Source organism: Triticum urartu, chromosome 7A (assembly GCF_056163025.1).
Source record: "Triticum urartu cultivar PI428250 chromosome 7A, HENAU_Tu73, whole genome shotgun sequence".
NCBI lineage: Eukaryota > Viridiplantae > Streptophyta > Magnoliopsida > Poales > Poaceae > Triticum > Triticum urartu.
The window spans coordinates 214,389,296-214,461,384 of NC_141879.1; the positions used below are offsets into that span (position 1 = coordinate 214,389,296).

General features: G+C 43.6%; 2 protein-coding genes and 1 long non-coding RNA gene across 5 annotated transcripts; 1 reads left to right on the plus strand and 2 right to left on the minus strand.

The window, feature by feature from the left end:
• Nucleotides 1-28,186: 28,186 nt before the first annotated feature.
• Nucleotides 28,187-29,670, minus strand: LOC125518779 (uncharacterized). Its single transcript, XR_007288102.2, has 2 exons — nt 29,140-29,670; nt 28,187-29,055 (listed from the first exon to the last, which is right to left on the minus strand). It is a non-coding gene; the product is annotated as an uncharacterized LOC125518779 (long non-coding RNA).
• A 300-nt stretch (nt 29,671-29,970) lies between these two features.
• On the plus strand, nt 29,971-33,164 carry LOC125518778 (ankyrin repeat family protein). 2 transcript variants are annotated; one of them, XM_048683647.2, is made up of 5 exons: nt 30,047-30,902; nt 31,474-32,230; nt 32,321-32,357; nt 32,458-32,591; nt 32,674-33,164. In XM_048683647.2, the coding sequence occupies exons 1-5, from the start codon at nt 30,404-30,406 to the stop codon at nt 33,011-33,013; spliced, it is 1,767 nt and encodes a 588-aa protein (XP_048539604.1). In that variant the 5' UTR covers nt 30,047-30,403; the 3' UTR covers nt 33,014-33,164. The 2 variants fall into 2 exon arrangements, with proteins under 2 accessions (XP_087390876.1, XP_048539604.1); XM_087534750.1 differs by lacking the exons at nt 32,321-32,357; nt 32,458-32,591; nt 32,674-33,164 and having other exon boundaries at nt 29,971-30,902; nt 31,474-32,234.
• A 710-nt stretch (nt 33,165-33,874) lies between these two features.
• On the minus strand, nt 33,875-39,206 carry LOC125524800 (fimbrin-4-like). Of its 2 annotated transcripts, none has more exons than XM_087535794.1 (14): nt 38,828-39,206; nt 38,546-38,716; nt 38,184-38,431; nt 37,874-38,045; nt 37,118-37,156; nt 36,941-37,009; nt 36,734-36,850; nt 36,148-36,359; nt 35,839-35,997; nt 35,573-35,772; nt 35,249-35,415; nt 34,947-35,043; nt 34,647-34,738; nt 33,875-34,545 (listed from the first exon to the last, which is right to left on the minus strand). In XM_087535794.1, the coding sequence occupies exons 1-14, from the start codon at nt 38,912-38,914 to the stop codon at nt 34,267-34,269; spliced, it is 2,109 nt and encodes a 702-aa protein (XP_087391920.1). In that variant the 5' UTR covers nt 38,915-39,206; the 3' UTR covers nt 33,875-34,266. The 2 variants fall into 2 exon arrangements, with proteins under 2 accessions (XP_087391920.1, XP_087391919.1); XM_087535793.1 differs by having other exon boundaries at nt 37,097-37,156.
• Between the last annotated feature and the right edge of the window lie 32,883 nt (nt 39,207-72,089).

The window sequence follows — 72,089 nt, forward strand, 5'->3', positions numbered from 1 at the left end:
CGAAGCTCCAATAGCTTGGTGGCAGTGACTATGGAGAACCATTGTGACGCCCCCGATTTGACCGTACACTAATCATGCACGCAAATGTGTACGACCAAGATCAGGAACTCACGGGAAGATATCACAACACAACTCTAGACACAAATTAAAATAATACAGGCTTTATATTACAAGCCAGGGGCCTCGAAGGCTCGAATACAAATGCTCGAAGGCACAAGAGTCAGCGGAAGCAACAATATCTGAGTACAGACATAAGTTAAACAAGTCTGCCTTAAGAAGGATAGCACAAAAGTAGGAATGATCGAAAAGGCGAGGCCTCCTGCCTGGGACCTCCTAACTACTCCTCGAAGTCGAACTCCACGTAGAATCATCCTCGGGATCCTTTGGCTCCTGGACTCCATCATCTGGTCGCAACAACCGGGTACAGAAAGGGGGAAAAGGGGGAGCAAAGCAACCGTGAGTACTCATCCAAAGTACTCGCAAGCAATGAGCTACACTACATATGTATGCATTGATCAAATGGAAAAGGGGTATCATATGTGCACTGAACTGCAGAAAGCCGGAGTAAGAGGGGGATAGCTAGTCCTATCAAAGACTACGCTTCTGGTAACCTCCATCTTGCAGCAGGAGAAGAGAGTAGATGGTAAGTTCACCAAGTAGCATCGTGTAGCATAATCCTAACCGATGATCCTCCCTTCGTCGCCCTGTGAGAGAGCGATCACCGGTTGTATCTGGCACTTGGAAGGGTGTGTTTTATTAAGTATCTGGCTCTAGTTATCATAAGGTCAAGGTACAACTCAGGGTCGTCCTTTTACCGAGGGACACGGCTATTCGAATAGATCAACTTCCCTGCGGGGGTGCACCACATAAACCAACATGCTCGATCCCATTTGGCCGGACACACTTTCCTGGGTCATGCCCGGCCTCGGAAGATCAATACGTCGCAGCCCTACCTAGGCACAACAGAGAGGTCAGCACGCCGGTCTAAATCCTATGGCACAGGGGTCTTGGCCCATCGCCCTTTGCACACCTGCATGTTGCGAACGCGGCCGGAAGCAGACCTAGCCTAGCAGGCGTTCCAGTCCAATCCGGCGCGTGCCGCTCAGTCGCTGACGTCACGAAGGCTTCGGCTGATACCACGACATCATAACTGTCCCCGCGTAGATGGTTAGTGCGTATAGGCCAGTAGCCAGACTCAGATCAAATACCAAGATCTCGTTAAACGTGTTATCTTGAAATAACCGCGAACGCCGACCAGGGCCAGGCCCACCTCTCTCCTAGGTGGTCTCAACCTGCCCTGTCGCTTCGCCACAAAGATCCACTCAAAGGGCCGTCGGGAAAGTATGTCCTTCCAGCCCCCAATTCGTGAATTAACCGCGGGTACTCCTCGAGCCAACCCGACTTCAGTCATCACATGTATCATGTATAAAGTATATAGTATATACCCGTGATCACCTCCCGAGTGATCACGGCCCGATAGTATAGCAAGGCAGACGGACAAGAATGTATGGCCACTCATGATAAACTAGCATCCTATACTAAGCATTAGGATTGCAGGTAAAGGTAATAACAGTAGTAGCAAGGACAGGCTATGCATCAGGATAGGATTAACGGAAAGCAGTAACATGCTACACTACTCTAATGAAAGCAGTATAGAGAAGAGTAGGCGATATCTGGTGATCAAAGGGGGGGGGCTTGCCTGGTTGCTCAGACAAGGAGGGGTCGTCGTTGACATAGTCGGATGGGGCACCAGCAGCGGCATCGGTCTCGTAGTCTACCGGAGAGAAGAGGGGGAAGAAACAATGAATACAATGCAAACAGATGCATAACGATGCATCACAAAGCAAACAGCGGTGTTGGGTGTGCCCTAACGCGGTACGAGGTGGTACCGGTGAATGGGGAAAACATCCGGGAAAGTATTCCCGGTGTTTTGCGTTTTCGGACAGATGAATCGGAGGGGGAAAGTTGCATGTTTGCTATGCTAGGGATGCATGGCGGACGAACGGGCTGCGTATCCGGATTCGTCTCGTCGTTCTGAGCAACTTTCATGTACAAAGTTTTTCCGTCCGAGCTATGATTTATTTTATATTAATTTTAAAAGGATTTTATCATTTTCTAGAATTAACAGAATTAATTTAATCCTAAAATGCATTTATGACGTCAGCATGATGGCAGCATGACGTCAGCGGTCAAACGTGGACTTTGACTAGTCAACAAACCTCTGGGTCCCACATGTCATTTACACACGTTAACTAAACCGGCTTAATTAGACTAACTAAGTGATTAGGCTAATTTATTTTAATTAGATTAGTTAAACATGACTAATTAACTTAATTAATTCATTAGTTAATTAATTAATAACTAATTAATTAATTTTATTAATTCATTTTTATTTTTTATTTAAAATCGTTTGTCATTGGCCCTGGGGCCAACCGGGGCGGGTGCGGTATAACGAGCAGCGGGCGCGGCCGTAACGGGCGACGGGCGCCCGTAGCCTGCGCGGGGCGGGGTGGGGCCACCGCGGGGGTTGCCGCAGCGGGGCACGAGGGCCACGGTGGGCGGCGGCGGGGCAAGGGGATCAGGGGCGGTGTGGTGGCCGTGGCCCGTGGAGAGGCAGCCGCGGGCGCGGGAAACGGCGTGCAACGGCAGGCAACGAGCGCTATGGGGGGAAGCAGGCGCAGCGGCGAGCCTGTGCGCGGGAGGCCCGACTGGCGCGTGCGGCAGCAGGAAGCGCGGGCGCGTGCGGCGGACAGGGGGGTGCGGGGCAGGCGACACAGCGGGGGTGGCGAGCGAAGGCAGCAGGACGGTGCGAGGCGGCGGCGGCCGCGAGCGAGCGCCGAAGCGCGTGCGGCGAGGAGCGCGGGTCGCGGCCACGACGACGCGGTGCGCGGGTGGGGAGGGAGCCGTGGCCGCATGACAGTAGGGCAGCGCGGCCGTGGGCGCGTGCGGAGGCGCTGCGGGCGAGGCGAGGATGCGGTGAGCGCGGCCAGCGCACGTACGAGGCGGTGGTCCGAGGCGTGCGCCGGCGCGGTGAGCACATTCGGGGCCCGGTCGGCGAGTGTGCACGGCGACAGAGGGGAAGAGGAGGAGGGAAGGCGGAGGCCGATGGCCTCACCGGCGTTGCAGGGGCACAGGGCGGCGAGGCTTGGTGACGCGAGTCGGGGATGAAGACGAGGAAGGCGGCGACGAGGTGGAGGCGATCCAGCGAGGTCCTCCGACGGCGGAGTCGTTCCGGGCAGCGAGAGCGCAGTCGGGGATGGCGCCTGCGTCGGGATCGGGCGCGACCCCGATCTAGATCGGGACGAGGGGGAAAGAGACGTGGGGGGAGGAGTGGGGACCGTGCGGGAGCGGTGGGGGTGGACCGGGCTAGGGTTTTCATCGGTGGGGGTTATGGAGGGGGTTAGGTGGGCCGGCCCGGCTAGATGGCCAGCTGGGATGAGGCCTAGCGTGGGGGGGGGGGTCTTTCTTCCTTTTCTTTTTTTTTTGTTGTTTTGTTTTTGTTTAGACCTTTTCTTTTTATTTATTTTCTTTTCTGTTTTATTTCTAGTTTCTTTTAATCTTTAGTTTTTACAAAAATCATCACTAGTACCTAAAGTATTATTTATAAACAAGCTGCTGTCACATCAATTCTTAACCCATAATAAAATATTTTTAATATTTTATAAAATCCAATAGGTATTTGTTTAATTGTTCTCACTACTGTTTTAATTAGTTTAGAGCCCTTAGACGTTTTATCAAGGTTTGGTTTCTCCATCGTATTTACACATGATTTATCGGACCCACCTTGAACATTTTGGTTTCATTGTTTGAAAACTTTTATTTTTTGCCTTTAATTGAATTTGAATTTGAATCGGTTTCGAACTAACACGAGATTAGCGATAGTAATCGAAGTGATGTGGCATCATTAGCAGAGAATTACTGTAGCTTAATTATCCGGGCGTCACAATTCTCCTCCACTACAAGAAATCTTGTCCCGAGATTTAAGAGGTAGAGTAAGGGGGAAAGGTCTGGTTACGAAATTATAACAAATCTTCCCGGTCTTGGTTGCTCTTCTTGAAGTGGTCGATCCATAGTGCTGATGTCTTCATTCCTATGCATCAATGCATCATGATGAGGTTGTCGTCCTTTCTTCAGGAACTCCACCGTACTTACGATAATGCTAAGGGGTAACTTCAGAAGAACGGGCCTCTACAAGGTTGCTCAGCCGGTAGATAACACCAGGGAAGGTGGCGGAAAGTAACTCTCGAATTGAAACTTAAGAAAACATCGAGAGCAAGTAAGACGGTGCAATAAGAAGTTTTGAGCGGATAGGCAATCGTTTATTGCCCGAAACAAAGTGTGAAAGGGGTTCAGAGCAACAGGAATAAGTATTGTGTCCGATACCAGAATTGATCACTAGGAAGGTGGCTCGCGAATTACATATAGAATGAAGCGCAAGGGATAACTATGAAACGGGGATGTACAGGAGAGTCAGGTTTCGATCCTGTGGAACTATGGGTTATGGGCCCACCACATGGGATAAAATTAGGAAGGGCACTCACATCTTGCGTGGTCATGAAAGCCAGACCTATCAGGGAATAGCCTGTCAGTTATGTCAGCAACAACATCGATACCAAGGGCGAGGGACGAAGAGAACCATTTTCCTGCTCGTTGAACAAGGCGGACCAGTAGGCAAGATTCCTGTCAATCGGTGGTTACCGGAATGTCATCAACAAAAGTAACAGGGTCTTTCTAACATAGTGGTACAATGAGGTGTTTACATAAGCAGGGAAGCCAATGGAAAGGAAAAGTGATTATCAGGTTTAAACAGAACAATGGAAAGGAAAATGTGTTTAAACACATATTTCAAGGGTATATTCTTCCCAAGGACAAGCAGAACATGATATCCATGACAGGATATAATGTAGAAAACCCTTTTGGTAAGGGGAGAGAAATCTCATGACATCACCCATGCAACAGTGTTTGGATAATTGAGCAAGAAACATTTAGCATTGGGCTTCAAATGTTCTTGTTGAAAATCAGAATACCATAGACATGCTTCGAGATAGCATTGACATGGTCAACGGGTGAAGATCAGACTTTGGAGACATAAAGGATCCATCAAGAATAACTTGTAGAATAGGTCTTACAATTTCCTCATGGAAGAAGGGATAACCTTGCTGAAAAGGAATCTATAACAACAAGTACTCCGGCCAGGTGTGATGGGCATGACATCACCTTAATGATATATAAGGTCCAATGTAATAACTATTGGAAATATATTCCAACCATCATATCTGACCGAGATTCAGATCTGGTTGGTGCCAGGATGCCTGAGAAGAAAAGGTGCAACACAATTGACGAGACGGCATTGTAAGATTCTCGGGAAATGTACTATGGAAGCGAGTTCCGAAACAAGAGTTCATCATTAAAACCAAGTAGAGGATGAAGAGGTGGCTGATGAACTCAGCGACAATTCATTGAGATTTTCAAAAGATGGATTTCCACACTTATGTGAACAAGGAGATAACATTTTTCGGATCAAATGATATAAGGGTGTATGCTTGAGGAAAACATACACAATTAAGCATTGGTTGAAAATGCACCCAAAATATGGTCTTAGGTAGCATGATCAATGTTATAAAGGTGATTCAACAACCAATATTCTAAGAATGAAATATCGATCATTAACTTGAAAGCAATAGGGTTGCTAGAAACACGAACAAGTTTGTGTTGAACAGAAGGCAATAAAGTGGTCGATGATAACACAAATCATCAAGGGCAAGGATGGTATTTCTCAACACGAATTCGATCGATATCCTGGAAGACCTCAGAATGTTGATGATGATCACGACACATTTGTCGAGAGGTTTCAAGAAGATGTAACCGATCTTGATGACATCAAGTCAACAGAATGATGAAGCGAAAAGTTATTGAAACCATAGGTAGGACACAAACTCGAAATCAAGCTTGCTGCTCAAGGAAAAATGATATGACAAGGAAGATCGATTGTAAGATTAGCTCACCGTCGAAAATTGTGCTCCGGGAAGAAGGACCAGGTAGCACAGTTAAGAGCGGCATGATAAGGATATAGCTGATCAAGCTAGGAATGGCTTGAAGGATTATTTAAACTCATAAGCAACGAAAATTATTTAGGGTTATTGAATCGGAGTGCGGACTCGAGTCACTATTCGGTGTTCTCGGTTGATGACAACCCAGAACCTAGGAACAATTGGATCCGGTGAGTAATAATAGTTGATGAAGAACCCATAAGAAGTTATGATGTCCCCTGATATCTCGAGATACCATGGGGTAATACTCGACGACAGACCAAAGTGGAGGTTCGACTAGGGTATTGCTCTGCAGAAGACAAATGCTTAAACTTGCACGAGTAATGGTATTTAAAGGAGAACATGGTCGGAACCACATCCACAGATACAATGTGAACTTATAATAAGGGAATAATCATTTTAAAAGAAGCTTCCATGATAAGGTATACATCGTGTCCATGGGCATGAACACAGGGTTCAAGGTCGACTCCCACTTCTCCAATGCATAACCTTTCATTCACTTCTCTTTTTTGAAGAAGTTGTAGTGTTGAATTACCTGGCAAAATACCAGACGAGTATGACTCGTGAAAACTCTCGAGTTCACACATAATATGGAAGGCATAGGTTCAACCCATCGAGGCATCTTAGGAGCATATACCACAATTTCAGGAATAAATAACATAAGCTCGATAGTAGAGCATGCTGGAGAAAGCAGATGATACAATTTTACCAAAGGCATTATGTATCCGAGGAAAGGCTCACAAGCTTATAGAATATGAAGGACGCTGTCGGATAAGATCCAACAAAGGATCTGGTGGTCCACAAGGGGTCTGATGTGAGCATCGGTACTCAACCAGAGGAAGAAGGAATGCAAGGATATCAGTTTACGGAAACAACTGACTAACTCAAAGCTCCAACGCAAAGGAATTATGAATTCCAAGACAAGGGATCAGAAGCAATGCTCTGATTAGGGATGGATAAGATGAATAGCCTTAGGGGTACAATCGATGGCAATTTGATTGGTCGAGATCCAGCTCATGTCCGGAATGATGTCTGAATTGGAAGGATAAATTCCAGGGAACAACTGATGATTGTGTGCATTCACACACATGTTGAATCAAGAGGATCAGAATGACAATCACAAAGGTTTTTTTAAGTAAATAGCTAGACAAATGGAATTAACCGGAATGCAAGTATGCAAGAATTCCAAGAACAACAGGCTGTTGAGGATTTTCGAAAGACTAAATAGTATTTCGAAGTCCTTTGCGGAACACAAGAATAACTGGGGAGAAACAAATCCTCGGTATGTGTGAGGATTAAGTTGTAGGTGTATTTAGGTGACAAGGAACTGCAAGGAAGCATGCACAAGGATTCTCGGAACAACGACGAGTATTTCGGGGTATCTTATACTAACAAGAGCAACTGGGACTAGTGTAAGAATGGCAAGTGCATCTAGTTATCTATAGGGGGTGACGGTGGAAGGAAATTGCAAATGCAATGAGCAAAAGTTCTCGGGATAACATCGGAGAGTATCTTCGGAATCCTTCGGTGCACCATGCAATCATCTGGAGTGAGGGGCTCTTCGGGGGGAAGTAATTACGAGAACCTAGAGTCAGAGTTCGTAAAATCATTTAACCCGAATAGAAGAGAGATTAGAGTCCCAGAGCATAGACGAGAAATAAAAGATCCTAATACCACCCAAATGGCGACGTGGGACCGTAAGGCACACAACCATGTTAGTAAAAAGTTTTGTAATGTCTAGACTCGACTTTGGCCAAGGAGTTGGAAAGGGGTATTCCTACAGGCAGTCGGCTCTGATACGAACTTGTGACGCCCCCGATTTGACCATACACTAATCATGCACGCAAATGTGTACGACCAAGATCAGGAACTCACGGGAAGATATCACAACACAACTCTAGACACAAATTAAAATAATACAAGCTTTATATTACAAGCCAGGGGCCTCGAAGGCTCGAATACAAATGCTCGAAGGCACAAGAGTCAGTGGAAGCAACAATATCTGAGTACAGACATAAGTTAAACAAGTCTGCCTTAAGAAGGCTAGCACAGAAGTAGGAACGATCGAAAAGGCGAGGCCTCCTACCTGGGACCTCCTAACTACTCCTCGAAGTCGAACTCCATGTAGAATCATCCTTGGGATCCTCTGGCTCCTGGACTCCATCATCTGGTCGCAACAACCGGGTACAGAAAGGGGGAAAAGGGGGAGCAAAGCAACCGCGCGTACTCATCCAAAGTACTCGCAAGCAAGGAGCTACACTACATATGTATGCATTGGTATCAAATGGAAAAGGGGTATCATATGTGGACTGAACTGCAGAAAGCCGGAGTAAGAGGGGGATAGCTAGTCCTATCGAAGACTACGCTTCTGGTAACCTCCATCTTGCAGCAGGAGGAGAGAGTAGATGGTAAGTTCACCAAGTAGCATCGTGTAGCATAATCCTAACCGATGATCCTCCCTTCGTCGCCCTGTGAGAGAGCGATCACCGGTTGTATCTGGCACTTGGAAGGGTGTGTTTTATTAAGTATCCGGTTCTAGTTATCATAAGGTCAAGGTACAACTCCGGGTCATCCTTTTACTGAGGGACACGGCTATTCGAATAGATCAACTTCCCTGCAGGGGTGCATCACATAACCCAACACGCTCGATCCCATTTGGCCGGACACACTTTCCTGGGTCATGCCCGGCCTCGGAAGATCAACACATCGCAGCCCTACCTAGGCACAACAGAGAGGTCAGCACGCCGGTCTAAATCCTATGGCGCAGGGGTCTGGGCCCATCGCCCTTTGCACACCTGCACGTTGCGAATGCGGCCGGAAGCAGACCTAGCCTAGCAGGCGTTCCAGTCCAATCCGGCGCGCGCCGCTTAGTCGCTGACGTCACGAAGGCTTCGGCTGATACCACGACGTCGAGTGCCCATAATTGTCCCTGCGTAGATGGTTAGTGCATATAGGCCAGTAGCCAGACTCAGATCAAATACCAAGATCTCGTTAAACGTGTTATCTTGAAATAACCGCGAACGCCGACCAGGGCCAGGCCCACCTCTCTCCTAGGTGGTCTCAACCTGCCCTGTCGCTTCGCCACAAAGATCCACTCAGAGGGCTCTTGGGAAAGTATGTCCTTCCAGCCCCCAATTCTGAATCAACCGCGGGTACTCCTCGAGCCAACCCGACTTTAGTCATCACATGTATCATGTATAAAGTATATAGTATATACCCATGATCACCTCCCGAGTGATCATGGCCCGATAGTATAGCAAGGCAGACGGACAAGAATGTATGGCCACTGATGATAAACTAGCATCCTATACTAAGCATTAGGATTGCAGGTAAAGGTAATAACAGTAGTAGCAAGGACGGGCTATGCATTAGGATAGGATTAACGGAAAGCAGTAACATGCTACACTACTCTAATGAAAGCAGTATAGAGAAGAGTAGGCGATATCTGGTGATCAAAGGGGGGGGGGCTTGCCTGGTTGCTCAGACAAGGAGGGGTCGTCGTTGACGTAGTCGGATGGGGCACGAGCAGCGGCGTCGGTCTCGTAGTCTACCGAAGAGAAGAGTGGGAAGAAACAATGAATACAATGTAAACAAATGCATAACGATGCATGACAAAGCAAACAACGGTGTTGGGTGTGCCCTAACGCGGTACGAGGTGGTACCGGTGAAGGGGGAAAACATCCGGGAAAGTATTCCCGGTGTTTTGCGTTTTCGGACAGATGAACCGGAGGGGGGAAGTTGCGTGTTTGCTATGCTAGGGATGCGTGGCGGACGAACGGGCGGCGTATTCGGATTTGTCTCGTCGTTCTGAGCAACTTTCATGTACAAAGTTTTTCCATCCGAGCTACGGTTTATTTTATATTAATTTTAAAAGGATTTTATAATTTTCTAGAATTAACAAAATTAATTTAATCCTAAAGTGCATTTATGACATCAGCATGATGTCAGCATGACGTCAGCGGTCAAACGTGGACTTTGACTAGTCAACAGACCTTTGGGTCCCACATGTCATTTACACAGGTTAACTAAACCGGGTTAATTAGACTAACTAAGTGATTAGGCTAATTTATTTTAATTAGATTAGTTAAACATGATTACTTAAATTAATTAATTCATTAGTTTATTAATTAATAATTAATTAATTTTATTAATTCATTTTTATTTTTTTATTTAAAATCGTTCTGGGGTGGGCCCCGTTTGTCATTGGCCCTGGGGGCCAACCGGGGCGGGTGCGGTTTAACGGGCAGCGGGCGCGGCCGTAACGGGCGACGGACGCCTGTAGCCTGCCCGGGGCGGGGCGCGGCCACCGCGAGGGTTGCCGCAGCGGGGCACGAGGGCCACGATGGGCGGAGGCGGGGCGAGGGGAGCAGGGGCGGTGTGGTGGCCGTGGCCCGTGGAGAGGCGGCCGTGGGCGCGGGAAATGGCGTGCAGCGGCAGGCAACGAGCGCTATGGGGGGAAGCAGGCGCGGCGGCGAGCCTGTGCACGGGAGGCTCGACTGGTGAGTGCGGCAGCAGGAGGCGCGGGCGCGTGCGGCGGACGGGGGGGTGCGGGGCAGGCGACGCAGCGGGGGCGGCGAGCAAAGGCAGCAGGACGGTGCGAGGCGGCGGCGGCCGCGAGCGAGCGCCGAAGCGCATGTGGCGAGTAGCGCGGGTGCGCGGGTCGCGGCCACGACGACGCGGTGCGCGGGTGGGGAGGGAGCCGCGGCCGCACGATAGTAGGGTAGCACGGCCGTGGGCGCATGCGGAGGCGCGGCGGGCGAGGCGAGGATGCGGTGAGCGCAGCCAGCGCGCGTACGGGGCGGTGGTCCGAGGCGTGCGCCGGCGCGGTGAGCACGTTCGGGGCCCGGTCGGCGAGTGTGCACGGCGACAGAGGGGAAGAGGAGGAGGGAAGGCGGAGGCCGATGGCCTCACCGGCGTTGCAGGGGCACAGGGCGGAGAGGCTTGGTGACGCGAGTCGGGGAGGAAGACGAGGAAGGCGGCGATGAGGTGGAGGCAATCCAACGAGGTCCTCCGACGGCGGAGTCGTTCCGGGCGGCGAGGGCGCAGTCGGGCATGGCGCCTGCATCGGGATCGGGCGCGACCCCGATCTAGATCGAGACGAGGGGGAGAAAGACGTGGGGGGAGGAGTGGGGATCGTGCGGGAGCAGTGGGGGTGGACCGGGCTAGGGTTTCCATCGGTGGGGGTTATGGAGGTGGTTAGGTGGGCCGGCCCGGCTAGATGGCCAGTTGGGCTGAGGCCCAGCGTGGGGGGGGGGTGGGGAGGGGTCTTTCTTCCTTTTCTTTTCTTTTTGTTGTTTTATTTTTGTTTAGACCTTTTCTTTTTATTTATTTTCTTTTCTGTTTTATTTCTAGTTTTTTTTAATCTTTAGTTTTTACAAAAATCACCACTAGTACCTAAAGTAGTATTTATAAACAAGCTGCTGTCACATCAATTCTTAACCCATAATAAAATATTTTTAATATTTTATAAAATCCAATAGGTATTTGTTTAATTGTTCTCACTACTGTTTTAATTAGTTTAGAGCCCTTAGACGTTTTATCAAGGTTTGGTTTCTCCATTGTATTTACACATGGTTTATCGGACCCACCTTGAACATTTTGGTTTCATTGTTTGAAATCTTTTATTTTTTGCCTTTAATTGAATTTGAATTTGAATCGGTTTCGAACTAACACGAGATTAGCGATAGTAATCGAAGTGACGTGGCATCATTAGCAGAGAATTATTGTAGCTTAATTATCCGGGCGTCACAACCATCACTATCTCATCTGGAAGATTAATTCCCACTCGATTCAAGCGATTGCAGTACTCAAACAATCTGAGCACATGCTCAACGATTGAATTTTTCTCCCTTAGTTTGCAGGCTTAAGAAACTTGTCAGAGGTCTCATACCTCTTGACGTGGTCACTAGTCTAAAATTCCAATTTCAGTCTTTGGAACATCTCATATGTTCTGCGACGTTTCAAAAACGTCTTTGGTGCCACAATTCTAAACCATTAGTATTACATACTGAACTATCACGTAGTCATCAAAACGTGTATGTCAGATGTTTCCCAACATCTACAGACGATGCTCGAGGTTCAACACACTGAGCGGTGCATTAAGGACATAACCCTTCTGTGCAGCAATGAGGACAATCCTCAGTTCACGGACCCAGTCTGCATAATTGCTACTGTCAACTCTCAACTAAATTTTCTCTAGGAACATATCTAAAATAGTAGAACCAAAGCATGAGCTACGACATAATTTGCAAAGACCTTTTGACTATGTTCATGATAATTAAGTTCATCTAATCAAATTATTCAATGAACTCCCACTTAGATAGACATCCCTCTAGTCATCTAAGTGATACATGATCCGAGTCAACTAGGCCGTGTTCGATCATCACGTGAGACGGACTAGTCATCATCGGTGAACATCTTCATGTTGATCGTATCCACTATACGACTCATGTTCGACCTTTCGGTCTTCCGAGGCCATGTCTGTACATGCTAGGCTCGTCAAGTTAACCTAAGTGTATTGCGTGTGTAAATCTGGCTTACACCCGTTGTATGCGAACGTTAGAACCTATCACACCCGATCATCACGTGGTGCTTCGGAACAACGGACCTTAGCAACGGTGCACAGTTAGGGGGAACACTTTCTTGAAATTATTGCGAGGGATCATCGTATTTATGCTACCGTCGTTCTAAGCAAATAAGATGTAAACATGACAAACATCGCATGCAAATCATAAAGTGACATGATATGGCCAATATCATCTTGCGCCTTTGATCTCCATCTTCGAGGCACGGCATGAACACCATAGTCACCGGCATGACACCATGATTTCCATCATCATGATCTCCATCATCGTGTCTTCATGAAGTTGCCTCGCCAACTATTACTTCTACTACTATGGCTAACGGTTAGCAATAAAGTAAAGTAATTACATGGTGTTTTCATTGACACGCAGGTCATAAATAAATTAAGACAACTCCTATGTCTCCTGCCGGTTGTCATACTCATCGACATGCAAGTCATGATACCTATTATAAGAACATGATCAATCTCATACATCACATATATCATTCATCACATCCTTTTGACCATATCACATCACATAGCATACCCTGCAAAAAGAAGTTAGACGTCCTCTAATTGTTGTTGAATGTTTTACGTGGCTGCTATGGGTTTCTAGCAAGAACATTTCTTACCTACACAAAACCACAACGGTGATATGCCAATTGCTATTTACCCTTCATAAGGACCCTTTTCATCGAATCCGATCTGACTAAAGTGGGAGAGACAGACACCCGCCAGCCACCTTATGCATCAAGTGCATGTCAGTCGGTGGAACCTGTCTCACGTAAGTGTACGTGTAAGGTCGGTCCGGGCCGCTTCATCCCACAATGCCACCGAATCAAGATAAGACTAGTAACGGCAAGCAAATTGAACAAATCATCGCCCACAACTACTTTGTGTTCTACTCGTGCATAGAATCTACGCATAGACCTAGCTCATGATGCCACTGTTGGGGATCGTAGCAGAAATTTAAAATTTTCTACGCATCACCAAGATCAATCTATGGAGTAATCTAGCAAAGAGGGGAAGGGGAGTGCATCTACATACCCTTGTAGATCGCTAAGCGGAAGCGCTACTAGAACGCGGATGAGGTAGTCGTACTCGTAGCGATTCAGATCGCGGTCGATTCCGATCTAAGCGCCGAACAATGGTGCCTCCGCGTTCAACACACGTGCAGCCCGGTGACGTCTCCCATGCCTTGATCCAGCAAGAAGAGAGGGAGAGGTTGGGGAAGACTCCGTCCAGTAGCAGCACGACGGCGTGGTGGTGGTGGAGGAGCGCGGTACTCCAGCAGGGCTTCGCCAAGCACTACGAGAGACGAGGAGGGAGAGAGGTAGGGCTGTGCCTTGGGAGAGAGAGACTCGTGCATTGTGCAGCCCCAAAACCTCCACTATATATAGGGGCAAGGGCAAGGGGAGGCGCCCTAGGGTTTCCCCTAGGGGGGGCCAGGGCAGATGGGATCTCCCCCTTGGGTGACTTGGCCCCCAAGCCAGGAGGTAGGAACCCTAGATGGGGCGCCCCAAACCCCCTGGTCACGTGGGAATAGGTGTGGGGGGCGCACAGCCCCTTAGTGGGCTGGTTTGCCCCCTTCCCTTGGCCCATGAAGCCCCCCAACACTTGTCGGGGCTCCCGAAACACCTTTCGGTCATGCTGGTCATCACCCGGTACCTCTGGAACACTTCCAGACTCCAAAACCCTTCGTCCAATATATCAATCTTCACCTTCGGACCATTCCGGAACTCCTCGTGACGTCCGGGATCTCATCCGGGACTCCGAACAACATTCGGTAACCGCGTACATACTTTTCCTATAACCCTAGCATCATCGAACCTTAAGTGTGTAGACCCTACGGGCTCAGGAATAATGCAGACATGGCCGAGACATCTCTCTGGTCAATAACCAACAACGGGATCTGGATACCCATGTTGGCTCCCACATGTTCCACAATGATCTCATCATATGAACCACGATGTTAAGGATTCAGTCAATCCCGTATACCGGCAAGTCTCTTTACTCGTTCCGTAACACATCATCCCATGATCAACTCCTTGGTCACATTGTGCACATTATGATGATGTCCTATCGAGTGGGCCCAGAGATACCTCTCCGTTTACACGGAGTGACAAATCCCAGTCTCGATTCGTGCCAACCCAACAGACACTTTCGGAGATACCCGTAGTGCACCTTTATAGCCACCCAGTTACGTTGTGGTGTTTGGTACACCCAAAGCATTCCTACGGTATCCGGGAGTTGCACAATCTCATGGTCTAAGGAAATGATACTTGACATTAGAAAAGCTTTAGCAGACGAACTATACGATCTTGTGCTAGGCTTAGGATTGGGTCTTGTCCATCACATCATTCTCCTAATGATGTGATCCCGTTATCAATGACATCCAATGTCCATGGTCAGGAAACCATTACCATCTATTGATCAACGAGCTAGTCAACTAGAGGCTTACTAGGGACATGTTGTGGTCTATGTATTCACACATGTATTACGGTTTCCGGTTAATACAATTATAGCATGAACAATAGACAATTATCATGAACAAGGAAATACAATAATAACCATTCTATTATTGCATCTAGGGCATATTTCCAACAGTCTTGACCATATCACATCACAACATGCCCTGCAAAAACAAGTTAGATGTCCTCTACTTTGTTGTTGCAAGTTTTACGTGGCTGCTACGGGCTTAGCAAGAACCGTTCTTACCTACGCATCAAAACCACAACAATAGTTTGTCAAGTTGGTGTTGTTTTAACCTTCGCAAGGACCGGGCGTAGCCACACTCGATTCAACTAAAGTTGGAGAAACTGACACCCGCCAGCCACCTGTGTGCAAAGCACGTCGATAGAACCAGTCTCGCGTAAGCGTACGCGTAATGTCGGTCCGGGCCGCTTCATCCAACAATACTGCCGAACCAAAGTATGACATGCTGGTAAGCAGTATGACTTATATCGCCCACAACTCACTTGTGTTCTACTCGTTCATATAACATCAACGCATAAAACCTGGCTCGGATGCCACTGTTAGGGAACATAGTAATTTCAAAAAAAATCCTACGCACACGCAAGATCATGGTGATGCATAGCAACAAGAGGGGAGAGTGTTGTCTACGTACCCTCGTAGACCGGCAACGGAAGCGTTGACACAACAAAGAGGAAGTAGTCGTACGTCTTCCCGATCCGACCGATCCAAGTACCGAACGTACGGCACCTCCGAGTTCTGCACACGTTCAACTCGGTGATGTCCCTCGAGCTCCGATCCAGCCGAGTGTTGAGGGAGAGTTTCGTCAGCACGACGGCGTGATGACGGTGATGATGTTCTACCGACACAGGGCTTCGCCTAAGCACCGCTACGATATGACCGAGGTGGAATATGGTGGAAGGGGGCACCGCACACGGCAAAGGAACAATCATGAAGATCAACTTGTGTGTCATGGGGTGCCCCCTTGCCCCCGTATATAAAGGAGGGAGGGGGGAGGTGCAGCCGGCCCCTAGGGGTGCGCCTGGAGGAGTCCTACTCCCACCGGGAGTAGGACTCCCCCCTCTTGCCTTGTTGGAGAAGGAAAGGGGAAGGGGGAAAGAGGAAAGGGGGGCGCCCCCCCCCTTCCTTGTCCTATTCGGACTAGGAGGGAGGGGGCGCGCGGCCTGCCCTGGCCGGCCCTCCTCTTCTCCCTTAGGGCCCATGTAGGCCCATTAGCCCCCGGGGGGTTCCGGTAACCCCCCGGTACTCCGGTAAAATCCCAATTTCACCCGGAATGATTCCGATATCCAAATATAGGCTTCCAATATATCAATCTTTATGTCTCGACCATTTCGAGACTCCTCGTCATGTCTGTGATCACATCGGGACTCCGAACAACCTTCGGTACATCAAAACACAAAAACTCTAATTACGATCGTCACTAAACTTTAAGCGTGTGGACCCTACGGGTTTGAAAACTATGTAGACATGACCAAGACACGTCTCCGGTCAATAACCAATAGCGGAACCTAGATGCTCATATTGTCTCCTACATATTCTACGAAGATCTTTATCGGTCAGACCGCATAACAACATACGTTGTTCCCTTTGTCATCGGTATGTTACTTGCCCGAGATTCGATCGTCGGTATCTCAATACCTAGTTCAATCTCGTTACCGGAAAGTCTCTTTACTCGTTCTGTAATACATCATCTCGCAACTAACTCATTAGTTGCAATGCTTGCAAGTCTTATAGTGATGTGCATTACCGAGTGGGCCCAGAGATACCTCTCCGACAATCGGAGTGACAAATCCTAATCTCAAAATACGCTAACCCAACAAGTACCTTCGGAGACACCTGTAGAGAACCTTTATAATCACCCAGTTACGTTGTGACGTTTGGTAGCACACAAAGTGTTCCTCCGGTAAACGAGAGTTGCATAATCTCATAGTCATAGGAACATGTATAAGTTATGAAGAAAGCAATAGCAACAAACTAAATGATCAAGTGCTAAGCTAACGGAATGGGTCAAGTCAGTCACATCATTCTCCTAATGATGTGATCCCATTAATCAAATGACAACTCATGTCTATGGCTAGGAAACATAACCATCTTTGATCAACGAGCTAGTCAAGTAGAGGCATACTAGTGACACGCTGTTTGTCTATGTATTCACACATGTATTATGTTTCCAGTTAATACAATTCTAGCATGAATAATAAACATTTATCATGATATAAGGAAATAAATAATAACTTTATTATTGCCTCTAGGGCATATTTCCTTCAGTATCGTGCAAGAAAACGGAGTCCGGAGAGCACACGAGGTGCCCACGAGGCAGGGGGCGTGCCCAGGGGGTAGGGAGCGCCCTCCACCCTCGTGGAAGCCTCGTGTCCTTTCCGGTCTGCTTCTTATTTTTCTATTTTCTTAAACATTCCAAAACGGAGAAAATTTTCCATTAGAACTATTTTGGAGTCGTTTACTTACCGTACCACATACCTATTCCTTTTCAGAGTCTGAAACATTCTGGAAAGTGTCCCTTATGTATTCCTCCGGGGTTACGGTTTCAATAACATTAGTTTCAACATTTATAGGATTACTTGAGATATAATGTTTGATTCTTTGACCGTTCACCACCCTCGGATTTGTGCCTTCGAAGTTGTTGATTTTTATGGCACCGGAACGGTAGACCTCCTCAGTGACATAAGGACCTTCCCATTTAGAGAGGAGTTTTCCTGCAAAAAATCTTAAACGAGAGTTCTATAACAATACATAATCACCTACATTAAACTCACGTTTTTGTATCCTTTTATCATGCCATATTTTAACTTTTTCTTTAAATAGTTTGGCATTCTCATAAGCCTGGGTTCTCCATTCATCAAGTGAGCTAATGTCAAAAAGCCTCTTCTCACCGGCAAGTTTAAAGTCATAGTTTATCTCTTTAATAGCCCAATATGCCTTATGTTCTAATTCAAGAGGTAAGTGACATGCTTTACCATAAACCATTTTATATGGAGACATACCCATAGGATTTTTATATGCAGTTCTATAAGCCCATAATGCATGATCAAGTTTCTTGGACCAATTCTTTCTAGATCTATTAACAGTCTTTTGCAAAATTAATTTAAGCTCTCTATTGCTAAGTTCTACTTGACCACTAGATTGTGTATGATATGGAGATGCAATTCTATTATTAACATCATACTTAACAAGCATTTTACGAAAAGCACCATGAATAAAATGTGAACCACCATCAGTCATTAAATATCTAGGGACTCCAAACCTCGGGAAAATAACTTCTTTAAGCATCTTATAGAGGTGTTATGATCAGCACTACTAGTTGGAATAGCTTCTACCCACTTAGTAAAGTAATCAACAGCAACTAAGATATGTGTATACCCATTAGAGGAAGGAAAAGGTCCCATATAATCAAAGCCCCAAACACCAAATGGTTCAATAACAAGTGAATAATTCATAGCCATTTCCTGACGTCTCCTAATATTACCAATTCTTTGACATTCATCACAAGACAAGACAAACTTACGGGCATCCTTGAAGAGAGTAGGCCAATAAAAACCGGATTGCAATACCTTATGTGCAGTTCTATCTCCAGCATGGTGTCCTCCATAAGCCTTGGAGTGGCACTTGCGTAGGATCTGTTCCTATTCATGCTCAGGTACACAACGTCTAATAACACCATCTACTCCTTCTTTATAAAGATGTGGGTCATCCCAGAAGTAGTGTCTTAAATCATAGAAGAAATTTTTCTTTTGCTGGTATGTCAAACTAGGTGGTATAAATTTAGCAACAATATAATTGGCATAATCAGCATACCATGGAGCAGTACGAGAAGCATTTATGACAGCTAATTGTTCATCAGGAAAGCTATCATCAATAGGTAGTGGGTCATCAAGAACATTCTCTAACCTAGACAAGTTGTCTGCAACGGGGTTCTCAGCTCCCTTTCTATCAATAATATGCAAATCAAATTCTTGTAGCAAGAGAACCCATCTAATAAGTCTAGGTTTAGCATCTTTCTTTTCCATAAGATATTTAATAGCAGCATGATCAGTGTGAACAGTTACTTTAGAATCAACAATATAAGGTCTGAACTTATCACAAGCAAATACAACTGCTAAAAATTCTTTTTCAGTAGTAGCATAATTTCTTTGGGCATTGTCTAGAGTTTTACTAGCATATTGAATAGCATTTAATTTCTTATCAACTCTTTGTCTTAGAACAGCCCCTACAGCATAATCACTAGCATCACACATAATTTCAAAGGGTAAATTCCAATCAGGAGGTTGAACAATAGGTACAGAAACCAAAGCTTTCTTAAGCATTTCAAATGCTTCTACACAATCATCATCAAAGACAAAAGGAACATCTTTTTGTAAGAGATTAGTCAGAGGCCGAGAAATTTTAGAAAAGTCCTTAATGAACCTCCTATAAAAACCGGCATGACCAAGGAAACTTCTTATACCTTTAATGTCCTTGGGACACGACATCTTTTCAGTAGCATCAACCTTAGCTTTATCAACTTCAATACCTCTTTCAGAAATTTTATGCCCCTAGACAATACCTTCATTAACCATAAAGTGGCACTTCTCCCAATTCAAGACAAGATTAGTTTTTCACATCTCTGCAAAACTCGATCAAGGTTGCTTAAGCAATCATCAAAAGAAGTCCCATAAACAGAGAAACCATCCACGAATACCTCAACAATCTTTTCACAAAAGTCAGAGAATATAGCAGTCATACATCTTTGAAAGGTAGCAGGTGCATTACATAAACCAAAAGGCATACGTCTATAAGCAAAGGTACCGAAAGGGCAAGTAAAAGTTGTCTTTTCTTGATCCTCTTTTGACACAAGTATTTGAGAGAAATCAGAATAACCATCTAGAAAGCAAAAATGTGTATGCTTGGATAATCTTTCTAGCATTTGATCAATAAAAGATAAAGGGTAATGCTCCTTTTTAGTAGCTTTATTTAATTTACGGAAATCAATTGCCATTCTATAACCTGTAACAATTCTTTGTGGGATCAATTCATCTTTATCATTAGGAAAAACAGTAATACCTCCCTTCTTAGGGACACAATGTACAGGACTTACCCACTGACTATTAGCAACGGGATAAATTATACCTGCCTCCAGAAGCTTTAGTATTTCTTTTCTTACCACTTCTTTCATCTTAGGATTTAACCGTCGTTGGTGATCAACAACTGGTTTAGCGTCTTTCTCCAGTTTTATTTTGTGCTGGCATAGAGTGGGACTAATGCCCTTAAGATCATCAAGTATATACAATAGCAGCATGGTGCTTCTTCAGAGTTTTCAATAATTTCTTTTCCTCATGCTTTGAAAGGTTAGCACTAATAATAACAGGATATATCTCTTTCTCATCAAGATAAGCGTATTTGAGAGTATCAGGTAAAGGTTTAAGCTCAAACACGGGATCATCCTTGGGTGGAGGAGAATCACCTAGAATTTCAACAGGCAAGTTGTGTTTCAAAATAGGACCCTGTTTAAAGAATACTTCATCTATTTCCCTTCTTTCATTCATAAACATATCATTTTCATGGTCTAGCAAATATTGTTCTAAAGGATGAGTAGGAGGCACGACAATAGAACCAAGACCAATAATTTCATCTTTACTAGGCAATTCTTTATCATGGGGTTTTCTACGAAATTTAGCAAAATTAAACTCATGAGACATATCCCCTAAATCAACAGAAACAATATCCTTATTGCAGTCTATCTTAGCATTAACAGTATTCAAGAAGGGTCTACCAAATATAATGGGACAAAAGTCATCTTGTGGGGAACCAAGAACAAGAAAATCAGTAGGATATTTAACTTTCCCACACAAGACTTCAACATCTCTAACAATCCCAACTGGTGAAATAATATCTCTATTGGCAAGCTTAATTGTAACATATATCTCTTCTATCTCAGCAGGTGCAATATCATGCATAATTTCTTTGTATAAGGAATGAGGTATTGCACTAGCACTAGCACCCATATCACATAAGCCATGATAGCAATGATCTCCTATTTTAACAAAAATAACAGGCATGCCTACAATAGGTCTATGTTTATTTTTAGTATCAGGTCTAGCAATTCTAGTAGATTCATTGCAGAAGTAAACAACATGCCCATCAATATTATCGGCCAAGAGATCTTTAACCATAGCAACACTAGGTTCAACTTTAATTTGCTCAGGGGGTTGGGGTGTCTTAATTTTTTTTGTTAACCACAGTTGAAGCTTTAACATGATTCTTTATTCTAACAGGGAAAGGTGGTTTCTCAATATAAGAAGCAGGAACAACAGGATCATTATAAGTGATAGTCTTTTCTTCAACTTTAATAGGTGCAACTACTTTTACTTCAATGGGAGGATTATATTTAAACCACTTCTCCTTAGGGAGATCAACATGAGTAGCAAAGGATTCACAAAAAGAAGCTACTATATCAGAGTCAAGTCCATATTTAGTGCTAAATTCACGGAAAGCATCGGTATCCATAAAAGATTTAACACAATCAAACTTAGGTGTTATACCTGACTCCTTACCTTCGTCGAGGTCCTAATCTTCAGAGTTGCGTTTAATTCTTTCCAATAATGCCCATTTGAATTCAATAGTCTTCATCATAAAAGATCCAGTACAAGAAGTATCGAGCATGGAGCGATTACTGAGAGAATGCCGAGCATAAAATTTTTGAATAATCATTTCTTTTGAGAGCTCATGATTGGGGCATGAATATAACATTGACTTAAGCCTGCAGACTAAGGCGTAGCCTAGTGGTGGGAAGGGGCTGATGCCTTCCCACCCACCCAGGTTCAAGGCATGGTACTTGTAATATGGGTTTGTTGCACCAATTATACTATAGGGGGTTCCCTTACAGTCTTTCTATCAAAAAAAACATTGACTTAAGCCTCCCCCAAGCTTTAGCGATGCTTTCTCCTTCGCGAGGCCAAAAATTATATATATAATTACGATCACGATGAACAAGATGCATAGGATAAAACTTCTGATGAAATTCCAATTTCAGTCGGTTGTAGTTCCATGATCCCATATCATCACATAGCCTAAACCATGTCAATGCCTACCCCTTCAAAGATAAAGGGAAGACCTTCTTCTTGATAACATCCTCGGGCATACCTGCAAGCTTAAATAATCCACAAACTTCATCCACATAGATTAGGTGCAAATCGGGATGTAATGTTCCATCACCTGTGAAAGGATTAGCTAGCAGTTTCTCTATCATACCCGAAGGAATTTCAAAGTAAACATTTTCAGTAGGTTCAGTAGGTTGAGGAGCAACTCTTTGATCTACTAGTCAGGGTGAAGATACCCCGAACAAGCCCCTCAAAGGATTATGTTCCATAGTAACAAGTGACAGTAAATTTTAGCACACTATATAAATCTTTCCTTACCAAATTCCACCTACCAAAGGCGCTTCACTCCCCGGCAACGGCACCAGAAGAGAGTCTTGATGACCCAAAAGTGTAGGGGATTTATCATAGCCTTTTCGATAAGTAAGAGTGTCGAACCCAATGAGGAGCAGAAGGAAATGATAAGCGGTTTTCAGCAAGGTATTTTCTGCAAGCACTGAAATTATCGGTAACAGATAGTTTTGTGATAAGGTAATTGGTAATGGGTAACAAATAGTAAAAGTAAATAAGGTGCATCAATATGGCCCAATCCTTTTTGTAGCAAAGGACAAGCCTGGACAAACTCTTATATAAAGTAAAGCACTCCCGAGGACACATGGGAATTATCGTCAAGCTAGTTTTCATCACGTTCATATGATTCACGTTCGGTACTTTGATAATTTGGTATGTGGGTGGACTGGTGCTTGGGTACTGCCCTTACTTGGACAAGCATCCCACTTATGATTAACCCTTATTGCAAGCATCCGCAACTACAACAGAAGTATTAAGGTAAACCTAACCATAGCATGAAACATATGGATCCAAATCAGCCCCTTACGAAGCAACACATAAACTAGGGTTTAAGCTTCTGTCACTCTAGCAACCCATCATCTACTTATTACTTCCCAATGCCTTCCTCTAGGCCCAAACAATGGTGAAGTGTCATGTAGTCGACGTTCACATGACACCACTAGAGGAAAGACAACATACATCTCATCAAAATATCGAACGAATACCAAATTCACAAGACTACTTATAGCAAGACTTCTCCCATGTCCTCAGGAACAAACGTAACTACTCACAAATCATATTCATGTCCATAATCAGAGGGGTATTAATATGCATAATGGATCTGAACATATGATCTTCCACCAAGTAAACCAACTAGCATCAACTACAAGGAGTAATCAACACTACTAGCAACCCACAGGTACCAATCTGAGGTTTGGATACAAAGATTGGATACAAGAGATGAACTAGGGTTTGAGATGAGATCGTGCTGGTGAAGATGTTGATGGAGATTGACCCCCTCCCGATGAGAGGATCGTTGGTGATGACGATGGTGATGATTTCCCCCTCCCGGAGGGAAGTTTCCCCGGCAGAACAGCTCCATCGGAGCCCTAGATTGGTTCCGCCAAGGTTCCGCCTCGTGGCGGCGGAGTTTCATCCCGTGAGCTTTCTTATGATTTTTTCCTCGACGAAAGACTTCATATAGCCAAAGATGGGCATCAGAGGGCCACCAAGGGGCCCACGAGGCAGGGGGCGCGCCCAGGGGGTAGGGCGCGCCCCCCACCCTCGTGGACGATGGGTGGCCCCCCTCTGGTACTTCTTTCGCCCAATATTTTTTATATATTCTGAAAATAATTCCCGTGGAGTTTCAGGACTTCTGGAGATGTGTAGAATAGGTCTCTAATATTTTCTCCTTTTCCAGGCCAGAATTCCAGCTGCCGGCATTTCCCCTCTTCATGTAAACCTTGTTAAATAAGAGAGAATAGGCATAAGTATTGTGACATAATGTGTAATGACAACCCATCATGTAATAAATATCGATATAAAAGCATGATGCAAAATGGACGTACTAGGGAGTCATGAAAATATATTTGTGGAATTCTTTCATGAATATTCAGAATAGTTCCGAGAGGACCCGGAAGCGTTTCGGGGTCACTAGAAGGGTTTCAGAGACTATCGGGTAATACTAATACCGGATATTACCAATAAATTATATATAGGTGGAAAATATTTCTGGAGATGTTAAAAAATATATATAATGGTCTAGAGGCATTTAGAATATTTTATATTTAATTTAAATATCAATTGGCCTAAAAAGGCCAAGAGGTGGAAGGCAACTTGGGCCACAAAGGCCCAAGTAGGGAAGGCGCCCCCCCTTTCCTTATGTGGGGCCGAATTGGACCCTTCCCATGGCTGGCACCCAAGGGGGGACTTTCCCCCCTTGGTGGCTGCCCTCTCCTCCTCCTCCAACCTATATATATTAGGGATTTTTGCTCTTTTGAACACACAGTTTTGGGAGCCTCCTCTAGTTCTTCTAATTAATGTTTTAGTTGGTCCTAATTGACTAACTAGAGCTTGGCTATCCTCTTGTCCTCATAATTAGAAGCCCAGTATGGTTCTAATCTTCTCTCTCTAATTTCTTCGGCGACGATTAGCTCTGGACGGCAAAGCGCTGCCGGATCGTGAAGGCTGCATGATTGCAACCAAGTAGAGAGGTTGTGCTTTCGGTCTTCGGTTCGAGGGACTGTTCGTGGGTGGTACGAGGGATCGTTCATCGACTATTTGAGGGACCCCAAGTACGATCTACACCGACATGTTTTTCTTCCGCTGCAACTCGGTGACGGTAACGATCGTGATCTCAAGCCGTTATGGATCTTCATATTGATCTTGGGTGATTGTAGGTACGATTTTGTTGTTTTTCTACTATGTTTCCTAACAGAACGAGATCATCTTGTTTATGAGGTGCACGTAAATAAATGCACGAGTCCATCGCTCAATTCAAAAACTCATACTAGATACTTGATCACATTGAGTACTATTATATCTTCACTTATTAAGACGTTTATAAAGGCTTCCACACCTATGCTACTTTATCGGTTAGCAAACATATCATAGCTCTATGCAATAATTCACCGATCTTCCAGTCGGGCAAGTAGCAACGGGCTATCTTTTTTATTTTATATCTTTACAATGCCAAGTTTTATTCCTCTTTTTCTTTGAGTGGCTGACTTACGTGCCCACGTCACATTCATCCGTTTATGTGTGACATGAAGGTTAAGCATGCTTCCTGTAATGAGATCGGAATTTTTGAAAGGCCTAAATTTATTTAGATAGTTTCCCCTTGCTGCTACTTGCTCATTTTACTCTCAGGCGATCGGATTGTCGTCACATACCGGTCTTTTAGTTCTTTTACAAATTTTTTGAAGATTTCATCTGAAACAAGTAATCTATTTCATCCAGTTGTCACCTTTCCTAGTCGATCGACACAGGAGATGTGGAAGACTTATACTCATCATGAAGTGAAAATATTAGCACACATATCTAACGATGCATCTAATATAATATCTGGAACAATGCAATCAACCATTCATCAAAGCTACTAGAGGCTAACACGCGCTTCGCCGCGCCGTTCTTCACTTGTGATATTAACTTTTTATATCTATAGATTATTGTGATCAGTTGTTTTGTTTTGATTTTATCTGTGTTGGCTATGCGTTTTTAATTTTTATTGGTGTTTGGAGTATTTTTTTCAAGAGAAGGAGGAGTTATTTGATGTGCGGTTGCGAAGTCTTTGCACATTTTCGCCTTGGTGTCATCCTGATGGTGATTGTTTGAGCCTCTTGGAAGTTCTTATTTCACGCTAAACCCATGGAATTGCTACCTCAGAAAAACTCGCATATCTATTTTTATTTGAAAAGGCCAGTTAAGTTAAATGGTGTTTAAGGAACTTTAATTTTTAAAAACCATGAACTTTTAGAAACATTCATGAATTTTAAAAATATTTATGGTTTCAAAAATGTTCGCAAAATAAAAAATTTCAAATTTAAAAAATGTTTACAACCGCTAAATGACCGCGAACTTTAAAAATATCCACCAATTTAATCAATATTAACGAATTTGAAGAATTTTAAAATATGTTTATGTTTTTTAAAGTAGACAAATTTTAATAAGTGCTCATTACTTAAAACATGAAAAAAAAACTAAACAACACACACTTACGCGTGGAGCCCTAGTGACCCCCACAACCCTCGAAGCACGAGATCGCTTCAATTCAAGACAAATTAATCAATAAAAACGAATTTGGAGAATTTTAAAATATATATATGTTTTTTAAGGTACACAAATTTTAATAAGTGCTCATGAATTAGAACATGAAAAATTAGAAGAGGAAATAAAACTAAACAACACACTTACGCGTGGGGCCCTAATGACCCCCACAACCCTCGAAGCACCACAGCGCTTCAATTTGAGGGAGCTTAGTATCTCTATAGATATGATACTCACCGGATAAAAGAGTCTTCCCTCAATCAAAAGATATATACAGTACACTTTATTTTAACTAAAACGAACTAAGACTTAAACTGAAAATAACTAAGTAGAAAAACAAAGGAAGATACAAGGGTTTGAAAATCTCCCCAAGCTTAACATTCTAAGCATACGAGATTCATCCCCCCCTTTTTTGTCGGTACCAGGATTTCTTCGCGGGTAAATTGGGCATGGATGAGGATTGTGGATGTAGTTTGGGTCCACAAGGACCTTCTTCCTCGGAGGCCCAACGGTGATGCGGGCCTGGATGGAGGGATTCCATTAAGCCTTGGGTTTCCCCTCTTTGTGCTTCCTTCAACAACTCATGGATAGTGCAGTCATGAAAGCCACAACTAGCTATAGTTGTTGGGGTAATCTTGACAAAGTCAAGACAATCAGTGGTACTAATAAGCTTTACCGATTTGATGGGGATCGCCTCGAGCTTCTAGTTATTTAACAATAGGCCTCTTGTTTGGTGAGCCAACCGGCTTCACCCGTGGATGAAGGTAGTAGAACAAAGAGCGCATCTTTTGTTGGCCGGAGAGGAATCATGGTCCATCTTATTAAGGCCAAACATTTAGTCGCGTTCCCGATAACAACATGGAACATATGGTCTTTAAGGTTTATCTTTCAAAGACTTTATGTTTCTTGCAATTATGTGAACTTTGCATGCATCATTTGCTCCATTTCTTGGAACTTATCATGCAATCTAAGCCACTAGAACTCAGTAGGATTTCTATCAAATCAAGCAGTCTCAGGGGTGGAAGCCAACCCCACTACTCGATCTAATCACTCTAACGATCAGGATCCAACAAGGTAGAATTGAAGAACTAAGGAAAGAAGCAATGTAATTAGTGCAAGACAAATGTAAAACTCATTCAGCTATTGTCTTCTTTCTATAATTCGTCTTTAAGTCCGAGTCATACATAAAGTCATACATAAAGTATAATCCTCTTCCCAGCTCTGCCACCTCCTTTGTAACGAGGTGTGACCTAAACCCTAAAAAGGTGTGTTTCTCTGTGTGTGTCTGTGTGTGTGGGGGGGGGGGGGGGGGCATTTGAAAATACTTCCTGCTCTTTCCCTATTTCTTTCATTTGTTCTATTCCTTCTGCTTTCTTTTCCAATTAAGTTGCTCATAAACTAGATCTGTAAAACTCATTCAGCTATTGTCTTCTTTCTATAATTCGTCTTTAAGTCCGAGTCATACATAAAGTATAATCCTCTTCCCAGCTCTGCCACCTCCTTTGTAACGAGTATGCTCTACTTGAAAGAACATAATTTCAATAAATAAGTACACCCTCGGTTCCAAAATAAGTGACGTAGTTTAACTAAAACCATGACACTTATTTTAGAACGAGAGGGTGGTACATTACTATATTCACAGCTACTCCCTTTTTAAAGAAATATAAGAGCATCTCTAGTAAATCCGCTAAAATCTCGGCCCATAATCTTTTTGCAGCCCGCCTTATATTGAATTTGCAGAATTTGCAGTACCACGCGGTGTCTTCTGGAACAAATGCAGCAAACCCCTACCGCAAATTTTTACGGTACGGGTTTGCGGCATCTATTCCGCCAGACGCCGCGCGGTACTGCAAATCCGTACAGTAAATCATCATTTTAGGCACATATAACTCAAATAAAACAACAATAAATATTAAACTTAAATGTTTTTAACATAAAAAAGACAATAATTATCTCAAATACAACAAATATTGAAATCCGAATAACAAATTGTTTGGAATTATTACAATAATAAATTGTTCAGAATTAAAACAATTGTTCACCTCACACATGAAAAGAATAGATCAAATTAATAAAATTGGAGTCTATTGACCATACAATTGCCATTGATGCTCAATGAGATAATTGCGGAGCTGCTGATGTTTGTCACGGTCTTCTGTCTATCGGTAGGTTTTAAGAAATGCATTGATCTCATCTGAGTTTCTAGTAGGCTTGACACGGCTATCAATATTGTCATAGAAAAGCTCTAAGTTTAAATCCCTCTCATCATCGATGATCATATTGTGTAGAATTACACATGCATTTGAGCGTGGTATCTTCTTCGATGCAAAGATACTCATCGGTGTAATCAACCAGAATGCCATATGCTATCACTCATATTGCCACCGATATTTTTTGGTATGCACTAAATCCTAGCAGACCGGCTTCTTTGGTGAGTGAAGAACCGACAATTTTGTTTGCAAGCTTCCACAATGCGAACAAAAAGAGACATACACATTCGATAACGCCAAAGGAAGAGATGATCCGGGTAGGTTGGTACCTTAGCAAAGTAGTCTCTCATGAGCAACTTGTGACCGAGAGCTTGGTTGCGTGGAATGCAAAGCCGGCTGACTGTCGAACCGCGATGCCTCTTCTTCTTGCCGGCTTCAAATTTGTCAACAAGGTGCAACAAAAAAGGATGCTCGACATCGTCGTAAAAAATCATCTCTTCTATGTCAGAATCATCCGACTCGGATGACGAGGACGAGCTCCAAATATCATCCATCTGCGAAAAAAAATCGAAACTACATCAAAATTCGACCGCCAGCCGATTTGGACCTAAAAACCGGTGCAAAGGAGCAAATCTTACCTTTCACCATCGGAAAACGCAGCCGCCGAAGCGTCCTTCTCCCCACCACCTGTTGAAAGCACAGCAGCCGAAGCCTTTCCTTCTCCACCGCAGTCGCTGCCTCCTATATTTCCCCTCGCCTAGCTTGGGCCCGCGCAGACGGCGACTGCTCAATCTTGCACGGAGCAGCCGGATCCGTCCCCAACGCGGCACCAATCGAAGCTTCCACTCGGATCCATGGCGACAGCAGTTGCAGCCTACCGACGGCAAAAATGGCGGCCTCCACGCTCGAATCTTAGTGGAGAATATGCGGGCAAGGACGGTCGAAGCTATCCACGGCGCGGCCGGGATGGTCGGAGGAAGCAAGAATCGCTGGAGAATTGGGGAACGGGTGGCGGCGGTACGGCGGGCGGGCGTGGAAAGTTTCCTCCCGCCAAGACACAAGATTTGGATAGGGGAAACCGCAACGGAGGAAAGGATAACAAAAGATTTGATGGCTGGGGACAATTTTTACAACTCGCCCTAAAAAGTTCGCGGGCCGACCGAATATAAGGTACATGTTCTGGTTGGTTTTCAGTCCAGTACTGTATATCGGTGGTTATTTTACGACTGGGCGATTATAGCGGCTCTGTTAGAGATGCTATAAGACCTTTTTTTAGAAAAAAAGGATTACTCCGTCCTCTGCATTAGAATAATGCATGCAGCCTCAGATACTCTAAGACTTATTAAATCACTACTTTAATGATCTTAAAAGTCTTAATTTTTTTACAGAGAGAGTATAAACTAAGCCTAATTTCCAATGTCATATGTATCACTTTGACATCGTGGAGCTCGCTATCGACCGAACAAGAACGCTCGCGAGCTCAGAGCGTGATCATGTAGGCCTTGTCGTCTTCAATGGAGACGACGAGAAGGGCGAGAAGGATGTAGCGCCATTGTTGGAGATTGGGATTGCGACGTCAGCAGCAATTCGTGCAGGTCGTGGTGGATATGGCCGCCCGTAGCTGCTCTCCTGAGCCGCCGTTACCCGTACCGACTTCCCGGGGATTTAGGAACGAGGAGGTGGGAGCGACATCGACCGTCCACGGAAGCAAGATCGACGGCCTCCAGGACATCCGAGCAAGACCACAGATGGAGAACGTGCCCGAAGGAACTGGTCGAGCAGGCGGGGAATTCCATCCGAACAAGTCCATTTCGCACGTTCCCTGGAGCGCCGCGATTCACGGCCGGCCGCCGCCCGCCGACCGCCGCGAGGCAAGAAAAGGAAAGAATTTCCCCGGAAGAGATGGTGTACGCGCCGCCGCCCGACGGCATGGGCCTGGAGATCGACCTCGACCTGGACCCGGAGGACCTCCACCCGACGGTGCCCCTGAAGAAGGTCCCCGCGGGGGACCTCTTCGAGGCGGCGCGCGCCGGCGACTGCGACCGCCTCGCCCTCCTCCTCGAGGCCGGCGCCAACGTCAACGCGCGCGACCGCTGGGACTCCGTCGCGCTCTACTACGCCTGCCTCGCCGGCCACGCCGACGCCGCGCGGATGCTGCTCGAGGCCGGGGCCGTCTGCGCCGAGCGCACCTTCGACGGCGACCGCTGCCACTACGCCGCGCTCAACCTCGACCTCCGGAGGCTCCTCAAGTCGTTCGAGGCGCGGCCACCCCCGCTCGCGCCGCTGCCCGCCGCGCTCCGGGCCACCTTCCTCGCGTGCCCCGCCAACCGCGCCGCGTACCTCGAGATGTTGCTCCAGGAGGGCGCCACCGCAGAAGCCGCTGCGCTAGCTGAGGCCGAAGGTCAGCAACTTCTTGGCTTGCTTGCCGCCTGGATTGCAAATGCAACTGGATTTGTGGATGCCAATCAGATTGGATGTTATATGCAAGGATTGACAATACTAGATGGTTGGATTTGGGGGTGAAAAAAAAAGTTGATTTCTGTAGTTGCTGTGATTACCAATCAGACCACTTTTGCATATATAATATTCCCTCTGTAAACAAATATAAGAGCGTTTAGATTACTAAAGTAGTTATCTAAACGCTCTTATATTTCTTATATTGTATGTCACTGGAAAGATTGCACATTCGAAATGCACTGTAGGTAACCAATTCATCTAGTTATATATCAATTCAGTACAAATATATGTCTGCCTGAATTACTCGAGCCAGCACAATGTGCACTGTATTTCTCAAGAACAACAGTGGTTCAGTGCATATGTAAGATATTGTTGAGATGTGTTCCTTTGATTTTCTTTTCTGTAGTATAAAAATTTCCCATTCTGTGTAAGTGGAAAATAACAGCTTTATATTTTCACTTATTTTGTGGAAGATTACGCGACTGATAAGTTTTGTGTTAACAACTTTTGTGCAGGATTTGGGCCAACAGATGGTGCATCAACTGGCAGTCTCTTCCCCCCAGATATTACATTTTACGTGGATGGAAAACCTATTGAAGCTCATCGGATCATCCTTTGTGCTCGATCGCCCTTCTTTGAACAGAAATTCGAGACAGACTGGAAAAACAGGAAGGAAGTGAGATTTTCTAATAAAAAATTATCTTTTGGTGCCTTGTACAACCTTATCCATTTCTTCTATGCCGATAGACTCGAGGCTCAAGTAGATGAAATGGAAAGTTTGTCACGCACTTGCAAAGTTTGCAAGTGTGAGGAGTTGCGTAAGTTAGTTGAGAAAGAAATTCTGCATCTTAGGTTTGCACTGTATAAGTCAACAAGTAAGTTGGGTTTGGAAAATGCACAGAGTCCGAGACGGTTCATTTTACTCGGGCAGTCATTGCCACGGGAAGATCGCCTTCCATCAGCATTGCGGCGTGTTCTTCAGAAATGTCTGGCTAATTCAAGAGAAGAAAATTTCAAAAAAACTGTAGCAAATGAGATGTGCAGAAACTGGAAGGATGATGATCTTGCTGATCTCACTGTAAAAGTAGATGATAGAGTCTTCCGTTGCCATCAGGTGATTTTGGCCTCAAGGTCGGAGTATTTTAAAACCAGACTATCTCGAACAGTGGATTTTCTTGAAGGTAACAATCGAGTGCATGCATCTCTGGGTCTCCCATTTCTTGAGGAGCATGACCTGAGTACAGAAGCATTTGAAAAGATGCTTGAATACATGTAAGATCCCTTTGCACTTTTTCTTGCTTGACCATTATTGTTATTGTTACTGCTCTTGTCTGGTTTATTCCCTGCTTGTGTTAATTTTAGGTATACTGACAATCTGGAGCATATGGATCCAGCCCAGGTAAGATATACTACAAAACATGATTCAGTTACCTATTCTTACAAAATACTGAAGTCGCATCAGTTTGTTGCGAAACTAAACTGAAGTAAACATATCCCAGGCTGAAGAACTATTTGATGTCGCATCGAGATACCTGCTGTTTCCCCTTAGGCGCGCTGTAGCTGATTTACTGTTACCAAATCTGGAACATGTTTCACCTGCAGAGCTGTGCCATTGGTTGATCTTGTCAGACATGTATGTGCTCGTCATGCTTGATATCTTTCTGTCATCGTATTATCTGATTTGTAGCTGAGGTCAATGTTTTCTCCAAATGCAGTTATGGCGTTATGAAAATAAGGGAGTACTGCCTGGATATCATTGCCTACAATTTCGAGATGTTTGCGGACATAAGAGAGTTTAGGGCTTTGCTCTTGACACTCCCGCCGCCATCTGCAAATGATGCACTACGAACGACTCGTCCCAGCCACCCCGGGGCTGCAGGGCACACTGACCAAGGCAATATTCTCGACGACTTGCGTGAGAAATGGTTGGAAGCGGAGGCTGCTGAGCTGGACGAGAGAGATCAGAGCGCAGCGCTGTTTGACCAGCGACTGGAGATGCTCATGCTCGTTGCGGAGCGGGAAGCCTGTGATGATGACAACGCTGCCCTCCGCTGAGAGATGGAACTCTATACCTTTCTTGTGTAGCTCTTCCTTTTGTAGTCTTCGCTGGAAGGGACTGATGTGGTGTTTCTGAATTACATGTCTCCCCTTTGTTTTACAATGGATGCTTCTTACACTGGAATGAAACCTTTTTGGAGCTTCAGCATGTTTCTGACTTGTTGCACAGTATCTCAATGGTAGTAGCTGATTTATTGTTTTAGCAAAAGTAATGGCCGATGTTTAAAACAAACAGTGCTTTTTTCTGCTTTACTGATGCCATCTGGCTGTACGGGCCATCATACGGTGATGCTCTGTTACAAGATTACTTCTGTATGGAACTTGAATTACACCAGTTTTTCTATCAGATCTGATGGCTCGTCTTGATGAATCGTTCTCCTTAAGCAGAGAAGTTTACTTTTTTTTTTGTTATTAAAATCTGTGCATGCAAGCCAGTTGGGAAACCTGAAAAAATCGTGTGCCCAACTCGCATCAAATATCGACAAGGACCTCTTTGAATTGTAGGGATTTCAGAGCCCCTGGGGAAGGGCCTAAAAATGTGTGCGCATTCTTATGAGCCCACTCCTAGAGAAAATCTTGCATGAGCTTAAAACTCATCTTATTCTACTTTGAGGATGAATCTTCTATGTGCCTCCACTATATCTCATCATTTCAAAGTACCCAGGGGCACCACTAAAAAACAATTATGTGTTTTAGCATCCTGACATCTCATTATTTTCTTCTTCAATTCCTATGTTATCTAATTCTTGCCCGAGAAATACTTACTACTTCAATTTCTTTTCCATCTTGCATAATATGGTTAACCACCATGTTAGAAAATCCACTACAGAATAAAAACGGGAACAAAACAAACATAAAGGAATCTTGGAATACACAATTGACAATTCATCCTTACAACATTCGACCGATTGTTAGCAACCAACAACTTTAAGTTGGTAAACAGCTCAAGTGACCGACCTTTTGTATTGTAAGAGCAAGAGAAAAATTCAGTGAACAAATATAACCTATATTCAGCATAATCCTATACACTGGATTGTTTTATGTGCACTTAGTAAGAAAACTATACAAATACAAATACAAATAACAAATTTGCTCAGATCTATTCTGTGCGCGAGACAGGAAAGCAAAAAATGATGGGAGGGAAAGTACTATTCTAAATCATCATTCTGTAGTCACGATCTCACATTGTCCCGGTGTCTGAAATATTGTCAATTGTGGTTAAGTTGGAGTTGGACTATCAGGCAAAAACCTCAAGCAGGAGCCTCTGAAGTACTAGTATCATCAGCAGGAGCCTCTGAAGTACTAGTATCATCAGTTGGCATGTTGGATGCTCTATCAGGCAATGAATTCACCTCTTCTCCTTCTGATGGTGCTATTATCGAAGCGGAATCCTCTGAGGCGATATCGGAAGCAGCATCTGAAGCCGCATAAGATGATTCTGATTGTTCGGATGTTTCAGGCTGCTGTGGCTTCTGCAGACTCCAGTACATGATGCTAGCAGTCAATGTTAGGATCATTTTCTGATTCACCTGTACGAGAATTAGTTTAACATCATAAGATAAAGATAATTATGTATTTGACCTTTAGCAATATATAGCATGTTGTTTATTTCATAGCAATGGCCCATTACATCAATGATGTCTTCTGGTAACAGAAAAACAGAGCACCCGAGCTTCCGTGCGACACTGATGATGTAGGTTGCATTTAACTTCTTCTCATCATCTGCAACAGTAAAAGGGTATGCGCGAATGAGAACGAAGGAATTGCAAAAGATATACGGGGCATGATTTCATTCGGTTCTCATGATGCGCCAAAATAAAGCACATATAACTTTTTATTTTCTTTTTTTGCGGCAGAGACCACATATAACTTAAGTTAAAAGGTCAGCAGGTAAAAGGAAAATCAATCCATTTGTGGACGAAGAACGCACCATTTACACCCTTCGATACAACCTTCCAGTTCACAACCCTTGGCTCTACAGCACTGAGAAGCTCAAGGAAAAAAATTCCACTCGATAGGTTCTTGTCCTGAAGCAAAGAGAGAATTATGAGGGTTTGCTGGACAGATATGACAACTGAAAAGGCAGGGGCAGAGCTTTCATTGTTTAGGCAGGGGCTGAACATAGACACAAAATATATTTGTCAAATATTCTATTACACTTATTGGTCCCCTGTTAATTTTTCTGCAAGCTCAACTGCTGCTGAAAGGCAATGTGCAATCATAAAAGATCACCTTAAAACTTTCTATTCGAGAATTTCTCCCGGAAACCTTCACTTTGTTATTCGCCCAACTCAAGATATCAGCATCCGTTATTTCTTTTCCTTGGGACCCTTGAGAGTGGAATCTCAGTTTGTTTAACAGCTGGAGGATATTGAATCTCATCAATTGCCATAGAAGTGCTGAAATAAGACGTGAGATGATACTTAATATGGCAACTCCATCTAGAACAGAAAATAGAAGAAGGGAGGATGGATCATTATCAATGTCCATCTGCTACTTTTTATGACAGTTAAATAGTCATCTACCACGATGCACATTTTGGTAAAATTAACTCACCAACAATCAACTTCTTGTTTCCCTGAACAATATCATTTCCAGCTAGATTCACCATGGAAAACTTCAGATCCTTTGCAATATTTATAACTTGATTACAGTTCTCCAGTTTTCTAAATGGCATTTTTATCGGAGGTTTTGTCGCTAGCTTCCAGTTGACATATCCGGGACAGACTTTGTCGAGCACTTCTAGTAGGACCCACCTGCATAGACATTTACATCACTCATCTGTTCCAGATAAGCATGACATGCCTCCGTCAAAAGCTTACCCATTTCGAACATCTTCAAACACATTGTTCACGTATGTCGCAATTCCAAGGCTGTTGATCCACATTCGGAAGGCTCTCTCTTCTCGGGACAATATAACCTCATCTCGCGATGAGGTTTGTGTGAGTGCAACCTGTCTGGAGTCAGTACTCAAACCGTTTCTGCATGTAAAAAATCATTCTACTTTGGTGAACATGAAATGGCATCACAGAACCACCAAGGATATGAGAACGCGTTCAGTATGCAGACCATAATAAAAAGACAGGCTTGATAACTGAGGTTCCTACAAAGAGTAGACAAATAATTCTCACCTATGTTGGAATATTTGTGCAACAAATGCAAGGTTGAGATTTGGGGAGCCTTCAGTAATATCCTTTGGGCTCAAGTATCTTTTGCAGCCCAACTTCTCTGCTTGGTCAAGTACCACTTTCGCTCTTACGGCAGGATCCTTGGTGTCAAATGCAAGTATAGAGGAATGCTCTGGAGCGAGAGATTTGATAAGATAGGCGTAGGCTTCAGCATCCTGTACAAGCCTACCTTGTAAGATAATTGCTTGTTGAGCATCTAATAGACTAATGGAGCAGTAAATGAAGATATGTTTTTGTTGGCACCACACATGAAAAATACGTTTCTATCATGCATGAGGTATTACTGAATTTGTACAAGGAATCTAGAAGGATTGCACCATTTGCATATTACAGATTGCAGCAGACAAAGTATTCAGACTTTGCTTCCGCAACATAGTGTTTAATGACGCGTCAAAAAATAGTGTTTAATGCATGCAACACTAAGTAGTAATACATATTTGTTTCTCAGGTGGTTCCCTTGAAAGTAAGAGGACCAAACATGCAGTTACACATAAATTCTGGAAGAGACAAGCCTATTTGTTGCGTGAACCTTGATATCTGAGGAGAAGTTGGTAACAATTTTCTTGTAGCCAGCTTTCTTGAGATGATAATTCATCCATTGAAGTAGTAACTTTTCAGGTGACAAGCTCAGCACTTCATCTATATCCTGTACAATAATAAGTACAATAAAATGTTATATGTCCAACACAAATATATTATGTCAATAAACGACATTACATAATGACAAGACTAATACCTTGCTGTCATCAAAAATTTCCACCAGCTGTGGCGTCCTCTTAAGATTTAGATCAGCCAAAAGTTGTATCTATTTTACATGAAAATATATATTAAATAGTGTAATAGGACAGTTATACACATCTTTATGTAGCCTGTCTGCATCATAGTAGCATACATTGGGGATTTCAGGATTCACCTTTATAATTTGAGATATCAACCCGAGAACTAGATGAGTCTGCAATATTAAGCATAGGGTTAGTCATTACTACCCTTCTTTTAATTAGTGTACTATTTTGCACTGAAAGTGATATTGATGATTATACATAAGGGGGATGCAGGTATCTATAACGTATATATATGTACATCCTGGTTAAATAACTAAAGACATTACAAAATGAATTCCTGGAGATGTCCATCGAAAAAAAAGAATTCCTGGAGATGTATTCGACACCAACTTAAACTTTTGGAGACACGAGAAGAAAAAGAACATGTGCAGCACAACTAACAGCAGAGTGAACAAGAAAAATAACACTGAGATAAATGTACTCCCTCCGGTCCTTTTTACTCCGTGTATTAGATTTATATCAAGTCAAACTTTGCAAAGTTCAACCAAATTTATATTTAAAAAATATCAACATCTACAATGCCAATTATATATATAACGAAACTACATTTCATAATGAATCTAAGAATATTGATTTGTCATTGTGAATGTTGATATTTTTTCCTATAAGTTTGGCCAAAGTAGAGATACTTTGACTCCGGTATAAGCAAACCCAAAGTCATTGGTAACCGAGCATAATGCACTTTGAGACAAGATAACAATATCGGTGACAGCATATCTATATCCACACATATCATAAAAGGAAAATACTGATACCGGTTAAATCTGGTTAAGAGATCAATAGCTAGAATAAAAATGTACCGCCACAGATAAGAGATGAAGGCATACCCTTCCTTCCACCAAGTCTTGAGCTCCAAGATTCACAACAGTACATCCAATAGCCTTTGCAGAGTTGAGGCACAGTGTGTGGTTCTCATTTCTCTCCCATGGGTTAAGGATCCTTTTCTTGTTGATGGCTCTCTCATCAATAGTCCCAGGTACCGCTACATTGATCAATTTACTGACCGTTTTATCCAGTGACCAATAAATAAGCAAGCATTAGACAAGACTGTCAAAACAACAGTGCATCATTTATATGTTGCCATATCTGTAAAAACCAACAGAATGCAGGTGGGAAACCCCAGCATCAGCATCTCACCAGAGCACGACCCCGTCTCTGACGAGGTCGAACAAATCGTTGCCCGCGGGGTCAATCGGCAGATACTTCTTCAGGAAAGGATCGTTGCCGAGGTACGCGTTGATGTGCGCGACGTAGGACGACTTCTCTGCCTGGTTGGGGCTGTGGTGGATCAGCGTGGTGGTGCTCGACTTGAGGAACGACCACGAGTTCTTGCTCCCGCTCGCGCCCGCCTTGGAGCTCACCCTCTCCTGCAGGTTCAGGTACTCCTGCATGCAGCGCAACATATCGCCCGGTTTGTTTCACCCGCGGCGTCAAAATCAAGCGCTCCTAAGTTACCACTTGAAGGAACCTTGAGTGATTCTCGGGAACGATCGATGTACCTGAAGGAATTGCTCGAACTCAATCTCTTGGTCGCTGTCGGGGCAGACCTCCGACAAGAACGCAGCAATCTCCTCCTCGGAGACAACCTCATTGAGCCCCTTCAGCTTCTTCATCAGACCCGGCAGGTTGTTGGTGGTGACATGGCCGGACTCCCTCTTCAGAGTCACATACTGCAATCACACCACACGACAGGATTGCATTTCGGAATTCGGAGCGGAACCGCAATGGGCATAATCAATTGGGAATTTGGGAGCGGGAAATGCAGCGGATTCGGGCGTGACCTTGGCCTTGAGCGATCGGAGCTCGACCTGCGTGAAGTGGCCCTGCAAGGAGGGGTCGGAGACGACGACCCCCACGAACCCGGACATCTATCTATCTGTCTCCGGCGGGGAGCCCAATTCTTGGAGCGCCCTAGCGAACGCCGCTGCGGGACGCGCGGGCCTCAGATCAAAATAGGAAATGCGGGGATCGATCGTCTCGTTCGCGCGCGCATTGGGGGATCGAATTGCCGAGGAAGGAGGGATCGCCGGACGAGCGCGTAATCGATCGACGGGAGGATGCGGGGCGGTGGCGGTGGCGCCTTTGGCACACGGTCGAATTGTGGGAGATGTTCTTGCTTGCTTTGCGCCAAATCTTTTTCTCGTTAGCTTACGACGATGGCTTTTGTTGCGTTCCGGATTTTGTGGGGGCCGGGGACGGGAGACGGTCGGGACAAGGAATGCTCTTCGTTTTTTTTAGTGCCTTTTTTATCAATTCTTTGAATGTTTGGGAAATCTCATGTCTAGAGCTTTTTTATAAGACTAGTAATAATGTACGTGTAATGCACGTTTATATTAGATAGTATATTAGTTGCACTTTGGTATTTAGTAAGATATCAATTACTTTTTCACGGTAATGGTAGGATATTAATTACATGGTAGATTTAAAGGAATAACGTTGACTCAAAACATGGTGGGTAACCATAGCATTATAAATGTGTTTGGTGCTAAACATTGGAACGATTTGAATCGTTATATAACATGATTTGATGATTAAGATGGTTTGGATCTGCCCGTTTGGGTCTTTTTATATTGGTACGTAGATGCTACTCTCTTTTTTTTGAAAAGGAACTGACCTATTATAAAAATTCACCTCAAGTACAAAGCATCTCAAACATTATAAAAATTGTTTTTGATGTAACCTCGTCAAGAGGGCGTTCCAACAATTTATGTAGATTGAAAAAACTAAAAAAAATACAGAGTAATCCAGTTTATTAGGAAAACTATGTCAAAAGCCACACACAAAAAAAGATTACAACAACCATAACACCGACGTCGACCTAGAAGCATCCCACCATCACCAAACACGATCACCCCCGAGTGATTGAGAACGACACCTTCTGAAACATCTTCAAGAAGGAAAACGACGTATGTGGGCATCGACGTCGACAACATCGACCCTCATCGACCAAAAGCTTCAGCCCACACCTGCAAACAACCAGGCCACCGAAACTTGGTAAATGATCCTGCCAAACCAACAACCACTACCATCGATCCCATGTGACCTAATGTTTGAGAAAGTACTCTTCGACAATGCATCCATGGAGGAGAAAAATGCCCTTGAGCGTCATCATCATCGACAATGACCCTCGTCGAATCAAAGCTTTTCATTCAGAGCCTTGTTCCGCGCCACCTCCACAAGCCCCGGGTAGGGGGGCACTAGGCCACAACTCCATTTGTATTCATCAATGACGAACTACACCAACTAAATCAGATGGCCATCACGACCACACATCGCCATTGAGGACCGCTTGAGTAGCTGCTAGCACCACTAACTACCTCAATGTATGAAATATGCCCTAGAGGCAATCATAAATGTATTATTATATTTCCATGTTCATAATTCAGTTTATATTTTATGCTATAGTTGCATTGGTTCTTGAGTACGAGATTCGAAGGAAAACTCAATTGCATGTGTGAAACCATAAACATGTAGACAAGCAACCAGGAAGAAATATACATCTATAGATCAAACAAGATGGCATGCATATATATGAACATAAACAAATAATTCACCACATGATCAACAACATCGCTACAAATACATCAGATTAACCATAATCATGCAGGACAACTCATATGACTATTGTATTGAACATCTAAACACGTCAAGATGGAGAGATTACAACTTTGACTACTACCATGAACCTGTAGTCAAAGTTGATCGAGGTTGGTGATGATGAAGATGGCTCCCCCTCTGACAGAGTTTCGGATCAGAGCTGAAAACAAAAATCGCCTCGGAAATGCGATTTGACGTCGGAGGAAAAATTATTGATAATTAGAGTAGAGGTTTCGCTGGATATATATAGGTCATCGGGCACCGATGCCACCTGAGGGGGTACCCACATGCCACATGCGTCCCTATAAGGTGCGAACCTACACCCTATGAGGCCCACCAGATGTAGGGTCTACCTCACTGGTCCTCTCCTGGCACGAAACTTTCATAACCATTGTTTTGTTTTTTCCTCATACCTTTTATGTGGTGTTTTTCTGAATACTAAGAACACCAAAAACAGGAGCTGACACTGGTCACAAGATTAATACATTAGTCCAATAGAAATCAATAAGAAGTATGCCCAAAGTGTATGTAATTGATACAATGTAGCATGAATCTTACAAAAAAAGATACGCTAGAGACGTCAAACGGCTTTGAACCGAATTTCCAGCGAAGTACCGCCATAGGTTGTTGGAAGTTTCGTCTCAGATTACAAAGTGCTGGTGGTGAAAAATTGCACGATATATAGCTAGGGCACACCCCATGCATGTGTGCCCTATGCCCCCTTGGTCCACCCTTTGGCATGCTTCATCCTCTGGTGAAATATTGACGCTTGATTTTTTTTCTTAGATTGTTTGGAGTCCGGGAAGGTTCATATACCCACACCCGTTAAAACATGGGAACTGCCTTCTCGATAACAATTATTAGGTTAGTCTAAAATATAAAATAATGCAAAAATGACATGAAATAAGCATGATATCCCACTAAAGTATTCAATGGATTGTCAGAGACAACATGTAATGAACCACCTCGGCAAGCATAGCTTCTCTATAAGAGCCATTGATGGTCAGCCATGTGCCTATTTGTGGCTACCAAATCTCCACCTCTCCTTTGCCTCCACCATGTTATTTCACAAGTAGGAGGACCGAAGATCCTCCTGACCAAGAATTGTACAAAGCTCGTTTGAGGAATTATCGACGATGCTCTTCCGACTGCCTCTAGCTTCAAGCTACCACAAACCAGAAAGATAACCATCGCTAGCCACCAGTCATTGCTTGGACACGACAGTGGCGTGCTCCACCCCAACATAGCGCCAAACACCTATAAGGCAAGATTGACCTCAACCTAGCATGCACATCACTTCTCCGTGCTTCTCTTCTCACATGTCTCTACTCCGTCTGACCTCACTGCCGGAGAATGTTGGCTCTTCGCCACCTGGAGTTGTAGGTGGTTCCAAGGGTTGGGTTGTTTAGCCATTAATGTGTTACACGAGTTGGGTTCAGAATATCGTGAGACAGTTCGATAATACTGTGGATTGGGCCAGGCCCGTGTTCTCACAAGCGGCTAACACCAATAATGATCTCTTCGTCTACCTACAATTTTGTCGGTTGCGTGTTGCTCTGTGGTCAACTTAATTGATAGTACCCCCTCCATTTTTTTTTACTCCATTCGTGAAAAGGTCAAGGATGGAGACATAGAAATTTGCAAAATACATACGGATCTGAATGTAGCAGACCCGTTGACTGATGGAAATATGCCCTAGAGGCAATAATATTTTTTTATCATTATATTTCATATTCATGATAAATGTTTATTATTCATGCTAGAATTGTATTGATCGGAAACTTAAACACATGTGTGGATACATAAAAAAATACCATGTCCCTAGTGAGCCTCTACTAGGTTAGCTCGTTGATCAAAGATGGTTAAGGTTTCCTAACCATGGACATGTGTTGTCACTTGATAACAGGATCACATCATTAGGAGAATGATGTGATGGACAAGACCCACTCCGTTAGCTTAGCATATGATCGTTTAGTTTATTGCTACTACTTTCTTAATGTCAAATACATATTCCTTTGACCATGAGATCATGCAACTCCCGGACACCGGAGGAATGCCTTGTGTTCTATCAAACATCACAATGTAACTGGGTGATCATAAAGATGCTCTACAGGTATCTCTGAAGGTGTCTGTTGAGTTGGCATGGATCGAGATTGGGATTTGTCACTTCGTGTATCAGAGAGGTATCTCTGGGCCCTCTCGGTAATACACATCACAAGAAGCTTGCAGGCAAAGTGACTAAGGAGTTAGTTACAAGATGATTTATTACGGAAAGAGTAAAGAGACTTGCCGGTAACGAGATTGAACTAGGTATGAAGATACCGACGATCGAATCTCGGGCAAGTAACATACCGACAGACAAAGGGAATTACATATGTTTTTATAAGGTTCGACCGATAAAGATCTTCGTAGAATATGTAGGAACCAATATGGGAATCCAGGTTCCGCTATTGGTTATTGACCGGAGAGGCGTCTCGGTCATGTCTACATCATTCTCGAACCCATAGGGACCGCACGCATAACGTTCGTTGATGATATAGTATTATATGAGTTATGTGATTTGGTGACTGAATGTTGTTCGGAGTCCCGGATGAGATCACGGACATGACGAGGAGCTCTAGAATGGTCCGAAGGTAAAGATTGATATATAGGATGATACGTCTCCTACGTCTCCTATGTATTTATACTTTTTTATTGTTCCATGCTATTATATTATCAACCTTGGATGTTTTATATGCATTTATATGCTATTTTATATGGTTTTTGTTACTAACCTATTAACCTAGAGCCCAGTGCCAGTTTTTTCCTTGTTTTTGAGTTTTACAGAAAAGGAAAATCAAACGGAGTCCAATTGACCTGAAACTTCATGGAACTTATTTTTGGACCAAAGATAGACCCCGGAGTAAAAGAGTTGGACCAGAAGAGTCCCGGGCCGTCCACGAGGGTGGCCCCCCCAGGCGTGTGGGCCTGCCTCGTGGACGACTCGGGCACCTTCTTGACGTGAGACCGATGCCAAAAATTCCTATAAATATAGAAACCTCCAGAAAATAACCTAGATCGGGAATTCCGCCGCCAGAAGCCTTCGTAGCCACCGAAAACCAATCTAGACCCGTTCCGGCACCCTGTCGAAGGAGGGAATCCCTCTCCGATGGCCATCTTCATCATCCCGGCACTCTCCGTGATGAGGAGGCAGTAGTTCACCATCGGGGCTGAGGGTATGTACCAGTAGCTATGTGTTTGATCTCTCTCTCTCTCTCATGTTCTTGAGTCGACACGATCTTGATGTATCGCGAGCTTTGCTATTATATTTGGATCTTATGATGTTTCTCCCCATCTACTCTCTTGTGATGAATTGAGTTTTCCCTTTGAAGTTATCTTATCGGATTGAGTCTTTAAGGATTTGAGAACACTTGATGTATGTCTTGTATGTGCTTATCTGTGGTGACAATGGGATATCACGTGATCTACTTGATGTATGTTTTGGTGATCAACTTGCGGGTTCCGTGACCTCGTGAACTTATGCATAGGGGTGGCACACGTTTTCGTCTTGACTCTCCGGTAGAAACTTTGGGGCACTCTTTGAAGTTCTTTGTGTTGGTTGAATAGATGAATCTGAGATTGTGTGATGCATATCGTATAATCATACCCACAGATACTTGAGGTCACATTGGAGTATCTAGGTGATATTAGGGTTTTGGTTGATTTGTGATGATGAATAGGTAGCCTGACATACCTTTGTGTATACCTCCGACTATGTGAACAATTTATAGTATTCGAGTCTCTTATGATACTCCCACTATTCCGAATGAGAAGAATTTTGCTTATGAGGAGAGTAATAAAAATTCTATGCTTGTAGATCATGAAAAGAATGCTCTATGTGATGGTTATATTGTTGAATTCATTCATGATGCTACTGAAAATTATTATGAGGGAGGAACATATGCTTGTAGGAATTGCAATAATATCAAGTTTCCTCTCTATGTGCTTAAATTTTTGAAGTTATGCTTGTTTTACTTTCCTATGCAAGTTGATTCTTGTTCCCACAAGTTGTTTGCTCACAAAATCCCTATGCATAGGAAGTGGGTTAGATTTAAATATGCTTGTCATATGCTTCATGATGCTCCCATTATGTTTCAATTCTTATCTTTTATGTGAGCATCATTCAAATCATCATGCCTAGCTAGGGGCGTTAAACGATAGCGCTTGTCGAGAGGCAACCCAATTTTATTTTTGTTCCTTGATTTTTTTCCTGTTTAGCAATAAATATTTCATCTAGACTCTGTTATGGTTGTGTTTTTTGTGTTTAATTAGTGTTTGTGCCAAGTAGAACCTTTGAGAAGACTTGGGTGAAGTATTTGCGATCTTGCTGTAAAAAAACAGAAACTTTTGCGCTCACGAGATTAGCTGCCATTTTTTAATGGAGAGTGCGATTAGGTTGATTCTTTTTGCAGATGATTAATAGACAAATTCAACACGTACACCAATTTATTTCAGAACTTTGGGGTTCCAGAAGTATTCGAAACCTACAGATTACTACAGACTGTTATGTTTTTGACAGATTCTGTTTTCTATGTGTTGTTTGCTTATTTTGATGAATCTATGACTAGTATCGGAGGGTATGAACCATAGATAATTTGGAATACAGTAGGCTTAACACCAATATGAATTTAGAATGAGTTCACAATAGTACCTAAGTGGTGATTTATTTTCTTATACTAACCGAGCTTACGAGTTTTCTGTTAAGTTTTGTGTTGTGAAGTTTTCAAGTTTTGCGTAAGGATTCGATGGACTATGGAATAAGGAGTGGCAAGAGTCTAAGCTTGGGGATGCCCAAGGCATCCCAAGGTAATATTCAAGGACAATCGAGAGCCTAAGCTTGGGGATGCCCCGGATGGCATCCCCTCTTTCGTCTTCGTTCATCGGTAACTTTACTTGGAGCTATATTTTTATTCACCACATGATATGTGTTTTGCTTGAAGCATCATTTTATTTTCTTTTGTTTTGCTTGCTGTTTGAATAAAATACCAAGATCTGAAATTCTTAAATGTTAGAGAGTCTTCACATAGTTGCATAATTATTCGACTACTCATTGATCTTCACTTATATCTTTCGGAGTAGTTTGTCGTTTGCTCTAGTGCTTCACTTATATATTTTTAGAGCACGGCGGTGGTTTTATTTTGAAGAAATAGATGAACTCTCATGCTTCACTTATATTATTTTGAGAGTCTTTTAGAACAGCATGGTAATTTGCTTTGGTTATGAAATTAGTCCTAATATGATAGGCATCCATGATGGGTATAATAAAAACTTTCATATAAAGTGCATTGAATACTATGAGAAGTTTGATACTTGATGATTGTTTTGAGATATGAATATGGTGATATTAGAGTCATGCTAGTTGAGTAGTTGTGAATTTGAGAGATACTTGTGTTAAAGTTTGTGATTTCCGTAGCATGCACGTATGGTGAACCGTTATGTGATGAAGTCGAAGCATGATTTATTTATTGATTGTCTTCCTTATGAGTGGTGGTCGGGGACGAGCGAGGATCTTTTTCTACCAATCTATCCCCCTAGGAGCATGCGCGTAGTACTTCGTTTCGATAACTAATAGATTTTTGCAATAAGTATGTGAGTTCTTTATGACTAATGTTGAGTCCATGGATTATACGCACTCTCACCCTTCCACCATTGCTAGCCTCTCTAATACCGCGCACCTTTCACTGGTATCATACACCCACCATATACCTTCCTCAAAACAGCCACCATACCTACCTATTATGGCATTTCCATAGCCATTCCGAGATATATTGCCATGCAACTTTCCACCATTCCGTTTATAATGACACGCTCCATCATTGTCATATTGCTTTGCATGATCATGTAGTTGACATCGTATTTGTGGCAAAGTGATGACCCACAAATATAGGGGATCTATTGTAGTCCTTTCGATAAGTAAGAGTGTCGAACCCAACGAGGAGTAGAAGGAAATGATAAGCGGTTTTCAGCAAGGTATTCTCTGCAAGTACTGAAATAAGTGGTAACGGATAGTTTTGTGATAAGATAATTTGTAACGAGCAACAAGTAACAAAAGTAAATAAAGTGCAGCAAGGTGGACCAATCCTTTTTGTAGCAAAGTACAAGCCTGGACAAACTCTTATATAAGGAAAAGCGCTCCCGAGGACACATGGGAATATCGTCAAGCTAGTTTTCATCACGTTCATATGATTCGCATTCGGTACTTTGATAATTTGACATGTGGGTGGATCGGTGCTTGGGTGATGTTCTTACTTGAACAAGCATCCCACTTATGATTAACCTCTATTGCAAGCATCGCAACTACAACAAAAGTATTAAGGTAAACCTAACCATAGCATGAAACATATGGATCCAAATCAGCCCCTTACGAAGCAACGCATAAACTAGGGTTTAAGCTTCTGTCACTCTAGCAACCCATCATCTACTTATTACTTCCCAATGCCTTCCTCTAGGCCCAAATAATGGTGAAGTGTTATGTAGTCGACGTTCACATAACACCACTAGAGGCTAGACAACATACATCTCATCAAAATATCGAACGAGTACCAAATTCACATGACTACTAATAGCAAGACTTCTCCCTTGTCCTCAGGAACAAACGTAACTACTCACAAAGCATATTCATGTTCATAATCAGAGAGGTAATAATATGCATAAAGGATCTGAACATATGATCTTCTGTAGGATCTAGAAGTAGATGTGTCTAGAGGGGGGGTGATTAGACACTTAGTGCTAAAGTTGGAATTTTTTAAACTTTTTCGGTTTAAGTGGAGTTTAGGCACAATTTTAGCACACACAATACATATCAAGCAAGCATGCAAAGAGTATATGAGCAGCGGAATGTAAAGCATGCAACTTGCAAGAATGTAAAGAGAAGGGTTTGGAGAATTCAAACGCAATTGGAGACACGGATGTTTTTCCCGTGGTTCGGATAGGTGGTGCTATCCTACATCCACGTTGATGGAGACTTCAACCCACGAAGGGTAACGGTTGCACGAGTCCACACAGGGCTCCACCCAAGGGTAACGGTTGCGCGAGTCCACACAGGGCTCCACCCACGAAGGGTCCATGAAGAAGCAACCACCCACAAAGGGTCCACGAAGAAGCAACCTTGTCTATCCCACCATGGCCATCGCCCACACAGGACTTGCCTCACTAGCGGTAGATCTTCATGAAGTAGGCGATCTCCTTGCCCTTACAAACTCCTTGGTTCAACTCCACAATCTTGTCGGAGGCTCCCAAGTGACACCTAGACAATCTAGGAGACACCACTCTCCAAGAAGTAACAAATGGTGTGTAGGTAATGAACTCCTTGCTCTTGTGCTTCAAATGATAGTCTCCCCAACACTCAACTCTCTCTCATAGGATTTGGATTTGGTGGAAAGAAGATTTGAGTGGAAAGCAACTTGGGAAGGCTAGAGATCAAGATTCATATGGTAGGAATGGAATATCTTGGTCTCAACACATGAGTAGGTGGTTCTCTCTCAGAACATATGAGTTGGAATGGTGTATGTGTTCTGATAGCTCTCTCCACGAGTGAAGAGGAGGTGGAGGGGTATATATAGCCTCCACACAAAATCCAACCGTTACACACAGTTTTCCAATCTCGGTGGGACCGAATCAACAAACTCGGTCGGACCGAAAAGGTAAACCTAGTGACCGTTAGAGATTTCGGTGGGACCGACTGGATCAACTCGGTGGGACCGATGTGCTAGGGTTAGGGTAAATCCAAAACTCGGTTTGACCGATTACTCAAACTCGGTGGGACCGATTTGGGTAATAAGTGAAACTGAGATTTGGTCAAGGAAACTCGGTGGGACCGATTGCGTATCTCAGTGGGACCGAGAATACTGCAATGGGTAACAGAGAGTTTGCAAGCCCATCTCGGTGAGACCGAGACCCCATCGGTGAGACCGAACTGATTAGGGTTTGGCAGTGGCTTATGACAAGTGAAACTCGGTGGCGCCGGATAGGAAGAATCGGTAGGACCGAGTTTGGCTTAGGGTTTAGGTCATATGTGGATATGGGAAAGTAGTTGAGGGTTTTGGAGCATATCACTAAGCACATGAAGCAAGAGGCTCATTAAGCAACACCTCATCCCTCCTTAATAGTATTGGCTTTTCCTAAAGACTCAATGTGATCTTGGATCACTAAAATATAAAATGAAGAGTCTTGAGCTTGAAGCTTTAGCCAATCCTTTGTCCTTAGCATCTTGAAGGAGTTCCCACAACCTTTAGTCCATGCCACTCCATTGTTGAACTTATCTGAAGCATGCTAGATCGAAATGTTAGTCCAACAAGAGATATGTTGTCATCAATTATCAAAACCACCTAGGGAGCACTTGTGCTTTCATCTTCCACCAATTAAACCAACTAGCATCAACTACAAGGAGTAATTAACACTACTAGCAACCTACTAGCACCAATCCCGGACTTGGAGACAAGAATTGGATACAAGAGATGAACTAGGGTTTTGAGATGAGATGGTGCTGATGAAGATGTTGATGGAGATTGCCCTCTCCCGATGAGAGGAGCGTTGGTGATGATGATGGCGATGATTTCCCCCTCCGAGAGGGAAGTTTCCCCGGCAGAACAGCTCTGCCGGAGCTCTAGATTGGATCCGCCAAGGTTCTGCCTCGTGGCGGCGGAGTTTCATCCCCAAAGGTTTCTTCCTATTTTTTCTCGATGAAAGACTTCATATAGGAGAAGATGGTCATCGGAGAGCCACTAGGGGGCCCATGAGGTAGGGAGGCGCGCCCTAGGGGGGGGGGCCTCCCCCCACCCTCGTGGGAAGGGTGTGGCCCCCCTGGTCTTCATCTTTGGCGAGGATTTTTCATTATTTATTATAAGGTATTCCATGGAGTTTCAGGACTTTTGAAGTTGTGCAGAATAGGTCTCTAATATTTGCTCCTTTTCCAGCCCAGAATTCCAGCTGCCGGCATTGTCCCTCCTTATGTAAACCTTGTAAAATAAGAGAGAATAGCCATAAGTATTGTGACATAATGTGAAATAACAGCCCATAATGCAATAAATATCGATATAAAAGCATGATGAAAAATGGACGTATCAACTCCCCCAAGCTTAGACCTCGCTTGTCCTCAAGCGAAAGCCGGTAACAATAAATATGTCCCCATGTTTAGAGGTAGAGGCGTCGATAAAAAATAAAATACAAACATGAGGGCATCATGATTATTCTCATAACAGCAACATACATAGATATTGTCATATGATTACTTATGTTCAAGTGATGATCTATTCACAATGCAAAAGTATGAATCAGAAACCTTATTGAGAACCAACAAACTATAACCTCAGTCATTGAAGCAATTGCAATTTATCATAACATCAGAAAGAGTCTATGTCAGAGCTAAAAAGCAAGTCCACATACTCAACTATCATCTAGTCCTTCATAATTGCTAACACTCGCGCAATACTTGTGGTTACGGAGTTTTAATCAGACACAGAGAAAGATAGGGGCTTATAGTTTCGCCCCACAACCTTTTACCTCGAGGGTAATATCAACAATAATAACTCATGCCCCCCTATATATGGGCCTTTTTTTGGTCTTTCTCTTTTTGGGGGGACAATGCTCTATTAATGATGATCATCACACTTATATTTATTTACAACTCAATGATTACAACTCGATACTAGAACAAAGTATGACTCTATATGAATGCCTCCGGTGGTGTACCGGGAAGGGCAATGAGTCAAGAGTGACATGTATGAAAAATTATGAATGGTGGCTTTGCCACAAATACGATGTCAACTACATGATCATGCAAGGCAATATGACAATGATGATGTGTGTCATGATAAATGGAACAGTGGAAAGTTGCATGGCAATATATCTCGGAATGGCTATGGAAATGCCATAATAGGTAGGTATGGTGGCTGTTTTGAGGAAGATATAAGGAGGTTTATGTGTGACAGAGCGTGTCATATCACGGGGTTTGGATGCACCGGCGAAGTTTGCACCAACTCTCAAGGTGAGAAAGGGCAATGCACGGTACCGAAGAGGCTAGCAATGATGGAAGGGTGAGAGTGCGTATAATCCATGGACTCAACATTAGTCATAAAGAACTCGCATACTTATTGCAAAAATCTACAAGTCATAAAAAACCAAGCATTACGCGCATTCTCCCAGGGGGATAGATTGGTAGGAAAAGACCATCGCTCGTCCCCGACCGCCACTCATAAGGAAGACAATCAAATAACACCTCATGTTTCAAATTTGTTACACAACGATCACCATACGTGCATGCTACGGGACTTGCAAACTTCAACACAAGTATTTCTCAAATTCACAACTACTCAACTAGCACACTCTAATATTACCACCTTTATATCTCAAAACAATTATCAAGTATCAAACTTCTCCTAGTACTCAATGCACTTTTTATGAAAGTTTTTATTATACCGATCTTGGATGCCTATCATATTAGGACTAAATTCATAACTAAAGAAAATCATCATGCTGTTCTAAAGGACTCTCAAAATAATATAAGTGAAGCATGAGAGATCAATAATTTCTATAAAATAAAACCACCACCGTGCTCTAAAAGATATGAGCGAAGCACTAGAGCAGAATTATCTAGCTCAAAAGGTATAAGTGAAGCACATAGAGTATTCTAATAAATTACGATTCATGTGTGTCTCTCCCAAAGGTGTGTACAGCAAGGATGATTGTGGTAAACTAAAAATCAAAGACTCAAATCATACAAGACACTCCAAGCAGAACACATATCATGTGGTGAATAAAAATATAGCTCCAAGTAAAGTTACCGACCGCCACTCATAAGGAAGACAATCATTAAATAAATCATGCTCCGACTTCATCACATAACGGTTCACCATACGTGCATGCTACGGGAATCACAAACTTCAACACAAGTATTTCTCAAATTCACAACTACTCAACTAGCATGACTCTAATATCACCATCTCCATATCTCAAAACAACTATCAAGTATCAAAGTTCTCATAGTATTCAATGCACTTCTATGAAAGTTTTTATATTATTCCTAAAAGAAAATCTCCATGTTGTTCTAAAGGACTCTCAAAATAATATAAGTGAATCATGAGAGATCAATTATTTCTATAAAACAAATCCACCGCCGTGCTCTAAAATATATAAGTGAAGAACTAGAGCAAAAACTATATAGCTCAAAAGATATAAGTGAAGCACATATAGTATTCTAATAAATTTCAAATCATGTGAGTCTCTCTCAAAAGGTGTGTACAGAAAGGATGATTGTGGTAAACTAAAAATCAAAGACTCAAATCATACAAGACGCTCCAAGCAAAACACATATCATGTGGTGAATAAATATATAGCTCCAAGTAAAGTTACCGATGGATGAAGACGAAAGAGGGGATGCCTTCCGGGGCATCCCCAAGCTTACGTTTTTGGTTGTCCTTGGATTTTACCTTGGGGTTCCTTGGGCATACCCAAGCTTAGGATCTTTCCACTCCTTGTTCTATAATCCATCAAATCTTTACCCAAAACTTGAAAACTTCACAACACAAAACTTAAAAGAAAATCTCGCGAGCTCCGTTAGTAAAAGAAAACAAACCACCACTTCAAGGTACTGTAATGAACTCATTCTTTATTTATATTGGTGTTAAACCTACTGTATACCAAATTTTCTATGGTTCATAAACTCTATTACTAGCCATAGATTCATCAAAATAAGCAAACAACACACGAAAAACAGAATTTGTCAAAAACAAAACAGTCTGTAGTCATCTGTAGGTTTTGAATACTTATGGAACCCAAAAAATTCTAAAATAAATTTCTGGAAGTGAGGAATTTATCTATTAATCATCTTCAAAAATAATGAACTAAATATCACTCTCCAGCAAAAAATGGCAGCAAATCTCGTGAGCGCTAAAGTTTCTGTTTTTTACAGCAAGATCACAAAGACTTTCCCCAAGTCTTCCCAAAGGTTGTACTTGGAACAAACACTAATTAAAAGCATAAAATGACATCTAAACATAGGCTAGATGAATTATTTATTACTAAACAGAACCAAAAAGCAAAGAACAAAAATAAAATTGGGTTGCCTCCCAACAAGCGCTATCGTTTAATGCCCCTAGCTAGGCATAAAAGTAAGGATAGATCTAGGTATTATGATCTTTGGTATACAATTATTCAATAGAACACTTATAACCCTTAGGAGTTTCCTTCTTTCTATTAATGATTAAACTTTTAGTCAAGAAATCAAGAAAATCATTTGTAGCAAAAGGTTCCTTAATGATGGCGAGAAAGTTGGGGTGAACACTTATGGATTTGAGATCTGCATTTTCCTTACTAGAAGTTTCACCCTTATTTTTAGGAACGTACATTAGTTTAGCAACTTTGGTAGGAGGATTTGAAGTATTTCTTATGGCAGAAAAAGCAGACCCCGGGTTGGTAATAATACCCTCAATTTTATCAATTCTAGTGGAATCTTGGTCTATTCTTTCATTAACTATGGGTTCTTTTTCTTTAAAAAAATCAGAGTAACTCCTACCTTAGATCCATATTGGGTAATTTGGTTGTGGATCTTTTTATCCAAATTCTCAATCAATTCCACAGTGGCAACTTTATTTTCAATAATATTGAGCCTTTGCATAACATGTTCCAAAGTTAACATAGTTCCATTAACCAAGAGAGGTGGTGTGCCATACAAATCTATCATAGCATTATAAGAATCAAAAGTGTGGCTACCCAAGAAATTTCCTCCGGTAATGGTATCAAGAATATATCTATTCCAAGGAATGATGCCTAAATAAAAATTGTGAAGAAGAACGAAAGTAGATTGCTTCCTAGTAGATCTATTTTGCGCATTACAAATTCTGTACCAAGCATCTTTTAGATTTTCTCCCTCCCTTTGTTTAAAATTAAGGACCTCATTCTCAGGAGACAAAGGAGTAGATAAAGAACTAGCCATAATGACGAAGCAAGTGAAAGAAAAAGCAAACGGAAAAAGAGGGCGAATAAAATGACAAGGGTGAAGCAGGGGAGAGGAAAACGAGAGGCAAATGGCAAATAATGTAATGCGAGGGATAAGAGTTTGTGATGGGTACTTGGTATGTATTGACTTGTGCATAGACTCCCTGGCAATTGCGCCAGAAATCCTTCTTGCTACCTCTTGAGCATTGCATTGGTTTCCCCTTGAAGAGGAAAGGGTGATGCAGCAAAGTAGCATAAGTATTTCCCTCAGTTTTTGAGAACCAAGGTATCAATCCAGTAGGAGGTGTTGGGGAACCCAGTAATTTGAAAAAAAATCTACGCACATGCAAGATCATGGTGATGCATATCAACGTGAGGGGAGAGTATCGTCTATGTACCCTCATGGACAGTAAGCGGAAGCGTTACGAGAACACGGTTGATGTAGTCGTACGTCTTCACGATCCGATCGATCCAAGTACCGAATGTACGGCACCTTTGAGTTCAACACACGTCCAGCTCGGTAACGTCCCACGAACTCCAATCCAGTAGAGCTTCGAGGGAGATTTCTGTCAGCACGATGGCGTGATGACGGTGATGATGATGCTACCGACGCAGGGCTTCGCCTAAGCACCGCTACGATATGACCGAGGTGGATTATGGTGGAAGGGGGCACCACACACGGCTAAAAGATCAACTAATCAACTTGTGTGTCTCCATGGGGTGCCCCCTCCCCCATATATAAAGGAGTGGAGGAGGGGGGGCCCTCTGAAAGGATCGATATGGTTGACTAGAGGGGGGGGGTGAATAGGCAACTACCAATTTTTACTTTTCTTTACCAAATTAAACTTTGCATCAAAGTAGGTTGTCTAGATGTGCAACTAGGTGAGCAACCTATATGATGCAATAACAACAAGCATACAAGCAAGCAAGATAAGTAACACTAAAGAGCTTGCACAAGTAAAGGTAAGAGATAACCAAGAGTGGATCCGGTGAAGACGAGGATGTGTTACCGAAGTTCCTTCCTTTTGAGGGGAAGTACGTCTCCGTTAGAGCGGTGTGGAGGCACAATGCTCCCCAAGAAGCCACTAGGGCCACCGTATTCTCCTCACGCCCTCACACAATGCGAGATGCCGTGATTCCACTATTGGTGCCCTTGAAGGCGACAACCGAACCTTTACAAACAAGGTTGGGGCAATCTCCACAACTTAATCGGAGGCTCCCAACAAAACCATGAAGCTTCACCACAATGGACTATGGCTCCGTGGTGACCTCAACCATCTAGGGTGCTCAAACACCCAAGAGTAACAAGATCCGCTAGGGATGAGTGGGGGAATCGAAAATCCCTTGGTGGAAGTGTAGATCGGGGCCTTCTCAACCACTCCCGAGCAAATCAACAAGTTTGATTGGCTAGAGAGATAGATCGGGCGAAAATGGAGCTTGGAGAATTTAATGGAGCTTGAGAAATAAATGGAGCTTGAGGGGGAAGAGGTGGGTCAAAGGGAATAAGGGGACCCCTTTTTATAGTGGGGGCAACAATCCAACCGTTGCCCCTCACCAACCAGCCCCGCACAGGGCGGTACTACCGCTAGGAGGGGGCGGTACTACCGCTAGGTCAGCGGTACTGCCGCACTAGCCAGCGGCACAGCCGCGCAGAGGAGACTAGTAGGGAATAGGACCCAACGCGGTACTACCGCGGTGTTAGGGGCGGTACTACCGCTCTTGAAACGGTAGTACCGCCTCTACAACTGCAACTAGTGCCGCAAAACCCGACACGAGAAAAAGACCCCTCGAGTCGAGGCGGTAGGAGCCAGACAGCCCAGCGGTACTACGGCAGCGGGGTCATGGGCGGTACTACCGCTGTGGAGCGGAACTGCCGCTTGTGACCCTTCGGCCGTACTACCGTTGGTAGTGCGGTACTACCGCTGGGATACTGAAGAGAGAGAGAAAATCTCTCCAAAGAGGCTGAGGACGAGGCGTGGTGCCAGGCACCCCAGCGGTACTACTGCTGTGGAGTCACGAGCGGTACTACCGCTGTGGAGCGGTACTGCCGCTTGTGGCTCCTCAGCGGTACTACGGCTGGGTTGCGCGGTACTACCGCTGGGACCCAGACAGGACAAAGAAAAGCGGAGAGATCTCTTCAATGGAATGGAAAATCTCGGAGGGTGAGAAGCTGATGTGTACATGTTGATTCCACCCATGCAATACCCCAGTGGACCCCCTCTTGATAGAACGGTGCCCTCTACGCAACTAGTCCACCGAGAGAGAAACGAAAGAGCTACACCGTCTTGAAAGACACTCCGAAGGGAAGAAAACGTCTCGTGCCAGGGGTGAATCTGTGAACTATTCAACGCACATGATTAGTCCGCAAACATGTTGTCATCAATCACCAAAACTACCTTGAGAGAGATATGCCGTAACACCCTCTACTATGGCACGCCCTGGGGAGTCCTACTCCCACCGGGAGTAGGATTCCCCCCTTCCATGTAGTAGGAGTAGGAGAGAAGGAAAGGGAAAAGAGAAGAGAAGGAAGGAGGGTTCAAGCCACATTGCTCGAATCAATGATATTTAGCTCATGCCTTAACTCGTGAAATCTTGCTTCATCCAAGGGCTTCGTGAAAATATCTACAAGGTTGTCATGAGTGTTGACATAGTTGAGCTCGATCTCTCCTCGCCTAATGTGATCCCGGATGGAGTGATACCGAATCTCAATATGCTTCGTCTTGAAGTGTTGCACCGGGTTGAGAGAGATCTTGATGGCACTCTCATTGTCACACCAAAGAGACACTTTGTCACCATAATCCTTTAAAGTTTGCCTCATCCATAGGAGTTGTGCACAACAACTACTGGCGGCAACATACTCCGCCTCAGTGGATGAGAGAGACACACAACTTTGCTTTTTGGAAGACCAACTTATGAAAGAGCAACCAAGGAATTGGCACCCTCCGGAAGTGGACTTCCTATCCACTTTGTCTCCCGCCCAATTGGAATCCGAGTACCCTACAAGCCTGAAGTTTGATCCTCTTGGGTACCATAAGCCAAAGTTTGGGGTATGAGCCAAATAACGAAAGATTCGTTTGACCGCCACATAGTGACTTTCCTTAGGTGCGGCTTGAAACTATGCACAAATTCCCACACTCAACATGATGTCCGGTCTAGATGCACAAAGGTAAAGCAAGGATCCAATCATGGAACGATATACCTTTTGATCCACCACTTTACCATTGGGATCTAAGTCAAGTTGGCACTTGGTGGGCATGTGAGTGGAAGCCGGCTTGAAGTCACTTAGCTTGAATCTCTTGAGCATGTCTTGAGTGTATTTGGATTGATTGATGAAGGTTCCTTCTCTTCTTTGCTTCACTTCGAACCCTAGAAAGAACTTCAACTCTCCCATGGAGGACATCTCGAACTTTGAGGTCATGAGAGTGGCAAATTCCTCATTGAAAGCTTTGTTAGGAGAACCAAAGATAATATCATCAACGTATAATTGGCACACAAACAACTCCCCTTTGACCTTCTTAGTAAAAAGAGTGGGGTCGATTAGCCCAACTTCAAAACCACGATCTTGTAACAACTCGGTAAGGTGGTCATACCACGCACGTGGGGCTTGTTTAAGGCCATAGAGTGCCTTATCGAGTTGATACACATGATCGGGAAAGTAGGGATCCTCGAACCCGGGGGGTTGCTTGACGTAAACCAACTCATTAATAGGACCATTAAGAAAAGCACTCTTCACATCCATTTGTTGCAACTTAAAGTTATGATGAGAAGCATATGCAATCAACATGCGAATGGATTCAAGACGAGCAACGGGAGCAAAGGTTTCACCGTAGTCGATACCCTCGACTTGGGAGTAGCCTTGTGCTACCAAACGAGCCTTGTTGCGAATGATAATCCCATGGGCATCTTGCTTGTTCTTAAATATCCACTTGGTTCCTATGACATTGTGATTCCCGGTCGGTCTTGGCACCAATCTCCACACTTTGTTGCGCTCGAAGCTGTTGAGTTCTTCATGCATGGCATTGAGCCAATCCGGATCTTCTAGCGCTTCATAGACCTTGTGGGGTTCCACACAAGAGACAAACGCGTGATGCTCACAATAATTTGCTAATTGTCTACGAGTGCTTACCCCCTTTCTTAAGCTTCCAAGCACATTCGTCATGAGATGATCCTTGGTGGAGAGCTTGTAAGCAACCTTGGCGGCATGACGCTCTAATTCCTCCTCGGGGGTGAGACGAGGAGTGGTCACTTGATCATCTTGAGCGTCGTCTTGGGCTTGTTCTTGTTCTTGAACTTGCTCGGAGGAGAGAACTTGACCTTGGGCATCACTTGATGTGTCAACACCGTCTTGAGCGTGATCTTGCCCTTGGTCATGTTCTTGAGGATGAGGGCCTTCATGTTGTTCTTCGGGAGCGTGTGGGCCTTGGGTTGGTGATGGCTCCACTTGAGTGGAGCTTTGTCCTTCTCCTTCGGCCACAAGGGGTTACTCAATGGATAGGATAAAGCCAACACCCATTCTTCTTATGGCTTGGGGAGGAATTTCATCACCTACATCACAAGTGCCACTTTTCTCCACTTGGGAGCCGTTATTCTCATCAAACTCCACGTTACACGTCTCCTCAATAAGTCCCGTGGATTTATTGAGGACACGGTAAGCATGAGAGTTTGTAGCATAACCAACAAATATGCCCTCATAAGCTCTAGCCTCAAATTTAGACAACCGAACACCTTTCTTGAGAATGAAACACTTACACCCGAATACCCGGAAGTACTTGAGATTGGGCTTGTTACCGGTGAGTATCTCATATGGAGTCTTGTTCAAGCCCTTGCGGAGGTAGAGCCGATTGGATGCATGACACGCAGTGTTGATGGCTTCGGCCCAAAAGTTGTACAGAGACTTGAACTCCGCCATCATGGTCCTTGCCGCATCCATCAACATCCGGTTCTTCCTCTCTGCAACACCGTTTTGTTGAGGGGTGTATGGTGCGGAATATTGATGCTTGATTCCCTCATCACTAAGAAATTCATCCAAGGTGTAGTTCTTGAACTCGGTGCCATTGTCACTTCTTATTGTCAAGATCTTTGCATTGTGTTGACGTTGTGCTTCATTTGCAAAGTCAATGACGGTTTGTTGGGTCTCGCTCTTCCTCTTGAAGAAATACACCCACATGTACCTTGAGTAGTCATCCACAATCACCAAGCAATACTTCCTACCTCCAAGACTATCGAAGGATGGAGGCCCAAAGAGATCCATGTGAAGGAGCTCCAAAGGCCTCTTCGAATAAATGATAGTCGTGGGAGGGTGAGCCTTCTCATGTAGCTTTCCTTCGATACAGGCACTGCAAGTACGATCTTTAGCAAAACTAACATTCGTTAGTCCACGGACATGGTCCCCCTTGAGGAGACTTTGCAAAGATCTCATATTGACATGGGCTAAACGGCGATGCCAAAGCCATCCCACATCAACTTTAGCCATTAGGCACGTCGCTGTCTTAGTGGGTCGCTCCGAAAAGTTAATCACGTATAGACCATTCTCGACATGCCCAACAAAAGCTACTTTAAGAGTCTTGCTCCACAAGAGGGCCACGGTATAAAGTGGCAAAGCCCATGATTGCAAGTTGACGAACCGAAAGTAAATTGTATGCAAGGGACTCAACAAGCATGACCTTCTCGATCGTGAGATCATGAGAGATGACCACCTTGCCAAGTCCCAATACCTTAGAAGATGAGGCGTCACCCCACTCAACATTGGTGGGCATAGATGGAACCTTGTGCACGTCCACCACCAAGTCCTTGCTTCCGGTCATATGATTTGTAGCTCCGCTATCGAGCAACCATGATCCACCACCGGAAGCAAACACCTACAACAGATCAATGCTTGGTTTTAGGTACCCATTTTGTAATGGATCCTTTGATGTTAGTAACAAGGGTCTTTGGAACCCAAATAGACCATTCAATGTACTCATGAAGAGAACCAACAAATTTGGCATAAACATGCCCATCACTAGCACGGCATAACACATAAGAAGGGTTAAAATCGCCGGCTTTGTTGGGAGGGGTGGCATTGCCCTTCTTGACATTGCCGCCCTTTGCAGTGTTCTTTTTCTTCTCCTCGGAGGCACTCTCTCCCTCCTTCACAAAGGTTTGCATGAGAGGAGGAGGTCTTTTGGTCTTGTCATTCTTCTTCTTGTTCTTGGAGTCGGGCACGTACCCAACCCCTTCCTTGGCCACAACTCCCCTTTGGTTGATCAAGAGATCATTGAGGTTCTTCTTGCCTTGTATGCAAGTCGCAAGACCTCTCTCAAGTTTCTCCTTCAACTTAGCATTTTCCTCAACAATATGTATATGCTCACAACACGGGTTAGTAGCATTTGCATTGTCAATTAAAACCATATGAGGAAAAGTCGATTTCTCCTTAGTTAGCTTCACTTGGAGTTGATCATGAGACTCCTTGAGACTAGTGTGAATACCCTTCAAGGCCTTGTGGGCCTTGTCAAGTATATCAAACTCCTCTTTGAGTCTAGCAAGATCAACCCCAAGTTTGGCCTTCTCAGAATTTAGCACACGAGAAACAATGAGGACATGATCATAATCTTTCTTTAACTTAGCATGATCAACGTTGTGTGACTCCTCAAGAGCCAAACGAAGACCACGCTCTTCCTCAAGAGCATTGAAAAGATCCGAAATCTCATCGGCATAGTCACGACTATGCCCTTCCATCTTAGTGATGGTGTTTTCGTGAGCCTCGATCATGTCATTGGCTTCACCAAGTTGTTCCAAGAGAGCAATAAAGCGCTTCTTGGATTTTCCCTTGAGTTTGCCCATAAAGGCCTCAAACTCATTAGCCTCCACATTATCTTCATCAAGTTCATTAATGCTATCCGCCGGAGAAGGATGATTAATGATGATAGTTTTGATGTTGGAGGTTACCTTGTTGGTGGCTTTAGCCATGAGGCACTTGGCAGTGATGCTCTCATTGGGTGAATCGAAGAGATACCCGTGGAGTCATCGCAATGGCAACGGAGGCCATGGCAACCGACTCATCACTTTCATCATCATCATCATCATCCTCATTGTACTCTTCTTGTACCACCAATGCCTTGGGAGGAGTCTTCTTGGTGAAGTTGCTCTTGTTGGGGAACAACTTGGCCTTGTCCTTTCGGATGAGCTTGCCACCATTGTCTTCCCTCTTCTCATATGGGCACTCCGCAACAAAATGACTCACGTTGCCGCAATTGTAGCAAGTCCTTACACGTTGCTTGCTCTTCGTGCCACTTGAGTTGTTTTTGTTAAAGTTTGGCCTCGAGTTTTTCTTGCTCCAAAATTGCCTTGAAGCAAGTGCCATGTGTTCATGATATGCATACTTCGTATCTTCGGGGTTGCTCTCCTCTACTTCCTCTTCTTCTTCTTCAACGGTGAGCTTGGCCTTCAATGCAAGGTTAGGCCTATTTGCCCTTCGAGAACGAAGCACCGCATTGTCGGCGGTCTTGTCCAAAATGTTCATGGCCACAAACTCATCCAACACTTCGCTTGAGGTCAAAGTGTGGAAGTCCGGTCTTTGACGAATGACAGAGGACATGGCCTTGTGATAGGCATCATTGCCTTGAGGAATTTTCGCTTGATCCAATTGTCATCCGTGTCCTTGCTCCCATGATCTCGTAGTGAGACGGCGAGTTTGGTTACTCTCCGATAAAGCTCACGAGGTTCTTCATCTTCTTTCATTGCAAACTCATCGGCCTCATCTTGTACCACTTCATAGTTGGAGCGTTAAATGCTTGCGCTTCCCCGGTAGAGAGAGACAACACAATGCCATGCATCTTTGGCCAAGGCGAAGGGACGAAGATGAGGTAGGTCTTCGGGTGGAATTGCATCTTGAATGATGAAGAGAACATTCTCATTGAATTGATTGTCCAGGGCTTCTCGAGGAGTGAAGTTGCTTGGATCATGTGGATAGAAACCTTCTTCAATGATTCTCCAAAGGTTAGTGTTCACATGATTTAAATGACGTTTAAAGCGGTAAACCCAAGAATCAAAGTCCTCATTTTTCACAATCTTAGGGGGAGGACCGGCATGATTCAAATGAGTGGAAGGAACCGGTCCACCATAAACAAGTGGTGGTTCCACATGGGCAAAGATGCCGGTGCCATTCTTACCACTAGAAGAAGGAGCCTTTTCACTACTAGCTTCCCCCTTGTCAGGGATAGCATCCGTCACCTTGTTGGCGGGGTCACCCACTTCCAACGGTGCGGTGGAAAGTTTAAGCCCCTCAAGAAATTTAGTAAACATGCTTTCAACTTTGGTTGTCATGGAGGTTTTCAATGTCTCCAAGGCCACATTGAACTCCTCACGAGAGACCGAGGTTCCCCCATCGCCCGTAGACGAGATCGGATTCACACCGGAGTGTTCCTCCACACCATCTACGGTATCAACCATACTCTTTGGACGGTAAAGTCCTTAATAAAGAGACGAGGCTCTGATACCAATTGAAAGGATCGATATGGTTGACTAGAGGGGGGTGAATAGGCAACTACCAATTTTTACTTTTCTTTACCAAATTAAACTTTGCATCAAAGTAGGTTGTCTAGATGTGCAACTAGGTGAGCAACCTATATGATGCAATAACAACAAGCATACAAGCAAGTAAGAGAAGTAACACTAAAGAGCTTGCACAAGTAAAGGTAAGAGATAACCAAGAGTGGATCCGGTGAAGACGAGGATGTGTTACCGAAGTTCCTTCCTTTTGAGGAGAAGTACGTCTTCGTTAGAGCGGTGTGGAGGCACAATGCTCCCCAAGAAGCCACTAGGGCCACCGTATTCTCCTCACGCCCTCACACAATGCGAGATGCCGTGATTCCACTATTGGTGCCCTTGAAGGCGACAACCGAACCTTTACAAACAAGGTTGGGGCAATCTCCACAACTTAATCGGAGTCTCCCAACAAAACCATGAAGCTTCACCACAATGGACTATGGCTCCGTGGTGACCTCAACCATCTAGGGTGCTCAAACACCCAAGAGTAACAAGATCCGCTAGGGATGAGTGGGGGAATCGAAAATCCCTTGGTGGAAGTGTAGATCGGGGCCTTCTCAACCACTCCCGAGCAAATCAACAAGTTTGATTGGCTAGAGAGATAGATCGGGCGAAAATGGAGCTTGGAGCATTTAATGGAGCTTGAGAAATAAATGGAGCTTGAGGGGGAAGAGGTGGGTCAAAGGGAATAAGGGGACCCCTTTTTATAGTGGGGGCAACAATCCAACCGTTGCCCCTCACCAACCAGCCCCGCACAGGGCGGTACTACCGCTAGGAGGGGGCGGTACTACCGCTAGGTCAGCGGTACTGCCGCACTAGCCAGCGGCACAGCCGCGCAGAGGAGACTAGTAGGGAATAGGACCCAACGCAGTACTACCGCGGTGTTAGGGGCAGTACTACCGCTCTTGAAACGGTAGTACCGCCTCTACAACTGCAACTAGTGCCGCAAAACCCGACACGAGAAAAAGACCCCTCGAGTCGAGGCGGTAGGAGCCAGACAGCCCAGCGGTACTACGGCAGCGGGGTCATGGGCGGTACTACCGCTGTGGAGCGGAACTGCCGCTTGTGACCCTTCGGCCGTACTACCGCTGGTAGTGCGGTACTACCGTTGGGATACTGAAGAGAGAGAGAGAATCTCTCCAAAGAGGCTGAGGACGAGGCGTGGTGCCAGGCACCCCAGCGGTACTACTGCTGTGGAGTCACGAGCGGTACTACCGCTGTGGAGCGGTACTGCCGCTTGTGGCTCCTCAGCGGTACTACGGCTGGGTTGCGCGGTACTACCGCTGGGACCCAGACAGGACAAAGAAAAGCGGAGAGATCTCTTCAATGGAATGGAAAATCTCGGAGGGTGAGAAGCTGATGTGTACGTGTTGATTCCACCCATGCAATACCCCAGTGGACCCCCTCTTGATAGAACGGTGCCCTCTACGCAACTAGTCCACCGAGAGAGAAACGAAAGAGCTACACCGTCTTGAAAGACACTCCGAAGGGAAGAAAACGTCTCGTGCCAGGGGTGAATCTGTGAACTATTCAAAGCACATGATTAGTCCGCAAACATGTTGTCATCAATCACCAAAACTACCTTGAGAGAGATATGCCGTAACACCCTCTACTATGGCGCGCCCTGGGGAGTCCTACTCCCACCGGGAGTAGGATTCCCCCCTTCCATGTAGTAGGAGTAGGAGAGAAGGAAAGGGAAAAGAGAAGAGAAGGAAGGAGGGGGCGCCGCCCCTCCCCCTAGTCTAATTCGTACTAGGCCTGGGGGGGCGCATAGCCTCCCCTCTCTCTTTCCCCTAAAGCCCAATAAGGCCCATATACTCCCCGGTGAATTCCCGTAACTCTCCGGTACTCCGATAAATACCCGAACCACTCAGAACCTTTCCGATGTCCAAATATAGCCTTCCAATATATCGATCTTTACGTCCCGAACATTTTGAGACTCCTCGTCATGTCCCTGATCTCATCCGGGACTCCGAACAACCTTAGGTACATCAAAACACATAAACTCATAATACCAATCGTCACCGAACGTTAAGCGTGCGTACCCTACGGGTTTGAGAACTATGTAGACATGATCGAGACTCATCTCCGGTCAATAACCAATAGCGGAACCTGGATGCTCATATTGGCTCCTACATATTCTACGAAGATCTTTATCGGTCAAACCGCATAACGGTATACGTTATTCCCTTTGTCATCGGTATGTTACTTGCCCGAGATTCGATCGTCGGTATCTCAATACCTAGTTCAATCTCGTTACCGGCAAGTCTCTTTACTCGTTTCGTAATGAATCATCCCGCAACTAATTCATTAGTCACATTGCTTGCAAGGCTTATAGTGATGTGCATTACCGAGAGGGCCCAGAGATACCTCTCCGACAATCGGAGTGACAAATCCTAATCTCGAAATACGCCAACCCAACAAGTACCTTCGGAGACACCTGTAGAGCACCTTTATAATCACCCAGTTACGTTGTGACGTTTGGTAGCACACAAAGTGTTCCTCCGGTAAACGGGAGTTGCATAATCCCATAGTCATAGGAACATGTATAAGTCATGAAGAAAGCAATAGCAACAAACTAAACGATCATCGTGCTAAGCTAACAGAATGGGTCAAGTCAATCAATCATTCTCTAATGACTATGGCTAGGAAACTTAACCATCTTTGATTCAACGAGCTAGTCAAGTAGAGGCATACTAATGACACTCTATTTGTCTATGTATTCACACATGTACTAAGTTTCCGGTTAATACAATTTTAGCATGAATAATAAACATTTATCATGATATAAGGAAATAAATAATAACTTTATTATTGGCTCTAGGGCATATTTTTCCTTCAGTCCCCACTTGCACTAGAGTCAATAATCTAGTTCACATCTTTATGTGATTAGTTCACATCTCCATGTGACTAATATCCAAAGGGTTTACTAGAGTCAATAATCTAGTTCACATCGCTATGTGATTAACACCCAAAGAGTGATCATGTTTTTCTTGTGAGAGAAGTTTAGCCTATGGGTCTACAACATTCAGATCCGTATGTATTTCGCAAATTTCTATGTCTACAATGCTCTGCACGGAGCTGCTCTAGCTAATTCCTCCCACTTTCAATATGTATCCAGATCGAGACTTAGAGTCATCTAGATCGATGTAAAAAGCTTGCATCGATGTAACTCTTTACAACGAACTCTTTTATCACCTCCATAATTGAGAAATATTTCCTTAGTCCTTTAAGGATAATTTTTACCGATGTCCAGTGATCTACTCCTAGATCACTATTGTACTCCCTTGCCAGAAAGATGCTAATGTATGCAATAGGACTGGTAAACAACATAGCATACTTTATAGAACCTATGACTGAGGCATAGGGAATGACTTTTCATTCTCTTTCTATTTTCTGCTGTGGTCAGGTTTTGAGTCTTTACTCAACTTCACACCTTGCAACACAGGCAAGAACCCCTTCTTTGACTGTTCCATTTTGAACTACTTCAAAATCTTGTCAAGGTATGTACTCATTGAAAAAACTTATCAAGTGTCTTGATCTATCTCTATAGATCTTGATGCTCAATGTGTAAGCAACTTCATCAAGGTCTTTCTTTGAATAACTCTTTTCAAACACTCCTTTATGCTTTCCAAAAAATTCTACGTTATTTCCGATCAACAATATGTCATTCACATATACTTATCAAAAATGCTGTAGTGCTCCCACTCACTTTCTTGTAAATACAGGCTTCACCGCAAGTCTGTATAAAACCATATGCCTTGATCACTTTATCAAAGCATATATTCCAACTCCGAGATGCTTGCACCAGTCCGTAGATGGATCGCTGGAGCTTGCTCACTTTGTTAACACCTTTAGGATCGACAAAACCTTCTGGTTGCATCATATACAACTCTTATTTTAAGAAATCCATGAAGGAATACAATTTTGACATCCATTTGCCAGATTTCATAAAATGCGGCAACTGCTAACATGATTTGGACAAACTTTTAAGCATCGATACGAGAGTGAGAAAATCTCATTGTAGTCAACACCTTGAACTTGTCGAAAACATTTTGCGACAATTCAAGATTTGTAGATACTAACACTACTATCAGCATGCGTCTTCCTCTTGAAGATCCATTTATTCTTAATGACTCACCGATCATTGGGCAAGTCAATCAAAGTCCATACTTTGTTCTCATACATGGATCCCATCTCAGATTTCATGGCCTCAAGCCATTTTGCGGAATCTAGGCTCATCTTCGCTTCCTCATAGTTCGTAGGTTCGTCATGGTCAAGTAACATGACATCCGGAACAGGATTACGTACCACTCTGGTTGACCTACGAGATTCGGTAGTAACTTGATCTGAAGTTACATGATCATCATCATTAGCTTCCTCACTAATTGGTGTAGGAGTCACAGGAACAAATTTCTGTGATGAACTACTTTCCAATAAAGGAGCAGGTACAATTACCTCATCAAGTTCTACTTTCCTCCCACTCACTTCTTTTGAGAGAAATTCCTTCTCTAGAAAGGATCCATTCTTAGAAATGAATGTCTTGCCTTTGGATCAGTGATAGAAGGTGTACCCAACTGTCTCCTTTGTGTATCCTATGAAGACACATTTCTCTGATTTGGGTTTGAGCTTATCAGGATGAAACTTTTTCACATAAGCATTGCAACCCCAAACTTTAAGAAATGACAACTTTGGTTTCTTGCCAAACCACAGTTCATATGGCTTCGTCTCAACGAATTTAGATCGCACCCTATTTAATGTGAATGCAGCTGTCTCTAATGCATAACCCCAAAACGATAGTGGTAAATCGGTAAGAGACATCATAGATTGCATCATATCTAATAAAGTACAGTTACGATGTTCGGACACACCATTACGCTGTGGTGTTCCATGTGGCGTGAGTTGCGAAACTATTTCGCATTGTTTCAAATGAAGACCAAACTCGTAACTCAAATATTCTCCTCCACGATCAGATCATAGAAACTTTATTTTCTTGTTACGATGATTTTCCACTTCCCTATGAAATTATTTGAACTTTTCAAATGTTTCAGATTTATGTTTCATCAAGAAGATATACCCATATCTTACTCAAATCATCTGTGAAGGTCAGAAAATAACGATACCTGCTGCGAGCCTCAACACTCATCAGACTGCATACATCAGTATGTATTATTTCCAACAAGTCTGTTGCTCGCTCCATTGTTCCGGAGAACGGAGTCTTAGTCATCTTTCCCATGAGGCATGGTTCGCAAGCATCAACTGATTCATAATCAAGTGATTCCAAAAGCCCATCAGCATGGATTTTCTTCTTGCGCTTTACACCAATATGACCTAAACGGTAGTGCCACAAATAAGTTGCACTATCATTATTAACTTTGCATCTTTTGGCTTCAATGTTATGAATATGTGTATCACTACGATCAAGATTCAATAAACCATTCACCTTAGGTGTATGACCATTGAAGGTTTTATTCATGTAAACAGAACAACAATTATTCTCTGACTTTAAATGAATAACCGTATTGCAATAAACATGATCAAATCATATTCATGCTTAACGCAAACACCAAATAACATTTATTTAGGTTCAACACTAATCCCGAAAGTATAGGGAGTGTGCGATGATGATCATATCAATCTTGGAACCACTTCCAGCACACATCGTCACTTCACCCTTAACTAGTCTTTGTTCATTCTGCAACTCCCGTTTCGAGTTACTAATCTCAGCAACTGAGCTAGTATCAAATACTAAGGGGTTGCTATAAACACTAGTAAAGTACACATCAATAACATGTATATCAAATATACCTTTGTTCACTCTACCATCCTTCTTATCCGCCAAATACTTGGGGCAGTTCTGCTTCCAGTGACCAGTCCCTTTGCAGTAGAAGCACTTAGTCTCAGGCTTAGGTCTAGACTTGGGCCTCTTCACTTGAGCAACTTGCTTGCCGTTCTTCTTGAAGTTCCCCTTCTTCCCTTTGCCATTTTCTTGAAACTACTGGTCTTGTCAACTATCAACACTTGATGCTTTTCTTGATTTCTACCTTCGTCGATTTCAGCATCACGAAGAGCTTGGGAATCATTTCCGTTATCCCTTGCATATTATAGTTCATCATGAAGTTCCAGTAACTTGGTGATAGTGACTAGAGAACTCTGTCAATCACTATCTTATCTAGAAGATTAACTCCCACTTGATTCAAGTGTTGTAGTACTCAGACATTCTGAGCACATGCTCACTAGCTGAGCTATTCTCCTCCATCTTGTAGGCAAAGTGCTTGTCAAAGGTCTCATACCTTTCGACATGGGCATGAGTCTGAAATACTAATTTCAACTCTTGGAACATCTCATATGCTCCGTGGCGTTCAAAACGTCTTTGAAGCCCCGATTCTAAGTCATAAAGCATGGTGCACTAAACTATCAAGTAGTCATCATATCGAGCTTGCCAAATGTTCATAACGTCTGCATTTGCTCCTACAATCGATCTGTCACCTAGCGGTGCATCAAGGACATAATTCTTCTGTGCAGCAATGAGGATAATCCTCCGATCATGGATCCAATCCGCATCATTGCTACTAACATCTTTCAACTTAGTTTTTCTCTAGGAACATATCAAAATAAACGGGGAGCTACATCGCAAGCTATTGATCTACAACATAGTTATGCAAATACTATCAGGACTAAGTTCATGATAAATTAAAGTTAATTAATCATATTACTTAAGAACTCCCAATTAGATAGACATCCCTCTAGTCATCTAAATGATCACGTGATCCAAATCAACTAAACCAAGTCCGATCATCACGTGAGATGGAGTAGTTTTCAATGGTGAACATCACTATGTTGATCATATCTACTATATGATTCACGCTCAACCTTCCGGTCTCCAGTGTTCCGAGGCCATATCTGCATATGCTAGGCTTGTCAAGTTTAACCCGAGTATTCCGCTGATACGTCTCCGTCATATCTATAATTTCTGATTGTTCCATGCCAATATTATTCAACTTTCATATACTTTTTGGCAACTTTTTATATTATTTTTGGGACTAACATATTGATCCAGTGCCCAGTGTCAGTTCTTGTCTGTTGTATGTTTTTGGTTTTGTAGAATACCCATATCAAACGGAGTCCAAACGGGATAAAAACGGACGGAGCTTATTTTTGGAAAATATGGAAAATTCGGAAGGAAAATCAACGCGAACCAGTGCCCGAGGTGGTCACGAGGCAGGGGGCACGCCCCTACCCTCGTGAGCCCACCGTAAGGCGGTTGACGCTCTTCTTTTGCCGCAAGAAAGCTAATATTCGGAAAAAAATCACGGTGAAGGTTTCAGGCCAATCGGAGTTACGGATCTCCATATATATATGAAACGGTGAAACAGAGCCAGAAAACGCAGAACCAGAGAGAAACAGAGAGATAGATCCAATCTCGGAGGGGCTCTCGCCCCTCCCACGCCATGGGAGCCAAGGACCAGAGGGGAAACCCTTCTCCCATCTAGGGAGGAGGTCAAGGAAGAAGAAGAAGGGGGGCCCTCTCCCCCTTGCTTCCGGTGGCGCCGGAGTGCCACTGGGGGCCATCATCATCACTGCCATCTTCACCAACTCTTCCCCCCCTCTATGCAGCAGTGTAACCTCTCTCTTACCCACTGTAATCTCTACTTAAACATGGTGCTCAACACTATATATTATTTCCCAATGATGTATGGCTATCCTATGATGTTTGAGTAGATCTGTTTTGTCCTAATGGCTATTTGATGATCAAGATTGGTTTGAGTTGTATGTTTTATTATTGGTGCCGTCCTATGGTGCTCTCCGTGTTGCACAAGCGTGAGGGATTCCCACTGTAGGGTTTGCAATATGTTCATGATTTGCTTATGGTGGGTGGCGTGAGTGACAGAAGCACATACCCGAGTAAGTAGGTTGTTTGCGTATGGGATAAAGGGGACTTGATACTTTAATGCTATGGTTGGGTTTTACCTTAATGAATCTTTAGTAGTTGCGGATGCTTGCTAGAGTTCCAATCATAAGTGCATATGATCCAAGTAGAGAAAGTATGTTAGCTTATGCCTCTCCCTCAAATAAAATTGCAATAATGATTACCGGTCTAGTTATCGATTGCCTAGGGACAAATAACTTCCTTGTTGACAAAAGCTCTCTACTAAAGCTAATTTAGTTGTGTATTTATCTAAACAGCCCCTAGCTTTTATTTTCGTGTTCTTTACTTTCTTGCAAACCTATCCAACAACACCTACAAAGTACTTCTAGTTTCATACTTGTTCTAGGTAAAGCGAACATCAAGCGTGCGTAGAGTTGTATCGGTGGTCGATAGAACTTGAGGGAATATTTGTTCTGCCTTTAGCTCCTCGTTGGGTTCGACACTCTTACTTATCGAAAGAGGCTACAATTGATCCCCTATACTTGTGGGTTATCAAGACCTTTTTCTGGCGCCGTTGCCGGGGAGCAATAGCGTGGGGTGAATATTCTCGTGTGTGCTTGTTTGCTTTATCACTAAGTAATTTTTATTTGCTGTTCTTAGTTGTTTTCTATCTTTAGTTATGGGTAGGAAATGCAAAATACCAAAAAAATTAGTTGTACCTACTGAACCAATGGTTGAAGAACCACTCAAAATCTATCACACTGCTGAAGCTTATTACTTGGATCATCTTCGATCCCTATGTGCTCGTGCTGAAACCCCAACTAGCTTAGTTGAGGGCAAATCTTTAGATGAGCATGCTTGTTATGCGCGACACCGTATATCTGAAAGAGGGAAACGTTTATTGGATCAAATTCATCGTTTGCAATGCTATGCTTGGAATTTATGTTATATATATGATTTTACTTGTTGTTCTGAAAACCCTAAGAAACACCTTCCCTACCAATGTGAGTTTATTGATAATGGAATCGTATCTTCGTATGCTAAGGGTGTTTATAGTTACTATGATGTTCAACAAATTGAAGAATTTGTTGCTTTTAAGGGTGCTTATGAAATTGCTTCTTTGATTGAAAAGTATGATGCTACTCTTTACCAATCTGAAAATTCTGCCATACTTAAATATTGTGTTGATAATTATGCTTCTAATGCTTATGTTAAACCATATCTTGAGGAATACTCCGCTGTCCAAGAAGAGACTAATATTTTGCAGGAGTCTATGGTTGAAACTGTGAGCTCATTGGATGAAAAAGATGAGGAAGAGAGCGAAGAACAAAGGGAGGAAGAGCGGATTGATCACCCGTGCCCACCTTCTAATGAGAGTAACTCTTCAACTCATACATTGTTTGATTCCCCTTCATGCTTACCGAAGGATGATTGCTATGATGATTGTTATGATCCCATTGATTCTCTTGAAATATCCCTTTTTGATGATTCTTGCTATGCTTGTGGCCAAGATGCCAATATGAATTATGCTTATGGAGATGAACTTTCTATAGTTCCTTATGTTAAACATGAAATTGTTGTTGTTGCACCCACACATGATAGTCCTATTATCTTTTTGAATTCTCCCGACTACACTATATCGGAGAAGTTTGCTCTTATTAAGGATTATATTGATGGGTTGCCTTTTACCGTTGCACATGATGATTTTGATGAATAAAATATGCATGTGCTTGCTGCTCCTACTTGCAATTATTATGAGAGAGGAACTATATCTCCACCTCTCTATGTTTCCAATACGATAAAATTGCAAGAAACTATTTATACTATGCATTGGCCTTTACTTTGTGTGCATGAATTGTTCTTTTATGACATGCCGATGCATAGGAAGAGAGTTAGACTTCGTCATTACATGATATATGTTACCTTGTGCTCACTACTAAATTATAAATCATTGTTAATTAAAATTGGCTTTGATATACCTTGGGATCCGGGTGGATTCATTACTTGAGCACTATATGCATAGCTTAATGGCTTTAAAGAAAGCGTTTCCAGGGAGACAACCCAGAATTTTTAGAGAG

Bases quoted from the DNA above. Each gene is read 5' to 3' on its own strand.
- LOC125518778 (XM_048683647.2), top strand. From the start codon at position 30,404: ATGGTGTACGCGCCGCCGCCCGACGGCATGGGCCTGGAGATCGACCTC. The intron at 32,231-32,320 runs GTAAGATCCCTT...TGTTAATTTTAG, and splicing joins GAAAAGATGCTTGAATACAT to GTATACTGACAATCTGGAGC. The intron at 32,358-32,457 runs GTAAGATATACT...AACATATCCCAG, and splicing joins AGCATATGGATCCAGCCCAG to GCTGAAGAACTATTTGATGT.
- LOC125524800 (XM_087535793.1), bottom strand. From the start codon at position 38,914: ATGTCCGGGTTCGTGGGGGTCGTCGTCTCCGACCCCTCCTTGCAGGGC. The intron at 38,046-38,183 runs GTGAGATGCTGA...TAAAACGGTCAG, and splicing joins AGAGACGGGGTCGTGCTCTG to TAAATTGATCAATGTAGCGG. The intron at 35,773-35,838 runs GTAAGCTTTTGA...ATGTCTATGCAG, and splicing joins TTTGAAGATGTTCGAAATGG to GTGGGTCCTACTAGAAGTGC.